We start from the raw sequence: 72,089 nt of genomic DNA, 5'->3' as shown, positions 1-72,089 counted from the left end.
TTTGGCCACCTGATGTGATGAGCTGACTCATTGGAAAAGACCCTGATGCTGGGAAAGATTGAGGGCAGGAGGAGAAGGGGACGAGAGAGGATGAGATGGTTGGATGGCATCACTGACTCAATGGACATGAGTTTGGGTAGACTCTGGGAGTTGGTGATGGACAGGGAGGCCTGGCGTGCTGTGATTCATGGGGTCACAAAGAGTAGGACACAACTAAGTGACCGAACTGAAAGACTACTTCATGTAAAAAATTGGAAATTTCTGAAACTTCATTATCTTGTTAACTTTATTGCTGGTTTTAAAGGTGCTTTAATGATGTTAAGAATATAATGAAATGTTCAATCTAATGAAATGTCCTGTCTATATGATGTGCACCCATCAGATGCTGAATTTGATGAACGTCTCCCAAGAATGTCTCCGATGAGTGGAGCCCAGATTATAATCCCTGGAACTTTTGATTATGCTTAGAGGCATGGAAAAGGGATTTTGCAGATTCAGTTATGTTAAGGACATTGAGATGGGGAGATTATCCTAGATTATCCAGGCAGAGTCAGTACACTCTCAAGTGTCCTTAAAAATGGAAGGAATCAGAAGAGAATCAGAGGGAAGGATGACTGTGGAGGAAAGCTTGAATTGATGTGGTTTAAGAAGGGCTCAATTTTCTTTTGCTCATTTAAAGGTGTAGAAAGGGGCCATGTGCCAAGGAATGTGGGCAGTCTCTAAAATCTGGAAAAGGCAAGGGTATGGATTATTCCCTATAGAGTCCAGAAAAAAATGTAGCCTTGTGGACACCAATCTCATAAGGGACTTTTTCACTTCTGACTTTCAGAATTATAAGATAATAATTTTGCGTTAAGCCACTAAGTTGGTAGGGATTTGTTATAGGAGCAATAGAAAACTAATGCACATGAGCCAGAGTATATTAGAATTATTACTATTGGTTTACCTGCTAGGAGCAGGTAAAATCATCTGTAGTTAAAAGTGAATTACAGAAACATCAGTTTGTTCCAAGAGGAAAAAAGGAAGAACTCTAAAAATTATTAGCTTTAACTTAAAAAAAATTTGAAAAAATTAAGATATTCATGCAAGCCAAGTTTTGAAGCCAACTTAAATTTAGAAAGCTAGTTATGATTTAAAAAATGTTTATAATAGCTAGGACATGGAAACAACCTAGATGTCCATCAGCAGATGAATGGATAAGAAAGCTGTGGTACATATACACAATGGAGTATTACTCAGCCATTAAAAAGAATTCATTTGAATCAGTTCTGATGAGATGGATGAAACTGGAGCCAATTATACAGAGTGAAGTAAGCCAGAAAGAAAAACACCAATACAGTATACTAACACATATATATGGAATTTAGGAAGATGGCAATGACGACCCTGTATGCAAGACAGGGAAAGAGACACAGATGTGTATAATGGACTTTTGGACTCAGAGAGAGAGGGAGAGGGTGGGATGATTTGGGAGAATGACATTCTAACATGTATACTATCATGTAAGAATTGAATTGCCAGTCTATGTCTGATGCAGGATACAGCATGCTTTGAGCTGGTGCATGGGGATAACCCAGAGAGATGTTATGGGTAGGGAGGTGGGAGGGGGGTTCATGTTTGGGAACGCATGTAAGAATTAAGGATTTTAAAATTAAAAAAAAAAAATAAAAAATAAAATAAAACATTTTAAATCTTAAAAAAATAAAATAAAATAAAAATAAATAAAAAAATAAAAAAATATTTAATAGTTGATTTACTCTATTGTGTTAATTTCTCTTCTGTACAGCAAAGTGACTCAATTATCCAATAAATTCTTTTTCATATTTTTTCCATTATGGCTTATGTACAGGGTATTGAATATAGTTCCATGTGCTATATGGTAGGACATTGTTTATCCATCCTATATATACTAGTTTGCACCCACTAATTCCAATTAATTCTTAGTCTTTGGGAGCTTGCCCCTCCCTTGGCCATCAGTTTGTTCTCTATATCTGGGTGTCTTTTTGGTCTCGTAGGAAAGTTCATTTGTGTTATACTTCAGATTCCACATATAAGTGTTGTCATACGGTATTTGTCATTCTCTTTCTGGCTTATTTTGCTTAGTATGATGATCTCTGGTTTTTTCCAAGTTGCTGCAAATGGCATTATTTCAATTTTGATGGCTAAGTAAATATTGCATTGTATATATTTACCACATTTTCTTTATCCATTCATCTGTTGATAGACATTTAGGTTGTTTCCATGATTTGACTATTTTAAATAGTGCTGCTGTGGATGTAGGGGCACATGTATCTTTTCAAATTACAGTTTTGTCTGGGTAAATGCCCAGGAGTGGTATTGCTGGATCATATGACAATTTTGTTTTTACTACTATTTTTATTTTAACTATTTTACTATTTTCTACAGTGTCTGCACCAGTGTACATTCCCATCAACAGTGTAGGAGGGCTCCCTTTTCTCCATTCCTTCTGCAGGGGGCTTCCCTGGTGGCTCAGATGGTAAAGAATCTGCATGCAATGCAGGAGACCTGGGTTCAATCCCTGGGTCAGGAAGATCTGGAGAAGGAAATGGCAACCCACTCCAGTATTCTTTCCTGGAGAATTCCATGGACAGAGGAGCCTGGGGAGTTATAGTCCATGGGGTCACAAAGAGTTGGATGGGACTGAAGAACTCCTTATTGCCAAATTCAGACTTAAGTTGAAGAAAGTGGGGAAAACCACTAGACCATTCAGGTATGACTTATATCAACTTCCTTACGATTATACAGTGGAAGTGAGAAATAATTTAAAAGACTAGATCTGATAGACAGAGTGCCTGATGAATTATGGACAGAGGTTCCTGACATTATACAGGAGAAAGGGATCAAGACCATCTCCAAGGAAAAGAAATGCAAAAAAGCAAAATGGGTGTCTGAGGAAGACTTACAAATACCTGTCAAAAGAAAAAAGTGAAAAGAAAAGGAAAGATATCCCCATTTGAATGCAGAGTTCCAAAGAATAGCAAGGAGAAATAAGAAAGCCTTCCTCAGTGATCAGTGCAAAGAAATAGAGGAAAACAATAGATTTGGAAAGACTAGAGATCTCTTAAGGAAAATTAGAGATACCAAGGGAAATTTTCATGCAAAGATGGGCACAATAAAGGACAGAAATGGTATGGACCTAATAGAAGCAGAAGACACTAAGAAGAAGTGGCAAGAATGCACAGAAAAACTACACAAAAAAGATCCTCACAACCCAGATAATCATGATGGTGCGATCACTCACCTAGAGCCAGACATCCTGGAATGCAAAGTCAAGTGGGCCTTAGGAAGCATCACTACGAACAAAGCTAGCAGAGGTGATGGAATTCCAGTTGAGCTATTTCAAATCCTGAAAGATGATGCTGTGAAAGTGCTGCACTCAATATGCCAGCAAATTTGGAAAACTCAGCAGTGGCCACAGGACTGGAAAAGGTCAGTTTTCATTCCAATCCCTAAGAAAGGCAACGCCAAAGAATGCTCGAAGTACTGCACAACTGCACTCATCTCACATGCTAGTAAAGTAATGTTCAAAATTCTCCAAGCCAGCCTTCAGCAATATGTGAACCATGAACTTTCAGATGTTCAGGCTTGTTTTAGAAAAGGCAGAGGAACCAGAGATCAAATTGCAAACATCTGCTGGCAAGAGAGTTCCAGAAAAACATCTATTTCTGCTTTATTGACTATGCCAAAGCCTTTGATGTGTAGATCACAATAAACTGGAAAATTCTGAAGGAGATGGGAATACCAGACCACCTGACTGGCCTGTTGACCTGACTGGCCTCTTGAGAAATCTATATGCAGGTCAGGAAGCAACAGTTAGAACCAGACATGGAACAACAGACTGGTTCCAAATAGGAAAAGGAGTACGCCAAGGCTATATATTGCCACCCTGCTTATTTAACTTATATGCAGAGTACATCATGAGAAATGCTGGGCTGGATGAAGCACAAGCTGGAAGCAAGATTGCTGGGAGAAATATCAATAACCTCAGATATGCAGATGACACCACCCTTATGGCAGAAAGTGAAGAGGAACTAAAAAGCTTCTTGAAGAAAATGAAATAAGAGAGTGAAAAAGTTGGCTTGAAGCTCAACATTCAGAAAACAAAGATAATGCCTCTGGTCCCATTACTTCATGGCAAATAGATGGGGAAACAGTGGAAACAGTGACAGATTTTGTTTTTTGGGGGTTCAAAATCACTGCAGATGGTGACTGCAACCATGAAATGAAAAGACACTTTCTCCTTGGAAAGAATGTTATGACCAAACTAGACAGCATTTAAAAAGCAGATATATTACTGTGCCAACAAAGGTCTTTCTTGTCAAGGCTATGGTTTTTCCAGTAGTCATATATGGATGTGAGAGTTGAACTATAAAGAAAGCTGAACACAGAAGAATTGCTGCTTTTGAACTGTGGTGTTGGAAAAAACTCCTAAGAGTGCAATGGACTGCAAGGAGATCCAACCAGTCCATCCTAAAGGAGATCAGCCCTGAGTGTTCATTAGAGGGACTGATGCTGGTGCTGAAACTCCAATACTTTGGCCACTAGATGCGAAGAGCTGACTCATTTGAAAAGACCCTGATGCTGGGAAAGATTGAAGGCGGGAGGAGAAGGGCACAACAGAGGATGAGTTGGCTGGATGGCATCACCGACTCAATGGATTTGAGTTTGGGTAAACTCCGGGAGTTGATGATGGACAGGGAGGCCTGGCATGCTGCAGACCATGTAGTCACAGAGTCAAACACGACTGAGCAACTGACCTGAACTGAACTGAACAACTCTTTCAGAATTTTTAACAATGGCCGTTCTACTGGTGTGAAGTGGTACCTTATTGTAGTTTTGATTTGCATTTCTCTAATAATTAGTGATGATGAGCCTGTTGGCCAAATGTGTTTGTTCTTTGGAGAAATTTCTATTTAGGGTTTCTGCCCATTTTCCTATTGGGTTGTTTATTCAATTTAATTTTGTTGTTGTTATTGAATTGTAAATACTGTTTGTATTTTTTATAAATTAAGCCCTTGTTTTGTTTTTGTTTCTTTTTTTAAAGTCCTTGTTGGTTCCATCATTTGCAAATACTTTCTCCCAGTCTTCAGGTTGTCTTTTTGTTTTTGCTGTGCAAAAGCTTGTAAATTTGATTAGGTCCCATTTGTTTATTTTTGTTTTTATTTTTATTGCTTTGGGTGACTGACCTAAGAAAACATTGGTATATTTTATGGCAGAGAATGTTTTACCTTTGTTCTCTTCTACAATTTTTAAAATTATGTCTTGTCTTGTTTTTGAGTCTTTAAGGCATTTTGAGTGTATTTTTGTGTGTGGTGTGAGTGTGCATTCTAACTTCATTGATTTACATGCAGCTGTCCAACTTTCCCAATACTACTTGCTGAAGAGACTGTCTTTCCTCCTTTGTATATTCTTGCCTCCTTTGTTGAAGATTAAGCCCATAGGTGTCTGCACTTATTTCTAGTCTCTCTATTCTGTATAGGGTATATAAGTCCATAGGTGTCTGAACTTATTTCTGGTCCCTATTTTGTTCCATTGATCCTTATGGCTCTTTTTGTGCCATACCATGGTGTTTTGATTACTATCGCTTTGTAGTATTGTCTGAAGTCTCAGAGAGTCATGCTTCCTGTTTTGTTCTTTTCCCTCATGATTGCTTTGGCAATTCTGGGCCTTTCATGGTTCCATTGCTGGCTTCCCTGGTGGCTCAGATGGTAAAGCATTTGCCTGCAATATGGGCTCAATCCCTGGGCTGGAAGATCCCCTGGAGAAGGAAATGGCAACCCACTCCAGTATTCTTACCTATATAATCCCATGGACAGAGAATCCTGGTAGGTTGTAGTCCATGGGGTCGCAAAGAGTTGAACACAACTGAGCAAGTTCACACAGTTCCATATAAGTTTTAGGGTTATTTATTCTGGTTCTGTGAGAAATATCAGGGGTAATTTGATAGGGATCTCATTAAGTCTATAGATTACTTTGAGTAGTACGGCCATTTTTAACAATATAATTGTTTTAATCCAAGAGTATGGGATATCTAAAAGCATGAATTTTTAAGAGCATGAAAATATTTTGAAATTTCAAGTTTCTTACACATGAATTGTTTCTTACAAATGGGACTTTATACTCTTAATATTAATAGTCATGAACCTATTCTGCACACAGGCTTCCCTTGTAGCTCAGTCGGTAAAGAATCTGCCTGCAGTGCAAGAATCCTGGGTTCGATGCCTGGGTTGGGAAGATCCTCTGGAGAAGGAAATGGCAACCCATTCCAGTATTCTTGCCTGGGAAATTCATGGACAGAAGAGCCTGGTGGGCTGCAGTCCATGGGGTCACAAAGAATCGGGCACAACTGAGCGACTAATACTTAAACTTAATCTGCATACACAGTTTTACAAACTGACATTTTCCAACTTTTAAATAAATCAAAGGTGGTCAATGAAATTTCTTGGACAATAAACCACATTTTGTGTGTGTATGTGTGTGTGCATAAATATAATCAGCCTGGTATATATTCATTCTGCATGTGCCCTTTAAATTGTGTTGATTTCAGAAACATTTTTGAAGATACTTTGTGAGAATGAAAATTACAGCAAGGCCTGTTGTCTGATTCATTGGTCAGCTTGTATGTGTCAGTTATATGCTTTACATATATATATGTAAAGAATTAATAGGAAACTTGATTTTTAGTACAGTACAGTAGTTCCAAGTACACGGTAAATAAAAATTTAAAAATGGCCTTCCTAATACATAGATAGCATTCATGGTCTGAATCTCCTTTTACCCTCTCCTACTGATAAGTAATACTTAGCTTTCAAAAGTCCCCACTATCATAACTCTGTAATTTAATTTCCCACATAGGATCATCAAAAAAGTAAGAGAGTTCCAGAAAAACATCTATTTCTGCTGTATTGACTAAGCCAAAGCCTGTGACTGTGTGGATCACAATAAACTGTGGAAAATTCTGAAAGAGATGGGAACACCAGACCACCTGACTTGCCTCTTGAGAAACCTATATGCAGGTCAGGAAGCAACAGTTAGAACTGGACATGGAACAACAGATTGGTTTCAAATAGGAAAAGGCTGTATATTGTCATCCTGCTTATTTAACTTCTATGCAGAGTACATCTTGGGAAATGCTGGGCTGGAAAAAGCATAAGCTGGAATCAAGATTGCTGGGAGAAATATCAATAACCTCAGATATGCAGATGACAACACCCTTATGGCAGAAAGTGAAGAGGAACTAAAGAGCCTCTTGATGAAAATGAAAGAGGAGAGCGAAAAAGTTGGCTTAAAGCTCAACATTCAGAAGACGAAGATCATGGCATCTGGTCCCATCACTTCATGGGAAATAGATGGGGAAACAGTGGAAACAGTGCCAGACTTTATTTTTCTGGGCTCCAAAATCACTGCAGATGGTGACTGCAACCATGAAATTAAAAGACACTTACTGCTTTTCGGCCGGAACCGCCATCTTCCAGTGATTCGCCAAGATGACCAACACAAAGGGAAAGAGGCAGGGCACCTGCTACATGTTCTCCAGGCCTTTCAGAAAACATGGAGTTGTTCCTTTGGCCACATACATGAGAATCTACAGGAAGGGTGATATTGTAGATATCAAGGGAATGGGTACTGTTCAAAAAGGAATGCCCCACAAATGTTACCATGGCAAAACTGGGAGAGTCTACAATGTTACCCAGCATGCTGTTGACATCATTGTAAACAAACAAGTTAAGGGCAAGATTCTTGCCAAGAGAATTAATGTGCGTATTGAGCATATTAAGCACTCTAAGAGCCGAAATAGCTTCCTGAAACGTGTGAAGGAAAATGATCAGAAAAAGAAGGAAGCCAAAGAGAAAGGGACTTGGGTTCAGCTGAAGCACCAGCCTGCTCCACCTAGAGAAGCACACTTTGTGAGGACCCATGGAAAGGAACCCGAACTGTTGGAGCCCATCCCCTATGAATTCATGGCCTGATGGGTGTAAAAATAAAGACCTGGACTGTAAAAAAAATAAAATAAAATAAAATAAAAGACACTTACTCCTTGGAAGAAAAGTTATGACCAACCTGAATAGCATCTTGAAAAGCAGAGACATTGCTTTGCCAGCAAAGGTCCATCTAGTCAATGCTATGGTTTTTCCTGTGGTCATGTATTGATGTGAGAGTTGGACTGTGAAGAAGGCTGAGCACCGAAGAATTGATGCTTTTGAACTGTGGTATTGGAGAAGACTCTTGAGAGTCCCTTGGACTGCAAGGAGATCCAACCAGTCCATTCTGAAGATCAGCCCTGGGTGTTCTTTGGAAGAAATGATGCTAAAGCTGAAACTCTAGTACTTTGGCCACCTCATGCGAAGAGTTGACTCACTGGAAAAGACTCTGAAGCTGCGAGGGATTTGGGGCAGGAGGAGAAGGGGACGACCGAGGATGAGATGGCTGGACGGTATCACTGACTCGATGGACATGAGTCTGAGTGAACTCCGGGAGTTGGTGATGGACAGGGAGGCCTGACATGCTGCAATTCGTGGGTCACAAAGTGTCAGACACGACTGAGCGACTGAACTGAACTGAAGGGACAATACATGTATACTACAGGGGTAGAAAACCAGGAAGTTGGTTTTCATATTTGAAAATATTTATCATATTCAAGGTGTTCTAAGTATCTTCAAAGTCATGTTGAATGCAGACTTTATGTTTTCATTTAATTCTTTACCCTTCTTGTGCTTTCTAGTTGTTCATCTACTTCAAGGGTCATTGGCATAAGATAGATTATAATGCTAAATAATTGATAACTTGAGGGCTTAATCATGACCTGATGAGGGTCTTTTTTCATTCAGATTTGGTCCATTTCAGTCTCAGGTGGTTCCTGCTGCACAATCACTCTTACCTGCACATATTTTAGAGTGAGCAACTATATTTGAATTCACTAGCTGTTCTGAAGCAATAACTTATGTCATCCACTCAGTCTATCATTATAATGACAGAATTGGAAAGCAGATTGACTCTTCATTTCATAAATTTAGTGTCTGTGCAAAGAGAGTAAGGGGAATTGTGCCTACTTGTACTACCCTATCCATTTCATGAAAAAAGCAGTGAAAGATCAAGCATTTCAGTTCTTCCAGTCAAAAATTCAGTTCTTTTCATTAAGATCATGGTTATATTGCAAATATTTTAATAAATCTAGTAGGAGAGATTGTTTTTCTAGAGCACAGAAAGAAAAGAATGGTATATTGTCTCTAGTACTGTCTCATATTGTCTCATCTCCTGCTGAGTTCGTAATGAAGAAAAATTCTAAAACTTTCATCATAATCATATTAATTCCCAGAAACATATCATATATCTGTATCTATATATCTGCCTACTATCTACTTATTTTGGTATTTCAACCTTACTCTCAGAGAAAATTGAAGTCTCAAGTGACACGTCCATCATAAAAAATATTAAAGGTTGGCCAGTCAGCCAACAGATATTTATTTCAAACCCTCTAGGCAGTCATGAGCGATGATTTAAAAAAGAAAAAAAATGGCCCATATCGTAAAGTTGATTTTTTAAAAATAATTAACTGAGCTGATAAGATTTCTACTCAGAGACTAATTAATTGCTATAGTGCAAAAAACTGCAATAGGTATAACAGGAATTCATGGTAGATATCTTGGTGGGCCAAGGGAATGTTTTCTCAGCTGTCTTGATAGATTTAAATAAAATGGTAAAGGGGAAAGTATTTCATAAAAGAGAAAAGAAAAGGAGTGAAAGTATAAAATAAAAACGGGCATGGCATGAATAATTAGCATGACGATAACTTCTGAATAATATGAGATAATTTTAGAGAAGAATGAGAGAATAAAGAGTCTTCACTTTGATATTAGAGACAGACAAGTTTCAGTAGATGAGAAGGGTTTATCAATAATTATTGAAAATCGGTTATCAAGGAGGAGAATTGCCTAATCTCTTGATATCACATCATGGCACTATCACTGTACCATGTGATTAAGAAACAGTGTTCTTTATTCCAGTAAGCAAAGACGACACTAACTGTGCAATTTTACACACACTCGAAGCATCAGGGAGCTTGTGGTCATAAATTCCCTCTATGACTGCATATCTTATGGAGAGTTAGAAATCTCTTGAGATTTAGAAATCCAGTGTTCTTTTTGAATTCAAATATTTATACTGAAAATCACAATTTGCACAAACATTGTATGAGAGGGAGAAGATGGGGAGAGAGTTTTTCCAAGAAGACAGCTTTTAGTAATGGAGAAAAGAGTCACGTATCTGAAGTTTATACTACATTTCAAGCTTTTAAGGAGGCATTTACCATGCAATATCTCACTTAATCCATGTTAAAAAAAAAATAGACAGCAGTCTCTTACAGTGCATCAGTGAGGGACATGTCAGGGAAATAGAAAGCACTGTAGATACTTAAACAGACAGAATTTAACCTAGGTAGTTGATATATAGGTGTTGGTTAGCTGAATGAGATAAAAGGGAAGATGGGAGGAACCCAGGAAGCATCTCCATCCCTAAGGCTGGGGAAAGAAAGGGAAGAGGTTAATGAGACTATCAGAACATAAAAGCTCAAATAATAGGTGCTGAGGAGTTGGGACTTAGACTTTAGAGGATTTGCTGCCTTGATGATACTGGTGTGACCCTGAGCCTCATTCTGTAAGTACCAATAGGAGATTAAAAACTGGAGCCTACAGTTTGGGCTGAGAGAAGAATCTGAGAGTTGCGAGCAAAAAGTAAGAAGGAAGGTTTTTCCTCTGCTCTGCCCCTTCTTCTGGATCATCTAATAGGAAGCCAGCTGGCAGTGAAGACATGTAGTTGGCAGAGCCCCAGCTCCAGCCATACAAGCAGAATATAGAGGAGTGAATTAGGAGCTGAAGACATAGCATACTAACCAGCGCAAGCATTTTCCTCAAAATCTGTGTGATAGAACAATTTAGCTACATTTCTAGAGTCATGCAATCAATGCAGAGCACGATTAAAATCTGATCTCCAGCTTGTCCCATCACAGCCTGTCCATTCAATGCTTCCTTCTCTTAGAGCAGTTGGCCTTGATGTTTAGGCTGCAGAGCCTTTTGAGGTGCTGGAGAATAGTTCAGCCCTGGCTTTGAGACTGAGTCAGAAACACAAAGATTTGCTCACCTCCTCTGGGATTCATCTCCCACATCTGGAGTGGGACTTACTCATAAAACACTTAACATTCTATATAAAATGGTCCTAAGTACCACATATAAAAATAATTTTTGAGAGTAATGTCTTACTTCTAAGCAAGTGCTCTGGCTATAATACGTATGTAACGCTAGAAGAATAGGCTGGTGTATTTTTATTCTGTTTGTGTGAGTCCCTAAGTGCAGCTAAAGAGCTTGAATTTGCCAATGGTCTTAAAATGTAAGAGCAGACAAGTTTTACCTAAGTTGCTTTTTTTGTATGAAATACAACTTCAGATAACTTGAAACACCCTCATTGGAGAAATGTTAATGAGTGGTCTTGGCATCTAAGAATCGTTCTTGAAATTTTCCCACTCTTAAGGATTCTTTTTTTCTAAGTGCTGTTCTCGAATAGAAAATGGAAAATTCATAGTATCCGAAAGGTTAGATTACTACTTGATCACCCTTATTATGATACCTCTAAGAGAAACAGCAAGTGGTTTAACAATTGCCCATTTATAAATGTGAATGTTGAAAAGAAAACACAGAGGTAGGATTTCAAGTCATAGGGAAAATTTTCATAAGCAATAACATTAGTCAAAATGTGTTTGTCTTCACAGTAGGTGGAAATGTGTGCGGTAGGACATTTGAGACAAGAATGTGTATTCAAGCCACGTACATTGGACATTTTCAGGCAAAAGAAAAAACAGCTATAAATCAGGTTGAATATTTACTATTTTAATGTCACTAGAAAGCAATTTCTCAGAAGTTATCCCAGTTGCTGCTATACAGAATTTTTCTTCACTTTTTTTTGTTGTTGTCAGAGTCAATGCTTTGATTTGCTCTGAGGAATAATATTTACACCAGGAAAATGCTTCTTCTCATCATCTTTCCAAAACCTCTAAGTACCAAAAGCTCTTTTAGAAGCTGTTTTCTTTTGGGATTCTCACTGAGTCACCTACTCATAGGAGGAAAACTACTTCAACACCAAAACCAAACAAAGCCAATTGAGAAACATTGTGGCTGAATGGTTGGTCTTAGGTCTGGAAGATTGTGGTTAGTCCAGCAGAGCCACTGACTTGCACAGATGCCTGGATAAAGATACCTTTCTTTCCAGTATATTGTTGATCCAAAGGACCTTATGGTCCAAGAGCTCATACTTAAAAACTCCACGAGCCACAATATTGCTACTCAGTTTTCTTTTTTAACCACCCAGGGAGTGCAGTGCAGGTTTGTTAATTAGTATTTGCTACTTACTGCAAGATTCTAACAGGAAATAAATTCTGGATACAAACTGCCAAAAGTAAGGGTGTTCCCAATGAAGTTTTATATCAAATAGTTTCAAGTTTCTCTCTCTCTCTCCTTTTTTTTTTTAAAGCTATGGATAAGTTTGCTCTGCTGGCACAGGCATTTAAAAACTATTATATAGTTTTTAAGCTATTTATATATATATATAATATATTTTAAACTATTATATAGATTATAATAGTAGAATCTATTATAATGTTACCTCACTAATTTATGTTTATTCTGTGTGGTTTGTTTTTGGACCTTGTACAGTTTTATGGCAACAAGTTCAAAATTAATTTTCTTATTCCCTGTACATAGTCCAAATTGCACATAGATCAGCTGAATGATGAGATGAATAGAATGAAGACCTTTTCATCTGAATCACAAAATCTTAAGAAAATAGACACTGTTTCAAAAGAATGAAAAAAACTTGAAGAAAATAAATTACTGAGCTGGATGTCTTTCACAGAAAATCTATCTCAAAACAGGATTTGTGACCTCAACATATTATATACCAATAAATAAATTTGAGGCAATTTGTATTTTTGTAGGGCTAGAAGAAAAATTACCACAAGATTATTTAATCATACACATACAAAGTGTTTATATCCATATATGCTTCCACATGCCTGTAAGTATAAACACGCACACACAAACACATCAAATAACCTCCAGTTAGTTAATTATCATTATAAAACAAACACACCTAGTTATTACAGGAGTTGACATAGTTCTGGCCTCTTACAGTGTCAGCATTTCAATGTGCATAAGCCATGCCAAAGAAAGAAAAAGCTAAACACACACACACACACCCCACACACCTCTGAGGTCATGGTTACCTCTTGATCAGGGCGTTTGCAAAATAGCCAAAGTCCTGAAGAAACCATGAAGTTTGAGAAACATTTGTAGGTTCTGACAAGCTTCCAAGCTTCCTGGTGGGAATACTTTGTGTTCTTTTCCATCCTGCTGGAGGAAAGCAGTGGTTTATGGACAATCTCCTAAGCAATTAGAATTCCATAATTCAAATTAATAACCCCATAAAATATTGCAGGTTATGTATTGAAATACTTGCTTTTTTAAACTATAAGTAAAGTACTATTCTTATAGCGATTTTGAAATTGCTTGGAATTCATCCCAGTCTGGCTGAAAACAATTTTTTTAAGTTAAAGACATTTGAAATAAAAAAGATTGCATTTAATGAAGAGTTTTTAAATTTACAATTAGATTTTAAGATTAGTGGGACATGAAAAATATTTGCTTTCACTGGTTTGCTTTACTGGGAAGTCAATGTTAAGGTCAAGTCTTTTTCAAACTGACCTTTTCCAAGTAGGAAAGGGGGAAATGGGAGGAGGAGGCAGGAAGACAACTTCATTTTTTCATGTTCCTGTTATGCTTCATCACATTGTCTAGTGAAAGGAATGAGTAAATTAGGTTTTGGGTTTCATGCACCGGATTATGTGTTTTTATATATCTTCCTGCTTTTAATTTAGTAGGGCAGTTCTTTCCATTAGAAGATGGGTCTCATTAAAAGAAATGTTATTATGGAACCGTGTGCATTAGGTTTAATTTTCACTCAATTTAAAAAGAATACTTGAGAGACTAGTGCATGGAAGCTCAAGAAAATGATTAGTTGGGGTTCCTTTTAAAGAGAGCTGAATGTGTGAGAATTAGCGCCTCTGGGGCAAATAAAACAATCAAACAGTCAGAAATGGGGTTGTCAGCTTCGTGTAAGTGACAGACTGCACTGCTCCATTTTCAGATCTCCTGCCTTTCTTTAATGACCATTCCCCTTTTTCTTGAGACAGCAGACAAGAATAGCTAGGGGTAGGGGGAGAAGTAAGGCTCTGGCCCAATGAGGGTAGGGCCCCTAGAGGGATGCCTTCAGTATTTCTTATATTCTGGCACCAAGAGCAAAGTCAGGTCTATGACTGAGGTGTAGAATCCTATTCCAGCTTGAGCCTTTACTTAGCACAAAGGTCCTTAAACTTCAGTGAGCATTAGAATCTCACGGAGGGTTTATAAAACATAGGTTGTCGGTCCAACCTCTAGAGCGTACAGTAGGTCTGGGAGTGGAGACAGAGAATTTGGCTTTTTTTTTTTTTTTTTAACAGTTTCTTGTGTGATGCTGTTCCTGGGACCACATTTTGAGGACTGACCCAGAACATGCTTATGAAGGACCAGCAGGCTCCAAATAGATTAAGTGCATATACACATGCAAATAAGAATAAATTAGGTTTTCCTTACAAATTAGTGAGGTTGTAATCACATCTGAGGACTGACTATAGTTTTCAGTGTTTAGTTTATTCTTGGTTGCAGGAAGAAGTATCCATACATAGTTGGATCTCCCCCATCCATTCTAATGCCTCAATCTGGAAAGCCCTTTAGTTCTGCAAAGATATTTCTATTCTCAGTTGACATCATGGGAATGAGATTTATTGAAAGAGGCAGGAGGAGAGCCATACAGAGATGTAAATCGTCCAGAAATCTTATTAATGTGGTTTTTAATACTAGGAGTTTTTTTTTTTTTTTTCCTCTCTCTTGCAGGTAACAGAAACTAACTTTGGATAATTTATGTGAAAAAAAAAAGGGGGGAGGTGGCGCTCTGCAGCTGTGAATGCAAGGATGAGCCCTAACCAACTGACTGGTGTCTTTACAAGAATAGGAAACCTGGACACAGAGAAAGCTTCCAGGAAGCTATGCACAGAGAAAGGTGGAGACACATCAAGAAAGCAGCCCTCTGCAAACTAAGGAGAGAGGCCTCAGAAGAAACAAATCTGCCTTCACCTGGGTCTTGGTTCTACCTTACAGAACTGTGAGGAAACAAATTTCTGTTGCTAAGCCACTCAGTCTTTGGTATTTTGTTTTGGCACTCCTAGCAAACTAACACGTCATGTCAAGATGATGAAACCCAAAGCTTGATTATAATGTCCTCCCTCTTTTTTTTTTTTAATTGACAAAAATCGCTCTAAATTTATTTAAATAATTCCATCTTTTGAGCCCTTCATGAACATTAAGATCAACTGGTTGGCAAATTCCTAATACAGTCACTGAAATGCTGGAAGATAGCAGCTTTTTATTTAGATTTAAAACTTATTTAGACTTGAGCTTTTTGTATAGACTTAAGAAAACTGGTCCTCCATAGACGAAAATATTTTATATTAATTTGATAGTATATGCTATGATATTAAACCCTGATCATTTGTTTTTTTCTTTGGGGGGTGGTGTTTCTCAAGTTTCTCCAAGACAAGGCACCAAATGGACTGCCCACATGTCACACAACAGAAAACGTGTTGAAAGGCTAGCCACTGGATTCTGCTGATTCTGAATTTTCCACAGATTGTCATTTCTGTAGGTACATTTTCCTGATGGTAATTAATTTAATGTTTATTACAGGCTTTACATTTTAATTCCTTCTTCTATCTCAGAATATTCATGGTTTGATGGTACCCTCCAAGTACACTTCTGTTTAATTAATCTCAGCCTTCCCTGTTAACCTCAAATTTCTCAAGCTATACCTCAGAGTATTTGCAACTTTGGGATGAATTTACTCCTTCTGTCTACAATCAGTGTCAAAAAATCAAACCCATGAGGTGATTACATTATTCTCATCTGAGAGATGAAGAAATAGTTTACAGACAGATTAAGTAACTTGGCCAAATACCCATTTAGTAATCACTGAACTATGCTTTTTATGCTTTAAGCAAAACTGGGCTATATCCGCAATGTTGTTCTTTAATGCATTGACGTCTGAATTTCAATATTCATTTAAAACTGGTATTGATTTTTCTAAACATCAACATCTCATTTCAAAACCACTGTTTGCAGAAGAGACTGCCTAAAAGAGTACTGATCACTCCTGTGGTAGGCTTCATGGAAAAATGGAAAACGCACGTTTTGCAGATGCTTAAATAATGCTAAACTTCTCAAGACTTTCTGCAACATAGCCCTAAAATAAGAGGGAAAGGAGTCCTTGCTGTTCTGGATGACTCAACAAAAATAATAGCTCTCATATTTATCATAATAATTCTTTCAGATATTACATTCTACTCAAATATATGTTTGTGCTAGTTTAAGTGTAAATTGCTTATATATTTATATGGCATTGCTTACACTTGAGAGGAATTGTTTTCCATGTTTCCTGGTTGTTGGATAATATACTGTTGCAATGACTTTATGACATTTAAAAATGAAGTGGATTAAAATGAGGGAGGTTCTGTGGCCCAGAAATACCTTCTGGTATTCCAGTAAAAATGTATATATGGATAGATACACGGACTCAGATTACATACCTATTCTTTTACTGACTTATAAATTATGTTGTAATGATCAGTGAATAAAAATGCCCATAATGTTTCCAAAGAGAGTTTAAAATGATATACATACATACCATTGCTGGAAATTTTACGAGTTGTTTGTACATTCAAATCACGTGACAGGGCTGAAATTTCTCTGCTTCACTGGGCATTATCTTTTACCGTCCCTGGCATATACTCATCAAAGGACTCTTTTCAGCAAAGAAAGATAAATGACAATGTTGTTCTTAACTTTAACAAAGACATCGTAAACATCATTACTTTTAATTGAGCTAAAGTGCTCAAATACCTCATCATCCCTACAGCAATTCTCCCATCTCACCTCTCAACATTCATTTTGACTGTAGTGATCTTGTCACGTGCAGCAACAACCTTGAGAGTGTCTTCTTATAGTTATTGATTGAACTATTTAGCCTTGAAAAAAGTATCTTCTAGATAAGCCAATTTTGTTAAACATCTTTTATCATTGAGAACAAAAAAGAACTAATTCATCTTATCTGAAGGTTGACCCTTCACTAGATGTCTTCATTTCCCTTCTCTGTGAGGAAAATCATCACTGAAGCCAGGATCAGAAACCACCAGCCCTCTCACTGCACATCTGGGCTGCAATTGTCCAGATTAAGCTGTAGTTCATCTATATGGTAAGTTTTCAAAGTCCTTTCCTATTTTTAAAAAAAATGATACTCAAATCAGTGGCCTGTGTTTTTTTGTTTTTGTTTTTTAACTAAAAGTTTCCATTTTTACCACCCCATTGAACACACAAAGGAAATCAGGAGGCGTATTGTTTAAGGAGAGTGCCCCTGGTAAATGCTGCAGTGGCTGCTGGGTCATTCACGTTAAGTGATGTCCTTGATGCAGGTTGCCACTCCCCAGGTTTGATACGGGCACCTTTTCTCAGCTTGACTGCCCCTTTTTGATCCAAAATAGATGTAGCCATGCCTACAACATGAGCTCTATCAAATCTTCTCCAGTTACATGAGCTTCATCTTTTAAAGTATTTTGGAAAATGACCTTGAAGTTAACTTTGAAAGGTATTTTATTTGTCTATGTGTATTTTTATTGAATTGCTCCTCACAAAGTCTTCTATTTTTTATCTGGAAAAATTTCTAGTGATTATTCTCAAAATTGTGTTGACTGGGATTTAAATTATACTATGAAAGTGATATCAATCAGACCTTCTTATGTCAAAGTTTTCTAGGTTTTAGGTTTGTTATTCCTCTATAATAAAAATCTCATATTTTAAATAAATATTAAAATATATTTCATTTTGCTGGTGCTTACCACTTACCAGGGTACTATTATGATTTTTTTTAGAATGTCATACTTATTGTGAATCTGTGGAGAAACATGCCCATGACAATTGTCAATGCCTTCAGATTTTTCAGTTTTCTAAAATAATCATGTTTAAATTCACAGCTTTAAAGCTTCTGATTAGAACTTTCTATTTAAGCCAGTACTTCATACACTCAATTCAAAATATAATTTAAAATTACTACCTTTAAAAGATAATCCAAAATGATACTATAATAATAAAAACTAACTTTGGGGGTTATTTTATGATATTATGGTACTAACTATAGTGGAAATCATAGCTAAATGTAACTGTGTTAATCTGAATCTATCCAGATCATAGATTAAAATACTTTCTGCTTGTTATTGTATTTCCCAATTGCTTGTTTGTAACTTTCCCAATTGCTCGTTTGTTAGTGGCAGATAGTCCACATTGCCTCCAGAGATGCAAGTTTTTTTAATTTGTTCATTTTGTTTTGTTTTTAATAGCGGCATTTAAAATACCTCTGTGTTCATTTACTTGACCTTCCAATCAGGACTTTGAAAATCAAAAGGGAAGACCTGAGGGAAGTTAAGTGTTAGGTCCGTGACAATAGAATTAGGAAAAGAGAAAGATCTAAAGATTGTCTCTATCTCAGAAGATCACAGAGCCTGGTGGTGAAAGGGCTATAGGAGAATGGGAAGAAGCTAAATTTGGGAGAAGCTCAGCCCATGGAGAATCACGTGGAGAGTTTCAGGACCAGCATTAAGAAACTTGCCAACATTCAGTTTCAAGAAGCCATCAATATGGTCTGCCAATTTCTATAGCTCATCCATGGCCCTTGGAGGAAGTCAGTGGTTTCAACACTGTGGGCTGTGCAGTTCTCATTCACAGAAGCCGGCATATTGATGGATCATCCAGCAGAAAGCAGTTTACCTACTCTGAAACTTTGCTGAGTTGCTTAATCTGCCCCTATTGATACACCTCTCTTTTTTAGAGTTTGGGTAATGCTTAAGCCCCTCAAAATAGAGACAGAGGTCTTTAACAACCAAGGAAACAGACAAGGATATAAAAGGGAAGTATATGGGGGAGTCTTTAAATTCTTGAAATCCATCTTCATTACATAAAGCACTATGCTACACAGTGTATCTTCATTTTATTGAATGCAATCATGGCAGGAAGAGCCAACGATGGGGTGAGTGTGTGTAATCAAAGGCCAGAAAGCAGAGGAATGGATTTTCGGTTATTACACTAATCTATGAAATAAAGAGAAAGCCTAAATAGACTACCAGTGAGAATTATTTTTAAATTTCCATGTTGCAACTTATTTGGACAGACAAAAATCAGTCTTGAGGGCCAGCAACATTAGGAAAGTCTGCTCTTGTCACAGAAGCATTCCCAATTGGTTATGTAAGTATCATGCTGAGTTTCTAATTATCACAAAAATACTAGATTTCCTATTTAGTCCCAGTATAGTTAAAGCATGCTGTTCTTTGGGCTTTAGTAAAAAGAAAAAAAAAAAAAAAAGATTGGCTCACATGGAATACATATTCTGCTGATTCTTGTGTGTGTGCACGTGCTATAAACCTTTCACAGATTTTAACAACACAGCAGTAAAACCAAAAAAAAAAAAAGTCTTCATCCTAACTCTGCAGTGCAATTAATGTTCTAAGTACATACACTATGCTGATTCACTGAGTTGCCTGAGAGTGTAATGCCAGGAAATACGCAGGCTCCAATTTAAGAATGATCACTCAGTTCCATGTCATTAGTACTGTTTTAGAGAGTAACTAATAAGTAAGGAAACTATATTTATAGGCTTTCTGAGGAAAAAATATAGATTAATGGAAAGTGGGTTGTTTCTGTAACAAGTCAAAATCTTTTAACATTAAAATAAATCTCATTCAAAAATGAATCTTATTGGCACAGGGCTAATGACTGAGGATAAAAAAATAAATGGGTCACATGATTTTCCAGTTCATAAGTTGTGAAGCCAGCCTTCTTGTTTCTGAACCCGGGGTATCCACTGAATTTGATTCATTTAGGTCCCTGCATATATTCATTCTATTCATGTTTTACTGTCCTATTAAAATGCCATTTCCACCAAAGAGGCTTCCTGGATGCTCCTGCCTGGAATTAGTCACTCTCTCCTCTGTATTCTTTATAGAATAAGATTTGGTATCTTTCACTTAGCACATGACTTTCTAATTCACATTTTACTTGTTTATATGTATGGCTGAATTGTTTACCAGAGGGCAAGGGCCTTGAGGACAGGGACAACACATCACCCAGTTTAGTATCCTCTAGACACAAATGACAGAAGACATTTTTTTGTAAAGGGCCTGACAGTAAACATTTTAGGGCTTGGGGGCCTCACGTGGTCAGTCTCTGTCTCAAAACTCCATTTTTAACAACCATTTCAAAATGTACAAAACATGTTTAGCTTGTGAGTTGTACAAAAACAAGTTGAATATTAGATTTGGCCCTCAAATTATAGTTTTTCAACTCTTACTTCAGAGTATTTAGCAATGCATATGATAGAACATAAATGGATGCTGGTAAAGGGAATGTATAATAATAATACAAAATAATAAGTATCAAGTAAAATCCTGGATTATTCAACAAAGTCCTCATTCTGATCAATGCGGAAAAAGAACAAAAGATTTTCACTGCCATTAAACAAATTTAACAGGTCCTCTTCTTTCCCCCAGAAACTGCTCAGTCATAAATAGAATTGATATTTTTTACTGCTAACATTTAGTTACTTGTTATTCTTTGAGGATATGTGGTATGACAGATATTCAGAAATCCATACTCCACATGTGCATAAGCTCCATAAGACAGCAAAACAATTTTAATATATTATAAATAGTCTTGTAAAGGAATACAGCTTACATTCTGTGAGTTCTTAAATTATGAATCCATCACTAAATATTTATTGAGTCATTCCTCCCATGGGAGGGAAGCTTTATGAATGCTTCTGCTTTGAATGTAGAAAGCCATACAGTTAGCCACTCCTTGCCTAACAATGAGAGAGAGCCAAATAATCTGAGAAATAGTAACTGAGTTTGTGTGTTTTACTTTTTTTTTAACTGGAAGATAATTGCTTTAAAATAGTAACTTCTTTTGAAAAGCTTTTTCTTAGCAGAAACCTAAGGTCATAACACAGTAAAGGGGACTGAATTCTAAAGAAGGACAAGTTCTTCTGAGACACATAGGGAATATGCAGTTTCACCTTTAGAAGGAGTGAGCAGAGATGGCTCCCCAGAGGTGGGTGAGAAGAAAGCAGCGAAAATAATGAAATTTTAAGGGCTAAGTGTGGGTGAGAGTATCTGTTTATAGTACCTGAGAACTCCAAACACACATTTTGCTCAGCTTTACTGCAAAGGCCCCACTGAGCACTGTTGAGAAATACTAGAGGCGGAGCTGGAGATGGGCAAGAACCTGCTCAGTGGCTCCCACACACAGAAAGTGACTGTCTCTCGTTGAGGTAGAGGCATTTTCCCAGGATCTTCATCTCATAAGAAGTAAAAGCCTTCTGGGAAAGAAGTAGGAAACCCTGTTGTCTGAGGGCCATTTTGGAAGGAGGGATTTTCTGCATCTTACGGAGGGCTAGTAAACCCTACTTCTTGCACCAGAGTCAAACCAAGATCTATTGTTTCCAGTAAAGGCCTGCTTCTGAAGGAGAGGCAAGAACACCTCTTGCATCAATAATTACTGCAACAATACAAGGCAGATTACTTCCAGTGCTAAGGAAAGGAGTTAGACTCTTTCAGAGATACAAGGGTGACTTTGGTTGCCTTGACAATCAAGAGGCAAGGTCACTGAGGAAGCTCCACCTCCAAGGACTTGCCTCAGATTAAAACTAGAACAGGAAACAGAGAGGCCTACCCAGCTGCTATGGTGAGTCTAGCCCTGACTGCTGCTAAGTCGCTTCAGTCGTGTCCGACTCTGTGCAACCCCAGAGACGGCAGCCCACCAGGCTCCCCCGTCCCTGAGATTCTCCAGGCAAGAACACTGGAGTGGGTTGCCATTTCCTTCTCCAATGCATGAAAGTGAAAAGTGAAAGTGAAGTCTCTCAGTCGTGTCCGACTCTTCGCTACCCCCTGGACTGCAGCCCACCAGGCTCCTCCGTCTGTGGGATTTTCCAGGCAAGAGTAGCCATTAACAATTCTCTTCATGGGGAAGGAGTGAGAGGATTGAAAGAGACTGGCAAACTATGGCCTTTTGGCCAGTTCTACCAAGCAGCCCGTTTTTGCAAGGCCTGTGAGCTAAGAATGGATTGTACATTTTTAAAGGTTTATAAATTAAAATCAACAAAGAGTATGAGACAGAGATCATATGTAGCCTAAAGAGCCAAACTGTTTACTGTCTTTACAGGAAAAGTTTGCCAACCCTTAGATAAGAACATGGAAAGAGACTCTTCTGTGGCCCAGTTGTGCAAAAATTTCCAAATATGAATGTGGAGCAGGAACACCTCTATGGCACCTCAGTAAGTACTATAAGTAGGGAAACCACTGGAGGAATTTGACACTTATGATGCATTTGAGCATAATGGTAGGACACACAAATCTATGCCTTGTGTACCAGCTCACCTGGCTCAGCTACTCCCTAGGCTGACACCTTCATACTAACAGCCTGGCAGAAGAAGAGGCACATCCATTCCCAGGTTTAAAGAGGATTTACTTCAGCATCTTTTTCTCTTCTACATACAATTTCCATATTTCAATTTAAAAAATATAATAGAAGGCCAGGTCATAAGCTATAATTTTTATAAAAAACTATTTTTAAGATGAGATTAACATTTAAATCAGTAGACTTTGGATAAACTAGATTGCATTCCATAATGTAGGTAGTCCTTATCTAATCAGTTAAAGGCATTAAAACCATAAAAGACTGATACCCTTCTTCCCAAGAGGAAAGGGAATTCATCCAAATGCATTAGTTTGCTTTTATGTTTATTAAATTCTATTATTTCCTTTTCTAAGTTGTATTTCCTAAATTCAATTCCTAACTTTTTAACTTGATTTGATTTATTTTGATTCTGCCTTGTATACTTATAAATATTTTCTGTAAGTACTGTATATCTCATAGTTCTGACATGTTTTCATTGCTTCTGATTTCTAGATATTCTGCAATTTTAAGTTTTATTTTTTCTTTGACTCTAGTGATATAACAAAACTATGAAATATCAAGATTGTTGGATTTCTTTTGTGTGTTTCTATCTGCTGCTGCTGCTGCTGCTGCTAAGTTGCTTCAGTCGTGTCTGACTCTGTAACCCCATAGATGACAGCCCACCAGGCTCCCCCATCCTGTTTGTATCTAGTTTTTGTTATTGTTAGATTTTTTTTAACCATTGTCCAATAAAACTAGACAGAGTAGACATTAAAAGTTGGCATTAACTTCTAAAAATTTCATGAGGTTTATTTATGATCTAATAAATGGTCATTTTTGTTTTTGATACTGTGTAGCATGAGCCCTAGAAAATCAGTCTTATTCTTGTTTTTAGAGGATAGATTTTGATGCATATTTTTATCCCCAAATATTTGTTTCTTAATGGAGACAAAAAAGTAAGTGCATTTATTATTCTCCCAGCATTTTCATCATACTTAGCACTTCCCAGTCATTGCTAGGCTTGTTGTGTGTTCCTCTATATTTTAAGATTTATAGAGTTGCATTTTCTTTTGTAATTATAGCTAGTATTTGGCTTCAGTTCTTTTGTACTAGGGCTTTATTGTTTCTGAGCTCTTTATTTTGATTTATCTCTTAATTATTTAGATTTTGTGAATAGTAATTCTTCTTGTGAAACATTCATAAATTCCATATTTCCTCAATCTTGATATGTCCCTTGCCTTTATACATGAAGAAAAAGAATTTGGTTCATTTTAAAACTACTGGGTCACACTATTTTTTGCTTACAACATTTTGTAGATGACTTTTTTTTAACAATATTCTACCCTTAAGTATTGCCTTGGAGAAGTCCGAGATCACTCAGATTTTTCTTTTTTAATTCCACTCTCCCTGTTTTCAGTTCAGCTCAGTCACTGGGTCTCTCAGTCACGTCTGACTCTTTGAGACCCCATGGACTACAGCATGCCAGGCTTCCCTGTCCATCACCAATTCCCGCAGCTTACTTAAACTCATGTCCATTGAGTTGGTGATGCCATCCAACCATCTCATCCTCTGTCTCCCTGTTTTAGGAGAAAAAAAAAAAAATTATTTGATCTTCAAAGGAGTTATTGTCGCCCTTGAAGTCTGGTAACTTCATCAAGACTGCATTCAGTGTTGACTATTCTGTACTAGATTTTTCTGGGACACAGTGTTCATTTCCTTCTGTTGTATCTTAGCATACTTTTACATCTCATTTAGTCATTTGGCTCTACTTTGTCTTCTATTTCTATCACTCCTTCTAATCACCTTGATCTTTATGTTTTAAAATCTATCTTGTTATTCTGACACTTCTTCTTTTTGTCCTTGATTTTATTTCTCAGTATCTGTTTATCATGAGCACTTCTAATCGTGAGAAGCCAAGAAATTATTAGGGTATTATTGAGACATGGAATGTGTTTTCAATCCTGTTCTTTACTACACCCTATTTTCTTTGGACTAAATTGATATTGCAAGCGCCTCCATGTGCTCTTTCCTCGAAATCAGTGCTAAGAGGTCATGTGACGAGTCCCTGGGCATATATTAGGTTTCCAATAGGTTGGCCATAATTGGGAATGGCTGATTTCACATGATATGAGTTTAATGATTTCTTTGATCTTAAATGACTTAGGGAGGAGACTTCTCCCTTTCCAGCAGCATTAGGAAGTGAAAGAATAAGTTTGAATAATGCTTAGGAAATTCAATTAAAGTACATTAAGATTCATAATAAGCAAAAAGTACCCAGAGACTTACTTAACTATTTGCTGCAATATTATACAGGCAGCGGGCACTTAGCGTGTCAGATTCACTTAGATAAAATGCTAAGATGGAAGGCTTGATTCTCAAAACGCTACTAAAACACTGTAGTTGAAAGTGTTGACATAAGTTTTTTATAAAAAATGTGTGAATAAATACAGTATCAGTAATAAGTCAATGGTTTTACAAATTTATGATACGGAAGAAATCATTCCTGTTTATTTTTGGATTTTCAAGTTCATGATTACATAACTACAATACGACAATATGTAGGGAAAACACAGTTCACTTAACGAAAAACTTGCAGACTGACATAATTTTGAAAAGAAATAAAGTACTAAAGGGATATCAAAGATATTTTAATATTTATTTCTGGTAATATAAATTTTGTTTAGGGTACTAAAATGGTGTGTGAACTAATTTCATTAGATAAGGTAAGTAAACGGTGCTTTGCACCTTTAACACTATGTATAAATGTTGTGGTAGGAGTCCTATAAATGTTGCCTGACTTACTTCAATTCTTCCTCTCCACTCTAGACTTCTTTCCTTATTTTTCCTAATCTTTTCAAAATTCAAACACAGGTAAATACACTATCACTAATAAGTCAAAGATTTTACAAATTTATGTCCAGTCTGCCCTTCTAGAACGTAAGACTGAGATTTCCCTGGGTTGAAGACTAACCGTGAAGCTTGGCTGGGCAGCAGACCAAGGTGTTTCAGATCTAAGGTTTCTTGAGATCCCACAATGATCTTGGAACCATTTTCTTCTGGAAACTGTTGTATAATCTCTGGTGAATAAAGAAAAAGAACATTGTTAATCTCAAAATTTGTAGCATCCCGTGCAATTTCCAAGTCAGAATTTTCATTTCTCCTCATGCTGCTCTGAGTAGCCAGGGTAAGACAGCAGAGTAAATAGGAACTCAGAACCCCTAAGGAGAACAGCAGGTAGGGCAGGCTCATAAAACAGAGGCCACCCCACCATATGTGGTCATCTGGCAGCCCCAGGAATCAGTCGTACAAAGACAAGCACCTTTGATCTACTTGAAAGGCTCAAGATGTGAATATAAACTTGAGTGACCTTTGAACTTTTCAGCTTGAGCAGTCTGCCCTTGTTCCTTGAATACTTTTTTCTCTAAAACTCCATACCACTTCCGATGAATCTGTGTGACTTTGTGATTTGCCTATCTCCATTCTAGTCTATTCAGCAGCATCCGAGTGTGCATTTTCATTTCTTAAAGATGATTCTACAAACTGATTTCAGAAAGGAAATTTTGCTCAGTTGTGTCTGACTCTGCAACCCCATGAACTGTAGCCAGCCAGGCTCCTCTGCCCATGGGGATTCTCCAGGCAAGAATATTGGAGTGGGTTGCCGTGCCCTCCTCCAGGAGATCTTCTCAACCCAGGGATCAAAGCTGGGTCTCCTGCATCACCGCCAGATTCTTTACTGTCTGAGCCACCAGCAGAGCAAGGAAACTTCTAGAGAATGCCTTTTTACTGGCCTCGTAATTGCTCTCCCTGCTGCTTTCTGTCCCTACGCCGCTTCCATGGATCCTCAACACAGCAGCCAGAGTGACTGCCTCAAGAGCACCCTGAGCATGTCTCTCCTCTGCGGAGTTTCTCTGGGGGTTTCAGAGCAAACACGTGGCCGCCAAGACTTTACACCTCTGAGACTTTACATACACTCAGCCTTTTCTACCAAATCTCCTATTTCTCTCTCCTTCAGCCACCCTTTCCTTGTTATCCCAGTCTCCTCAAAGTTTCTCAGCAGCTCCAGGCGCATTTGCTTCTTTTAAATAGCAAATCTCCTCAGACAACCCTGTTCTGCTTTACCATGGAGCTTCCCTGGTAGCTCAGTTGGTAAAGAATCCACCTACAATGCAAGAGACCTGAGTTCAATTCCTGGTTGGGAAGATTCCCCTGGAGAAGAAATTGTAACCCACTCCAGTATCCTTACCTGGGAAATCTCATGGACAGAGGAGCCTGCTGGGCTATAGTCCATGGGGTCCCAAGAGTCAGACATGATTGAGCAAGAAAACCACCATTATCCTTGTGGGCATACATATACACACAGAGACATGTTATATACATATATTCACTGATACTTCCATAAAGAAATGCACATGTATTTAAAATCTCTCAAATTCTATCTTTGCAGGATTTTTTTCTCCCCCCCCCCGAGTGGTTCACTGACGAATCATCTTCTAGAACAGTTACAGGGCACATAACAGGTGCTTGATGAAATATATTGAATCAGTAAAAATATGAGTACATATTCTTAAAATATACTCTACAACTGGCAAATTGTTTTAAATTAGAAGAAGAAATGAAAAGAGTAGAAGTGGTTTCCAGATTCCTGTAGCTGCTGGCTGCGCTTTGCGGTCTGCTTTTGTGCTGTAGTTTGCCACTTGTCTGGCATTGGTTTCCTGACATAAATGTCTGTCATTAGGGGTGGCTTCTTCATTCTCAGATAACTGGCCATGTTTGTTAGGATAGTTAAATCTCTCCTCAAGAGAACTGGATCTTCTGTCCTTATTAGAGGTCAGTCTGTGAGATGAACATTCCTGCCAACTCTTTTCATAGACTTTCTCCTTGTTCTCTTTTTCTTCCTCAGTACCATCATCAAACCAGCAGTATGTTATCCTTTTTTTTTTTTTCTGACTTCATGCTGAGACAAGTTTTGTTTAAAAAATTCTCAATTTATCTATATTTTTGGATTACTCTCTTAAGAGTTTAAGTTTGTGCTAGACCATTTCTGGAATCTTCAAGCTGAAGCATTCATCCAGAACCTATCATTTTAAAACTTGTATTTGGTCAACAAGACTTGTCAAAGATGAACTATGATAGAATTGACTCTGATTATATCAAACTTAAAGGCTCTGTTTGCAATTATGCAGATAATTTAGAAAGTGCCATCTTCCAAGATTTTTGATATTAATTTTAAAGTCAATTGAAATCAGAAATGTCTCTTTCAAAACCTCAGGTTTTTAAAATGAGTGATTAAAATTCTGGAAAGCAAAATAAACACAAGGTAGAAGTGACATATGTTTCTTTCTAATCAAATCAGAAAAGGCATTTCCTATGTTTCTGATTTGTGAACCTTTATCTACGTGTTATTATAGGAAGTTGAAGCAATCACCAGAAATGAAGTATATGCTGCTGCTGCTGCTGCTAAGTCGCATCAGTCATGTCCGACTCTGTGTGACCTCATAGACGGCAGCCCACCAGGCTCCGCTGTCCCTGGGATTCTCCAGGCAAGAACACTGGAGTGGGTTGCCATTTCCTTCTCCAATGCATGAAAGTGAAAAATGAAAGTGAAGTCACTCAGCCGTGTCCGACTCTTCGTGACCCCATGGACTGCAGCCTACCAGACTCCTCTGTCCATGCAATTTTCCAGGCAAGAGTACTGAAGTGGGTTGCCATTTCTTTCTCTGGAAGTATATGAAATTTTCATAATTAAATCAAGACTGTAAGATACCAGTACATGTGTGTTAGTACACATCCAAGACCTTGCTTCACAGTTTGCTGGAGAGAGGACATGACCCTGATGGGGCACAGTGGAATTTGTGTGTGTGTGTGTGTGTGTGTGTGTGTGTGTGTGTGCTGGGGAGGAGGGTTGTCATGCATAATTGAAAGAGTATCCAACATATTAAAATATTCAGTGATCTATAATATATAGGATATGTGGTTATGTAACATGAGCAGGGGCTCATGTTACTTAACTCCTGTTTCTAAAATAAAGCATATTTGGTTTACATGGCCAACTTGCTCTATGTTATGTACAATCTAGGGAAGGAATTCTTGTGACAAATAAGCAAAGTCAATGCGTACATGGATATAATGTGAACAAAGGAGGAAAATTAATTTCTATCTTAAATTATAATAAATTAATTGGTATTATAAACAAACTATAGTCAATGAAATAAATAAAATGTATAATTTATACCTTTAAGTTCAAATTGAAATTATCCTTTAAAATTCCATTGATTTTATTTATTTTGTGGTTATGGTATTTTGAACTTTCAAGAATTCAAAAAAAAATTCAAGAGCATTTTGGTACTTATTTCTTTATTTTAAATTTTTATTTATCGAAGTAGAGTTGATTTGCAATATTATGTTAGTTTTGGGTATAGAGCAGAGCAATTCAGATATACGTGTGTGTGTATGTGTGTTTTATATATATATGTATTCTTCAGATTGTCTTCCCTTGTAGATATTGTGTAGAGTTCCTTGTGCTTTACAGTAGGTTCTTGTTGGCTATCTATTTTATATACAGTAACATACATATATTCATCTCAATCTCCTAATTTACCCATCCCCCCATGCCCTTTCCCCTTTGGTAGCCATATGTTTGTTTGACATGTCTGTGGGTCTCTTTCTCTATCAGATATAAGTTCATTTGAATCTTTTTCTGTATTTTAGATTCCACGTATAAGTGATATCATATGATATTTATCTTTACTTGGCTTACTTCATTTAGTATGGTAATCTCTAGCTTCATCATGTTGTTACAAATGGCATTCTTCCATTCTTTTTTATGGCTGAGTAATATTCCATTGTTCGTATATGTGTATATACATATATACATATGTATACATACATACATACCACATCTTTATCCATTCATTAGTTGGTGGACATTTAGGTTGTTTCCATGTCTGGGCTATTGTAAAAAGTGGTTCAGTAAACACTGGGGTGCATGCATCTTTTTGAATTATGGTTTTCTTTGGATATATGCTCAGGAGTAGGATTGCTGGGTCATATGGCAGTTCTATTTTTAGTTTTTTGAGGAACCTCTGTACTGTTCTCCGTAGTGGCTGTACCAACTTACATTCTTAGCGACAGTGTAGAAGAGCTCCCTTTTCTCCACATCCTCTCCAGCATTTATTGTTTGTAGGCTTTTTGATGGTGGCCATTCTGACTGGTGTGAGGTGATACCTCATTGTAGTTTTGATTTGCATTTCTCTGTGTGTTAGTTGCTCAGTTGTGTCCAACTCTTTGTGACCCCATGGACTGTGTAGCCCATCAGGTTCCTCTGGCCATTGAATTCTCTAGGCAAAAATACTGGAGTGGGCTGCTATTCCCTTCTCTATGGGATCTTCCTGACCTAGGGATCGAACCTGGGCCTCCTGCATTGCGGGCAGCTTCTTTACCATCTGAGCCACCAGGGAAGCATTTCTCTAAAACTTAGCAGTGTTGAGCACCTTTTCCTGTGCCTTTTGGCCATTTGTATGTCTTCTTTGTTGAAAGAGAAACATCTATTTAGGTCTCTTCTCATTTTTTTGCTTGGTTGTTTTATGACATAGAACTGCGTGAGTTGTTTGTATGCTTTGGAGATTAATCCCTTGTTGGTCACTTTGTTTGCAAATACTTTCTCCCATTCTGTAGATTTTCTTTTCCTTTGTTTATAGTTTCCTTTGCTATGCAAAAGCTTTTAAGTTTAATTAGGTCCCATTTGTTTGTTTTTATTTCCATTACTCTAGGAGACAGATTGAAAAAGATATTGTTGTGATTTGGGTCAAAGAGTGTTCTGCTTATATTTTACTCTACGAGTTTTATATAATCTGGTCATGTATTTAGGTCTTTAATCCATTTTGAGTTTATTTTTGTATGGTGTTAGAGGATGTTCTAATTTCATTCTTTAACATGGAGCTATCCAGTTTTCTCAGCACCACTTTCTGAAGAGACTTTATCTCTACAGTATATTCTTGCCCTCTGGCATTTATGTTTATTGAAGGAAGATACTGGCTTGTTAAGAACGACTAACATAGATAATTATTCTGCATAACACACTGAAAGGAAACTCATGCAAGAAAAAAATAAGGAAAGTTGTACAAGAAGAAATATGGCAGATTTATGCAAGTCATCAATCCAGAAAACATTTACTTAACACCTACTGTGTATCAGACACCATGTTGATATTAGTTATGACTACATTCAGTTTTAAATAGTGATGAATACCACAGAGAGTTTATATGATGAAGAACAAAAGGTGAAAATTGCTTTGAGCCATAGATTTGGGATTAGAAACTGTGTTTGATCACAACCAGCACCTCTGCTTGCCTGACACAAATCCAGATCCGAGTTACCATAAATCTCTACAGATATAGGCTTTCTGTGCTATCCTTACAAATCATCAAAATGTGAATATTGTATATAGCTGTGAGAGGCTCCTAAATAAAGTTGGAAGACTAGCAAGTAAGGATGTTTTAATTCCTGACAACATGACTCAATTTTGACATCTGTGAGCATTGTAAAGACACTGGTGAGTTTTTGGTGAATAAATAAGGCAGCCAGCTTAGATCTCATCTCAAGAGTAGTGTCTTTGTTATAATCATTAAACAGGCATAGACTGCCCCAAGTCCACAGTCTACATTAGGGTTTACTCTTGGTGCTGTACATTCTACAGATTTGCCTAAGGGTATAATAAAACATGCTTCCAATCACTGCGGTATCATGCAAAGTATTTTCACTGCCATAAAAATCCTCTGTGTTTCATCTATTCTTCCATCTGTCCCCAGATCTCTTAGCAGTCATGAGCTTTTCTCTGACTCCATAAGTTTTATTTTTCCACAATATTACATAGTTAGACTCGTATGTATTCTTTTTAGATTGGCTTCTTTCATTTTGCATAGAAATAAGTTTTCAAATTATTTGAACACCATCAAGGAGTTCAGTTACTGGATTATATATTAAAGGCATGTTTAGGTTTGTAAGAAACTGCCAAACATTCTTCAGAAATGGCTGTCCCATTTTCCACTCCCACCAGCAATGAATGAGAGTTCCTGTTGCTCCATTGTCGATCATGTTTTATGTTTCAGCTTATAAGCACCCATTGTTGAAGACTTTCAGACGAGAACCAGTGTTAATAATAGGAATAAATAGGTTTCTGTGTAGCAAAATAATCTATACTACTTAGAGAAAAATACATTTTTATATCAACTGTATTGTAGGTAATAAGCAAACGAGTGGAGTTAACAACAATAAAAACTAGGAGAAACATACTTGAGGTTTTTCTTGATGTTAGTTACTAAAGAAGATGCTAAGAGTAACAATACTGGAGGTTCACAGATGAAACATTTTGCTTGGGTCTTATCAGATCATTTACATTAGAGTATTATAGATAGAGACTAGCCATTTAGTCAGTTTTCAGTTTGATGATTCCATAGTGTCACACCTAAAGAAATTATGATAAGAGTAAAATAAAGCTACTAAGATACTACAAAACCTCCTCATCTGTTGTATTGCATCAGACACTGGATATCAGCCCGTTATTTTATTGTATTTTTTTTCCCATTGGCTGAACTTGTTTGGGCAGTGATAGATTTAGGAATTAAGTGACTCACTGAACCCCATTTTCAGCCTCTGCCATTTTAAAAATGGAACATTTTATAGAGATCCGTTCCCTTCAAAATTTAGATCAGCATTAGCCCAAACTGTCTAGTCAACACAAGACAGTTTGGGGTACAAAATATTATAATAAAGTCCATTTAAGTTCGTCAAGTCTTGAACTAAATTTAGGGTGGACCTATCCATTTTCCAGTGAGTTATAGTATATTTATTGCCTACATATAATCTAGGCATTCTGTTTATTGAATTGAGTGAGTTCTTTAGCCCTAAAGAAATATTTGGAGTCTTACTCTTCTTCCTCTCATATCCACTGTATGTTTCTACGTATGTCTCTATAGGGAAGCTAACAAGCATAGAAAACTTATGTATCTTCAAGGAAATAAAGTTAATGCATCAGTCAAGGTCAGACCAATCTCTGCAAGTATTTAAAACAACATGAAGTTAATCTAGCTATGTGATCAAAGAGCTGGGAGCTATATAAGGGATGGTAGTGAGAAAGTGTAAGTGAAAGTTCACTCAGTCATGTCCAACTCTTTGTGACCCCATGGACTATAAAGTCCATGGAATTCTCCAGGCCAGAATACTGGAGTGGGTATTCCTTCCCTTCTCCAGGGGAGCTTCCCAAACCAGGGATCGAACCCAGGTCTTCCACAGTGCAGGTGGATTCTTTACCAGCTGAGTCACAAGGGAAGCTGGTAGTGAGAAAACCCAGAAGTTAACAAACAAGCCAATGTCACTTCTCATTGGAAAGGTAAAGAGAAGAGCCAAGTTATCTAGGCTACCTTGGGTTCAAGAATTCCAGGAAGAAAATGGAATCAAGATAGGCTCTGTCATGTGGGAAATAGACTATGGAGGACACACAGCTACATCCAGAGGCTGCCTGGTGCAAGGGGTATGAGACCGAGATAGAATATGTCCTTTCATGCTGACTGAATCCAGGTGGAATCTAGCATTAACAGGGCCTGTGATACACAGCCTGCAGGGATTAACATCCCTTTGAGACAAAAAGGCAAGGATGGAGAAAGGGCAAACAGTCTCAAGAGCAGCATAGCTAACCACTACTTGGAAACCCTATAGATTTTATACTTTTTCTGTACACATTGGGGCTGGGAAACATTAATTGGCCTGAGTGCTTTCCTTCAACTTTATATTCATCACTTGAATAAATAAAGCAAATGATTCCAGAGATGACAAAACTATCCTTATGGGAGCATTTACTTTGGGGTTTATATTTTGACATTTCTTTAACTTAAAATTCATGAAGTTTATTTCTGTCTCCTTTCTATATTTAGTTGATTGTGGGATTTTGCAGGCTCTTTAGCATTTTGATAATATTAAAAAAGGAAGCTTTAAAATGATAAAATGTTGTCTAAATATGTATTCCATAATAATTTTATTATCAAAGTAATACAAGGTACTTTTCAGTAATTTATTCAGTAAATGTAAAAATGTCACTAAATTGGAAGTATAATGTGTGATTCAAGCTACCAATATGCCAATATCCTTTAAAAGATAGCTTGACTCTGGGCCTCCTGCATTATACTGCTTTTCCATAGATGTGGGCACAGACCTAAAGTTTCCTGCCTCCATCTGTTCACTGGGCATTATCATTCGATACACAGAAATAAGGTTTAAATTTTTTAACTAGTTAGTCTTTCCAGACTTTAAATGTTTGATCTTTAAATTTAGTTTTTATTCCAACAAACTGCTCTTTCGTGATCATAACACATTTTGGTACCACTGCATATCAGAATAACAAATGCCCTCTGCATTTTTCCAAATCATTTCACTGGTTAATATAATGCAGTGTTTCTCAGAATGGGTCTGGAACATTATCCTTGGGTATGTTTGGTTTACTTATCTTGTATATCCAGGTTTATCACCTTATATGTTGACTATAAAATGTGGCTTTGAGAACTCAAACTAAGGTCCATTTTATGACTTTACGAGGAAACTTCCGAATTGAAATACAGTAAGTCCCCTACATACGAACCTTCAAGTTGTGAACTTTTAAAGATGTGAACGTTCCTCTGTGTGCCAACTGCTGTACTGTACTTTTCAAGGTAATATACTGTAAGAGTAAATGTTTATTTTTGGTTAGTTTTTGATGTATTATTTGTGTGGAAAGTATCATAAGCCTATTACAGTATAGTACTATATAGCCAATTGTGTTATTTGGGCACCTAGGCTAAATTAGTTGGACTTAAAAGCAAATTGGACTTATGAACATGCTCTCAAAATGGAGCTCATTCATATGTAGGGGACTTACTGTATATATTAGTATATATCACAGGCTCTCCTAATCAATATATAGACATGAGAACAGGTCTATCAACAATACTTAGAAATAAAAACAACTGAAGTGTTTTCAGTTCTAATCAATTTCTTACCTCAGTTATAGTAGAATAAGAAGATTGTATTAGACAAGCTTAAATTTAATGAGGTGTATCAAAACTTGTAAAAAGTTAAACAGCATTAATAGGAAGGAGGAAGGAAGTTAAGAAAAGGGGAGAATTAAAAAAACAAATGTAATGTGTCCACTGGATTATAAAATGGGCTATACTGGCCAGTAAAACTTTTCCATCCTGGTTGGGATGTGGTCCACATTTACCTTACGTAAGATGACAGAAAAATCTTTCCTTCCTTTGATCACCTGCTGTGTTATTCCGCTCAGGCTGCCATAGCAAAATATCATAGACTGGCTGGCTTAAAATAACAAATTATTTCTCACAATTCCAGTGGCTGAGGAGTCCAAGATCAAGGTGCTGGCAAGGTAAGGTTTCATTCTGAGGATTCTTTTGGTTTGTAAATTGTCTCCATCTTGCTGTGTGTTCACAAGAATTCTCTGTGCATGTGTGGGGAGAGAAAGAGCAAGCTTTCTGGGGTCTTCTCCCTGAGGACCTCACCATGATAACCTCAACAAATCCCCAAAGGTCCCATTTCCAAATACCATCACATTGAAGGGTAGGGCTTCATCATACACATTTTGGAAGGACACAAACATATATAAAACTTTATCAGTAAACTTGTAATTATTATTTTATTTGAAACTGTGCCCTCACCCCAGATGAGCAGGAGTTATAGAGAGAGGTTTTGAGCTGAGATTTTGATGTACCAGGAGTTCTGATCAATGAAGGACAGGCCTACAGGCTCAGTGTATAGAAAGAAGTTAAGCAGGATATTGTGGAGACACCAAGATAACAAGCCAAGTAGGCTATCCAGCTGTATCATCAATTTGAATGGCATGGGCTGAGAAGCAGCACCCAGGCAGGAGAGAAGCTGGAAGGACTAAACTACTAAGAATGAAAGTATCCAAAAGGAGGACGGTAGGAGGAGCCTGCGAAAAAGTCTCAGAATCTCAGGAACAAAATCATGGTCATTTTTATGTGAATGAAGATGATAATGTGAGGGCCTATCTCACTGAAACCTGTAGTTGGCTTTCCCTTTGGATTTTACTACATGGAAAGAATGTTTTAGCTTACATTTTAATCTGCATGGTAGTACTGTTTTATTTTGTGTATGTATATGTATATGTGTATATATATACACACATATATATACATTTATAATATATATATAAATATATGTGTGTGTATATAATATAAATATATATGTGTGTGTGTATATATATATATATAAATTGACCTTGCACTCCATACACTTGCATCTTGTTTACTTTAAAAAAAGGGAGTTTTTCTCCCTGAATATGAACAACTCATGGTAAAACTATTAGAAGTTAGGTTTTTAACAGCAAAGTTAAGGGAAAGAGCAAGTAACATGAAGTTCACTGAGACCTGTAGTTGGCTTGCCCTTTGGATTTTACTACATGGAAAGAATGTTTTAGCTTACATTTTAATTTGCATGGTAGTACTATGTTTTATTTTGTGTATGTATATGTATATATATATATTATAATATATATTTATATATAATATATATTTATATTTATATTATAATATATATGTGTGTATATATATATATATAGATTGACCTTGCACTCCATATACTTACATCTTGTTTACTTTAAAAAAAGGAAGTTTTTCTCCCTGAATATAAACAACTCATGGTAAAACTATTAGAATTTAGGTTTTTAACAGCAAAGTTAAGGGACAGAGCAAGTAACATGAAGTTCACACTATGAAAAATTCTTCTTGGCCTGACTTCTCCTTCTCCAAGATGTCATCTTGTATCAGTATTAGTTTGCAAAATGCATCCTCCAAATCTCAGTTACACTGAGCAAATGAATATTCTTTCAATTATAGTTTAAATCTAAGTAATCTTACTTGGGAGAGATAGCTCTGTTCCACTGTGTCACTGAGGGATTGAGGCTTGCTCCTGTCATATAGTGGCCATCTTCCAGAGCCTCAGAGCTTTGCCTGTTTTCTGCAATGACACAAGTTAAGTGAATTATGCAAAAAGTACATTAATATCAGGTCTGGACATGGCATATATTATTTCCACCCATATTCCACTGGAACTCAATTTATGAATTATTCACAAGGTCCCATAAAACTGCAAGGGTGGCTGGGAAGTGGAGTCTAAATGTGTGTGTGGGTGACAAAGTTATCAGGCAATGGTGAACACACGTCTTGTCCCTGTTACATCTCTTTATCTCATCTCTCTCTATAGCCTCTTCTCCATTGATGAAACAGTTGTGGAAAAGCAGACTGACAACCACAGACATTGCAAAACTTATTTGTAAGTTGTAAGAAGTATCTCATAATTTCTAAAATGTGAATTAATTAGAATCTGGACAGTGTAGTACAAAGTCAATTTCACATGGTTTTGGGCTTCTCCTTGAACACACCATATGTTCCAGAAACAATCAGTCTGTGTTAAATTGAATTGAGAGAATTGTTGCCAGTAAATTTAAAACAAATTCTTGAATATCCTTAGTATTAGTAGATTTGTTATGACTTGAGAAGTTTGGTTACAGATCTTCATGGTTGTTTATTTGTTTATCATATGAGTATCAAGTTTTCTTGTAAGTCATATTTTATAGACGGGAAACATTTATGAACTTGCTTTAAGAAATAACTGACAGTGGCCTTTGGAAAAAAGCCTTAGTGCCATTAACCTTTAATAATACAACAGGGATGAGTCTTTCAAACAAATTCTCAATGAGAAAAGTCGGCTATAATAATAACTAGTATAAAATAACTTTACTTTTTATCAGAAGGAAGAAAAGTCTCTTTGCTTAGTTAATCCTAGAACTGATTTTTTTCAATATGGTGTCCATTAGCCACATATGGCTTTTAAAATGTAAATTAATTAAAATTAAACAAAAAAATTTTAGTTTTTCAGTCACTCTAGCCACATGTCAAATGCTCAATAACCACATGTAGCTGTGGCTACCATATTGGACAGAATAGACACAGAGCCTCTCCATCAACGTTGCTAGATGGATAGCAGTGGTCTTGAGACATACTTTGCCAGCTTATATAGCCTGTGAGAGGAAATGCAGAGAACTCAGATCATGGTGAATGTTCAAAGCAGGCAAGATATGCTTGACTGTTACCTATTTCATTTTTTTCATATTCATTAACAAACCAATTTGTTTGTATATAAAAATAGCTTATTTATTGAGTGTTTGCTTTGATGACTGGAGGAGGATGGTTAGCTCACTGGGGACTTCTTTTTGCTCCTTGTACTAGTGTAAAGACTGTTAAATCTATTCAAAAGAAAGCCATCCTCTTGGTAAGAATAGGCATAATAAATTAAGTACATAGCAATCTGGTCTGTAATATTTAAAATCACAAAATATGCTGGGGTCTGCTGTTTATATAAAAGCCAATCAGAATGACCACTAAAGCTTTTTCTCCCCCATCTCTGCCCCAGTTCTGTCCATCTACCTTTTCATAACCTTTTTTTTTTTTTGATTCCTGGAACATTCCATTTTTTTTTTTTTTTTTTTTTTTTAACAAGCTAACAAGTTTGATGTGGCCCTATGTCTTATTCCCTTCCAGGCTTGCAGCTGTTTTGGCAACAGAAGAAAAAAAATCCCCATAACAAATCAAATAAAAGCCCTTTCTGTGAAGAGGAATTGAAAACAGCAGGCCTCAAAGAGGCCTGCACATGAGCTGCCTTGTTCTGGCTTTCAACACAACTCAAATCAGAAACACATTACCATAATCTGAAACAGCCCACTGCTAACACAAGACAGATGGCGGGTAATAACCCATGCATCATTAATAAATAAATTCCAGCATTAAAGGCTTTACAAAGTATGACAACATTATCTGGGCACAATTACTGCCCCTCTCCCACCCCCGACATCATTTCAGTGTGTTATGGGCTATGTTAGGTGGTTTTTTTTTTTTTTTTTTTTCTTTTTCCTGCCTCCAACTCCACGGGTCTGAAGGAAGTTTAAATACAGCACAAGTTTTAACCAGATGAAAGCTATCTCAGTGTACAGGACAGGTCTGAAACTCCATAAGGGAAAAATAAAATTGCTGCCAAAGTGTAATAGCTCCCATGTTCTGCTGTTGGATCAGCTCACGGCAATTTACTGCACTGCCCTCCACGGCTGGCCTCACCCGCTCTGGTACGCCTCTGTGCCTGCGCAGCACTACGCACTTCTAGCAAGAATCTTGGCATCAGGTTTGCCACAAAGCTGAAAGATATATGTGTGATCTCTCAGCTTTCCTTTTGCAAACGATACCATCTGTCTCTTCTCCCCCCTGCTCCCCCCAACAACAGGCAAAGAGAAAACAATCTTTGATTAGATTGAAAAAGCTGAAATAGGGGTAGGAGAGAGAGAGGGAATTTTAAGTCCATAAATAATATCGGAAATTTAAAAAGTGCCATTCATCTGATGCCCAAAGACAGCAATTGCTTGACTTTGTTCTGTAGGATAATGTTATCTCAACGTGAGGTGAGAAGTATAGGAAATTCTCAGAGGACTGCAAAGCTTCTCGGGTGATCATCTCTGGGATTCCCCAGCGCTCCACAGCATTTCTACAAAGCCTAGACTGCCATTTCCTATGCATACCATTCTGAGCCAAAAAGCAAGCATGGTGCTAGGCATAAATCTGGAGAAATATAGGCTATGGGAGACCAATATCAACTTTGATTCCCCCGTATGAAATTAAGTATTCCTCCTCAACCATTGGCAGTAGAAATGTTTTTGTCAACCATATCAATGTTATGTCTTTAATAAAAGAGAGAAACTAGTTGATGTTACTTCACTCGTTGAGTGAAGAGCTAGGGACAGAAACTATAAGTGCATTTTAAATTGGCTAATCTCAAATGACTAGAAGGCCAAGTGAAAGTGTCTCCACAGCATCATCCAATAACCCAGCTGGCCAGTCACACAGACACAACTTACAATCGCTGAGCATGCAGTTGCTCCTGCTCCAGGGCCATTTGTGGGTGGGTGGAGTGGGAGAAACGAGGAATCTCTCCTTGCAAAGCTGTCCCCTTTCTTTCTTTCAGCTCACAGTGAGCTTTCTGTCCACTCAGATGAGTGCACATGAAGGCTGCAAAGTCTGCAAGACTTTCCTGATTAGCATCTAAATCCTTTGCCCCTATCTCCTCTTTCCCAAACTTAAATCAATATTTTTATGTGTACATGTGTATCTACTTTCTCTTAATTGACTGTGTGTTAATCTTATTTCCTCCATTAAATTGTGAAATTCCTGAGGGTAAAAACCATGTCTAATCTAGTCTGTAAATTTCCCTTAGCACCCTGTTCAGAATGCCGGGCTCAAGCTAAATGAAATCACGGCTCAGAGAGAAACACCAGGGCCCCCGGCACTGCAGGCTCAAAGGAGTCCATGAGTTCCAGGTGAGTCTGTTCCAAGGCGGCTTTTCTTTGAGCTCCCTTCAGCCTTCTCTGGGAACAGCTGCTGGGGGATGGTCAGGAGGAGGTAAGTTAAACTTTAATTGGTTCCTGAGGTATGCAGTTTTCTTCATGATGCACACGTGATGGAGGGAATTTTAAATAGACTCCGACACTGAATCAGTAGACATAGAATGGAGGAAAAAAATCATATTGATCAAAAGATTTTTTTAAATAGCATCTTATATAGAAGTAAGGATTAGTTCCCTCAAAATGTTGGTCTGTTTCCAAATCTATAATCCTGATATCATATTTGATAGTCTCTGTTTTCTATCTTGCGGTAATTCCTAGGCAGAATGATTTACTAAACTATCATTTATTTCATCATCATCATCTAGGTGAAATAAGTAATCAATAAGCTTCTACTTACTAATTTTAAAACTACAGACTATAGTTTGAAGTTGGTTAAATAGATTTAACCTCTGTTCTATGGAGTTTTAAATCTAAAAATAAATCTTATGCCTGAAAATACACTAACTCTGAAAAAACAATATAAAATTGCACATTCACTGTATAGTTTGGATTACTCTTTTTATTTTTACATGTAGCAAATAACAAAAAGCATCATGACATTTACGGAGGAAGAATTATTTTTTTATATAGTCAAGAAAGTCTTTTTTGTAGGGAATTGATTTGGTCATTAATTAATGAATATTTATGTGAACCCCAGGCACTGCTTGGGGTTCAGCAATGAACAGATCTTAAAGAGATAGAGCAGAAGAAATCAATTAGAGCAGTGGGCTGGCTGGATAAAGAGGGCAAATTTACTTAGATGAATCAGACGAGGAAGCAGTGGATAAATACTCTTGTGAGACAAGATAGAAGCAAGAGCACAGGATAGTCTACAAACCTGAACTCAGGTTTCAGCCATCTCAGTTGGTCCCACAGCTCGTCAACTGTGGGGCTGATTATGGGCTTGCTAGTCTGGGCTTAACTTGGAATGACTCAGGTCTTCTCAGAGTGGTCCCTCACCCTCTAACAGTCTACTCTGGGATTTGTTTTCACGGGGGCAGCAGAGTTCCAGGAGACTGAGTGGAAATGTGAAAGGCCTCTTGAGGCCTAGGCTTGGAACTGATATTCTCTGACTTCCAAGGCAAACTATTGGTCCAAGGATGTCACGTGGTCAGCCAAGAATTAAGGAGCCAGGGAGTAGATTCCACTTCTTGATGGAACTTGCTTCTTTCAAGTGCTATTTCAAAAGGTGTGGATGTGAAAGAAGTGGAGAATCATTTATTTGAAAATCATTTTCATTATGATTTATTATAGGACACTCAATATAGTTCCCTGGGCTATACATAGAACCTTGCTTATCTATTCTGTATTACTTTGCATATGCTAATTTAAAATTCCCAGCCCGTCCCTCCCCATGGCAACCACAGGTCTGTTCTCTATGTCTGTGAGTCTGTTTCCATTTCATAGACAAGTTCATCTGTGTCATACTTTTGATTCCACATATAAATGATAGCATATGATATTTGTCTTTCTCTTTCTGACTTATTTCACTTAGTATGATCTATACATCCATCCATGTTGCTGCAAGTGGCATTTTATCCTTTCTTATGGCTGAGTAGTATTCTGTTGTATTATTTGTATGTACCATATTTTCTTCATCCATTCATCTGTCAATAGAAATTTAGGTTGTTTCTATGTCTTGACTATTGTAAATAGTGCTTGCTATGAACACTGGGGTGTATGTATCTTTTTGAATTATAGTTTGGCCCAGATATATGCCCGGCAATGGCATTGCTGGATTATACAGCAGCACTATCAGAATAATTTTTGCAACTAGTTTATCTCATTGTTAACTAATATTTTTTGGTTATAATGATACCTTTGATCTCTCTTCAAAAGAAAATTAATACTCAAAATATTTCATATTGGGATATTTTTCTTGTCAGAATATATTTGTCAGAGAGTGCTTGTCATCTTGCAGGCTAATAGCTATATTTTTGGAGATTAACAGCAACAATATTCTTGCCAATCTTTATAGATATAAAGTGGTAGAAGTTGAAAAATAAGCATTTGTGCTCCATTCTATCTACATATACGCTCACCTCTTTGTCTAGTTTTGCTCCTCAGCCTGGAAAGGAGAAGCTGTCAGATAGTGTGTGGGCTGCAAATCTATCTGGTGGTCATAGGGAAGTATCTCAGAGACCCTGAGTGTAGGTCCCATTCTCTTTTCCTCTGTTCCCCACATCCTGGATAAATAGATCCCATGGGCCAAGGTCATCAAGGGTCATCAAGGTCTCATTTTAGTTCTACTAAAATTGAGTCATAGATTATACTGGGCCTTGCTCTGAAACTTGACTCTTCTCTCAGGATTAAGATTCGAGAAGTGGAAAGTATGGTGGTCTGTAAGGATAAAAACAAAGCCTCCCAGTCGAAGAGTCGGACACGACTGAGCAACTGAACTGAACTGAACTGAACTGAGGTCTCTGCTATAAACCAACTCTTACCAAATAGCCCAACACAATAATCATTTTCCTTGCCCAGGTGGTGCCTTAATTCTCCTTCAAGTAATGTCTGTGTGTGTAACTCTCTCAGGAATATAGTAAAGCCACCAGAATCTCATCATAATTCCTAACAGTCTCCCTAATACAGTCTTCAGGCCTTTAAGCTTATCCAAAGTGATGTAAATAAGGTTGTCAGCTGAACGTAGCCAGAAATGGTTAAGAGAGAAACAAAATGGAAGACAGTGTCCAATGAGAAAATGTTCCCATCTGCGTGACAACTTACTGATTTTAGTGTGAGCAACTTTGGCCAGAATTTTTCATTTCATTTTGCATGGTTTCTTGTTTTCTTACATGTCTTTTGAAGCTTCCTGAGCTTAAAAATATGGGAGCTAAAATGAAGAAAAATAGGTTTCCATGAATTTTCCCTCATTCTAGCCCAAAATTCTTAGGCCTGCATCAACCCTATTTGGTGATGTCTCCCAAGATGGCATCACAGAGGCATCCTCTGATATCTCAGTGATGTGGCTTGGGAAATGAGAATATTCTAGGCAAAACTCTATCAATTTCCAGTATCAGTAGTTTCATAATAAAGATGACATGGATCCCTTGCAATTACTAGATGAGTCATTTCTCAAGTTACCTTCATTTCTGATTTTTATCCCTTGTAGGGAAACAGAAGGAAAAAAAAAGACAAACATTTAAGATCGTAGCTACCAGTAAAGGATGGTGACTGATTGATCTTACTTTTAAAAATCAGGAGCTCAAGCTGAGCTACCACAACATGAGGAATATTGTGTCCAACTCTTTGCAACCCCATGGACTTATACAGTCCATGGAATTCTCCAGGCCAGAATACTGGAGTGGGCGGCCTTTCCCTTCTCCAGGGGATCGTCCCAACCCAGGGATTAAACCCAGGTCTCACACATTGCAGGCAAATTCTTTACTAGCTGAGCTACAAAGAAAGTGCAAGAATACTGGAGTAAGTAGCCTATCCCTTCTCCAGTGGATCTTCCCATTGCAGGAATTGAACCAGGGTCTCCGGCATTGCAAGCGGATTCTTAACCACCTGGGCTATGAGGGAAGCCCATAAACAACAATAGGTGAGAGCGATAAGGAAAACTTACAACAATTATATAGCATTCTGTCATATTTAGGCGTGCCTACTGAGATAGGATTAAAGTTACAGCCTAAACAAGTAAGAATGAGGGCTCCTAAGCTATTAGTGCTTATTTTCTATCATCAGAACATTAGTTTTTAAAGATATAAATAATACACAAAACCAGCTTATAGAGTAAAACTTTTAGAAGATGCATTGAAAATTTTTAGATGCTTAGAATAGTACCTGACATTGTATGAAGGGTTAAAAATTATTCACTGTAAGAAAACAGGGGGCAAAAGATAAAAACATTTGAAGATTTTAGGCTACCAATATAGGATGGCGGCCTGTTAAAAACTGTTAGCAGTAAGAAGAATACCATCTGTCTGCTTTCCTTCCCTATTTTTCAGATGCCTTACTGTCATATAAAAGTTGGAAGAAAGAGGTTCATTCCCAAAGTTGCTGCTGCTGCTGCTAAGTCGCTTCAGTCGTGTCCGACTCTGTGCGACCCCATAGACGGCAGCCCACCAAGCTCTGCCGTCCCTGGGATTCTCCAGCCAAGAACACTGGAGTGGGTTGCCATTTCTTTCTCCAATGCATGAAAGTGAAAGTGAAAGTGAAGTCACTCAGTCGTGTCCGACTCTTAGCGACCCCATGGACTGCAGCCTACCAGGCTCCTCCGTCCATGGGATTTGCCAGGCAAGAGTACTGGAGTGGGGTGCCATCGCCTTCTCCCTAAGTTAGCTAACCATATACAGATAGAGTGATATGGACAGTTCAGAGTCAGCAAAAACACCTCAAAGTTAGGTTTAGTGAAGAGACAGTATAGAGGAGGAGAAAACGACATCCTTTGTAAACCACATTGTAGAATTTGGCATCCACAACTGATCATCTTACTGAGTTGTATGCAATATAGACAGGGTGGTTGAACAAAGGAAAAGGTGTTGTGGACACAAAATAGAAATAAATGCAACACACTCATGTTGTGGAGAGATGAGTTTTTCTTGTCCCTTAACAATGAACAGCTGATGAGGTTCAAGGAAATTCAACAGTTGTACCTGATTCCTATTCTACACTATCTTTCCTTAATGGATTTAGCAGGGACTGGAAAGAAGTACACTATAATTTCAATTCTCACTGTTATTTTGGAAACTAATCAGGGAAAAGAGGGCCAAAACTTTTAAGACTTAAAAAGAAAAAAAGAAAGAAATGTGGCTAAACTGAGTCCTAAAGACAGATGTTTTGATTGGCAACCAGGTAGGCAAGGGAAAAAAAATTATGGAAGAAATATTCATAGGTGGAAGTTCTGAGTTTCCCAAAGTTTTATTTAAGAAAACTTTTATCTTGGTACTTTCCTTTTATAATCTAAAGTATTTTCATGATTATTACACTTTATAAATGATGATTATTATCACCTTTCAATTATTACAGTTTATAGATGACTGCACACCTTGCTTGTGACTTATAGATATTAATGGCATTAAAGGGTTGATTGGGTGGAACAGTGTACCATAATCTGTATCAGCCACATAATGCCCCATAATAATCAAATTCAAATAAAAAGCTTGTTTGCCATGTAAATACCCAGCTACTTACCTCCCTACCTGCCAAATAACAACAATGTGCCTAAGTTCAGAGACCTCACTAACTCCGAGTTTTATGTGAAGTGAAGTGAAGTCACTCAGCCGTGTCTGACTCTTTATGACCCCGTGGACTGTAGCCCACCAGGCTCCTCTGTCCATGGGATTCTCCAGGCAAGAATACTGGAGCGTGTTGCCATTTCCTTCTCAGGGATCTTCCTGACCCAGGGATCGAACCCAGGTCTCCCACGTGGCAGGCAGATGCTTTAACCTCTGAGCCACCAGGGAAGCCCCAAGTTTTATATCCCCATCTAATTGTCCCTCTGACACCCCAGACAATATATCCCCAAATAATGTTCATTACCTTTCTCCAGGGTCTCAAATAAACTTCTCTACTTGACTTTGTTCTTGTTGTAATTGGCTTTTTCATTCTCCTGATTACCCAGGGCATCTACTTCTCTTCTCTTTGACTTTCCTCTTCCCACAACACATGTCATTGCCAAATCTTTGAAACTTTACATTTGTAACCTTTAGCTTTCTTCCCCTTCTGTGTTTACTCCAAACTCTTAGGTCAGAGTTAGATGGATGCTAACCTGTTCTACTGAAATAGTCTAATAACAGGTGTCCCTATCACCACATCTCCCCCTACTATAATCTACTATATGTGTCACTGTCAGACTCGTTTATCATTCCCTCATTCAAAAAACTTGATGATTTCCCTTGGGGACAACATGGCACCAATTTGTGGCCAGACAGCACACCTAAAGTTCTGTCTCTGCCACTTTTTAGGAATGTTCTCTCAGGCAAATAACTCTTTTTATCCTACCTTTAAAATGGGGATAATTATTATTATAAACCAGATATGTATGAGCCACTCTGTATGAATGCATTTATCTATATTATCTCAAATTTGTCAACTTCCTGGCATGATAAATACTGTTATTACCATTTTAAGAATGGAAAGACTGGGGCTTGGAGGTAAGTGAATTGCCTATCATTCCAAGACTAGGTGTTTCAGCTCTCTTTGGGTGAGTCAAATGCTCAATATATAGAAAATATGTTCCAGTGATTGCTACAGATGGGAACATGTCGGGTCATACTCAGGGCTTACTGATTTGGGGCCCAAGTCATAAATTACAGGTTTTAAGGTATCAATGGTTCTGCAAGGTACTTCCTATTATTGAATAAGCTTCCAACCATATGTCCCAAACTATTCTTTGGCCAGAGCTTCACCATCTGGACATTATTACCAAATTGATGAATTAGTGTGAGAAAGTGTCTCTTTTATTTCCTCACCTTTCCACAGGCAGCTTGAGGCCTCAGCTGAAGAAGAAAAGGACCATAAGCAGAATCTATAAATGGTGAAAGCAAACTGTCAACTAGAATATATTCAGAAATCCTCTCAGCCTAATGCATGGTAATGATACAATAAATAACACTGAATGATTAAATCAATCAATGGATTTTATAATTCATCCTACTTTTATGCCAAGGCTCCAAGAATTTCAATTCTTAAACAATGTATCATCACAGTAATTAAATTATCTTAGTTGTTGGATATTTTTTGTATTCCTTTTCAGTTCAGTCACTCAGTCGTGCCTGACTCTTTGCGACCCCATGAATCGCAGCACACCAGGCCTCCCTGTCCATCACCAACTCCCGGAGTTCACTCAGACTCACGGCCATCGAGTCAGTGATGCCATCCAGCCATCTCATCCTCTGTCGTCCCCTTCTCCTCCTGTTCCCAATCCCTCCCAGCATCAGAGTCTTTTTCAATGAGTCAACTCTTCGCATGAGGTGGCCAAAGTACTGGAGTTTCAGCTTTAGCATCATTCCTTCCAAAGAACACCCAGGACTGATCTCCTTTAGGATGGACTGGTTGGATCTCCTTGCAGTCCAAGGGACTCTCAAGAGTCTTCTCCAACACCACAGTTCAAAAGCATCAATTCTTTGGCGCTCAGCCTTCTTCACAGTCCAACCCTCACATCCATACATGACCACAAGAAAAACCATAGCCTTGACTAGATGGGCCTTTGCTGGCAAAGTAATGTCTCTGTTTTTGAATATGCTATCTAGGTTGGTCATTAACTTTCCTTCCAAGGAGTAAGCGTCTTTTAATTTCATGGCTGCAGTATTCCTTTTGGCTTTTGATTTTTCTACTTTTATTTTACTATCATTATAGCAGTAATATATTCAGGATAATTAACTTTCTTAAAATGTTTCATCAAGGATAACAGGGGAAGAAGGGGTAGAATGAGAAAGAGAGATGGAGAGTGAGTGAGTCAGCCAATATTATAGACCACTATTCAATAGACATATAAGTTACATATGTATCTATTTTTCCCCACAGTGTTTAAAGATTTTTATTTTATACTTGAATATAGTTGATTTCAAATGTTGTATTAGTATCAGGTGTAAAGCAAAAGTGGTCCAATTATAGACACATATATTCATTCTTTTTCAGATTCCTTTCCAACATAGGTTGTTACAGAATGTTGAGTAGTGTTTCCTATGCTATACAGTAGGTCCTTGTTGGTTATTTTATATATAGTAGTGTGTGTATGTTAACCCCATTCTCCTAATTTATCACTTCCCCCAACATTTTCCCTTTTGTAACCATAAGTTTGTCTTCTGTGTCTGTTATGCTTCTGTTTTGTAAATAAGCTCATTTGTATCATTTGTTTTGATCCACATATAAGTGATATCACATGATATTTGTCTTTGTCTTACTTCACCTAGTAAGATAATCTCTATGTCAATCCATGTTGCTGCAAATGGCATTATTTCACTTATTTTTTTTATTTTTTTAAATATAAATTTATTTATTTTAATTGGAAGCTAATTACTTTACAATATTGTATTGGTTTTGCCATACATCAACATGAATCTGCCACGGGTTACACGTGTTCCCCATCCTGAACCCCTCTCCCACCTAATAATGGCTGAGTAATACTACATTTTGTGTGTGTGTGTGTATATATACACACCACATTTTCTTTATCCATTCATCTGTCGATGGACAACTAGGTTGCTTCCATGTCTTGGCTATTCTAAACAGTGCTGCAGTGAACACTAGGGTGTATGTATCTTTTAAGTTACGGTTTTCTCTGAATATATGCCCAGGAGTGGGACAGCGAGGTCATATGGTAGCTCTGTTTTTAGTTTTAAAGGAAACTCCATGCTGTTCCCCATGATGGCTACACTAATTTACATTCCCACTAACAGTGTAGGTGGAAATGTAACAACACACCCTCCCATGCATTTATTGTTTTCAGATTTTTGTGTTGGACTTTCTGACTGGTATGAAGTGATACCTCACTGTAGTTTTGATTTGCATTTCTCTAATACATAACTATGTTGAGCATTTTCCCATGTGCTTTGTGGACATCTGTATGTCTTCTTTGGAGAAATGTCTATTAGAGCTTCTGCCCATTTTCCAATTGGTTTGGTTTTTTACATTGAGCTGCAAGAGCTGTTTGTATATTTTGGAGATTAATGCTGTGTGGTTGTATCGTTTGCAAATGTTTTCCCCCATTCTGTATGTTATCTTTTCATGTTGTTTATGGTTTCCTTTGTTGTGTAGAAAGCTTTTGAGTTTAATTAGGTCCCATTTGTTTATTGTTTTTATTTCTATTATTGGGAGATGGATCCAAAAAGTCAATTATTGAGATTTAGGTCAAGGAATGTCCTGTTTATGTTTTCCTCTAAGAGTTTACAGTATCAGTCATATTTAGATCTTTAATCCATTTAAGTTTATTTTTGCATATAGTGTTTAGAGAATGTTCTAATTTCATTCTTTTACATGTAGCTGACCAGCTTTCCCAGCACCACTTATTGAAGAGACTGTCTTTTCTCCATTGTATAGCCTTGTCTCCTTTGGCATAGATTAACTGACCATAGGTGTACAGATTTGTTTCTGGGCTTTCTGTCCTGTTTCATCAATCTATAAGTCTGTCTCTGTCCTAGTACCATACTGGTTTTGATCACCAAGCCAGAAAGCCTTATTCCTCCAGTTATTATTTTTCTTTTTCGAGATTGCGTTAGCTATCTTGAATCTTTTATGTCTTCATAAAAAATTCAAGATTTAATTGCTCTAGATCTGCAAAAACTTGCCATTGGTAATCTGACAGGAATTGCAGTCAATTCGTAGATTGCCATGGATAGTATACTTGTTTTGCCAAATTGACTCTTCCAATCCAAGAATAGAGTGTATCTTTCCATTGGTTTGTGTCATCTGCAATTTTTTTCATCCCAGCATCACATAATTTTCATAGTATAGATCATTTCCTCTATAGGTAGGTTTCAGTTCAGTCTCTCAGTCATGTCTGACTCTTTGAGACCCCATGCATGCCAGGCTTCCCTGTCCATCATCGACTCCCGGAACTTGCTCAAATGCCTGTCCACTGAGTTGGTGATGCTATTCAACCATCTCATTCTCTGTTGTCCCCTTCTCCTGCCTTCAATCTTTCTCAGCATCAGGGTCTTTTCCAGTGAGTCAGTTCTTCGCATCAGGGTAGCCAAGGTATTGGAGCTTTAGCTTCAGAATCAGTCCTTCCAATGAATATTCAGGACTGAGTTCCTTTAGGATTGACTGGTTTGATCTCCTTGCAGGTAGGTTTATTCCTATTTTATTCTTTTGTTGCAATGGTGAATGGGATTGTTTCCTTAACATCTCTTTCTGATTTTTCATTGTTAGTATACAGGAATGCAAGAGATTTCTGTATATTAATTTTGTATCCTGCAACTTTACCAAATTCCTTGATGAGCTCAGTAGGTTTCTGGTAGCATATTTAAGATTTTCTATGTATAATATCATGTCATCTTCAGAGTGACAGTTTTATTTTTTTTCCAATATGGATTCCTTTGATTTTTTTTTTTTCTGATTGCCATGACTAGGACTTGTGAAAATAACTTTGTTCCATGCTAATAGAAATGCATAAGTTAAGTGAAGAGCGAAAGGCTTTGAAACACATACTACAATTCTTTGCCGTCTACACTTCTTTCCCTCTAGTTTATATTAGAATAAAACACAAAAACAAACAAAAAAAGGTTGAAATAGGAAGATATTCAGCATAATGTGCTTAACAATTTAGGTGTGGTTTACCACCTGGTGGAGGCCAGCAACCAGAGTAAGTGGGAGCATTCTGGGTATCCTGATTCTCAGAGCAAGAGCCATCCATACTGGCACAAAAGCTGGAGTCCCACATGAGACAGAAAACAGTATCTCTTGTATCAGCAACTGGAGCAACTATCTGTGAAATGGTGTCCTGGCAACTCTGTCCCATGTGCTCCCGCTGTAATTGTTTGTAAAATGGTGAAAGCAAAGAGCATTTTGAAAATCTTTCCCTAAACACTCACTGGAAAATGTGAAGTGATCAGTCACCCACTGCAGACAGGAGGCATCAGTGACAAATAGCAGCATTCACCTGTACCTGAGCCTCTGAGCAAAGTGTTTTCAGGGACCTGGAATGGAGAAGAAGTGGTCTTCATGGCAAAGAATCTAATATAGCTATACATCTTGGATTCTAAGTTTGTGATAATTTCAGAGTCTTGGGTCAACATGTATTGCATATCAAACCAAATAGCCCAGTATCTGAACTTTTTCTTTTGCATCTGATTTTGCTTTTACCAATATGTTTCCATGGTGGTTTGGAGCCTGAGAACCTCTAGAACTTAAAGATATTACCTACCTTTATTGGGATATTTGCAGATGGTTTTAAGAAATGTTGCCATGAAGGCAAGTAGATTGCCCATACAACCTGCTTTCAAAAAGAGGCTATGAAATTTGAAAAATAATATTTATGTTTTACTTCTGTCTAATGAGAATGATTCAGTCCTAGGAAATAAATTACAGAGTCTTCAGCTGGGAAAATCCTTAGATGCTGTTTAGGTTGTCTCAGTCTCCAACCAGTTTAGGAGCACTTTGTAGGCAGGTATCTAAAAACACTTTCAGTGATGATAAGTAAATAATTTTGTAAATCAGATGGTTTCATTTTGGGTACAATTCTTAATCTTCACTTCTTTCACTCTCAAGCCCTTATAATACCAAGCTTAAATCCTCACCAAATAGTCTTGTTTGCCCAAACTATGTCTATATTTTTCTCAGTTATTAAATGTGATTTCCATTCACTCATTCATTTGAGTTTATATAATCTTTAGATTTTGAATTTTTTTAAAATAAAGAATTCATGGGGATGAGATCAAGATGGTAGAGGAATAGCATGTGGAGCTCACATCTCCTACAAAATCATTATAATACATCTACAAGTGGAACTGTTCACACAGAACATCCACTGTGTGAACAGCCAGAAGAAGACCTCCGACTTCCAAAAGGACAAGAAAACCTCCAAAACATCAGGTAGGACAAAAAGAAAATAGGAATGGGGATAGGACTTGTGCCCCAGAGAGGAAACTGTGGAGGAGGAAAGGTTTCTACACCCTGGGAAGCCCCTTCATGAGCAGGGAGATTGACCTGGGTGGAGGAATGAGCAGGGCTTCAGAGCCTGGGAGGGAAGCATGGCAGTGGGTTTGCAGGAGTTAAAACAGGGAAAGTCAGCACTGTTGCCCTTCCCTCCCCAGGGTGAAGAAGTTGGACTGTGGTAACAGAGGATGTACTCAGAAAAAGCCTGGGCCCATGAGAAAGGCAGGGTGCCATTACTAGGGGGCTGTACAAGGAGAGGGGCAGCGCCACCATAAAAGCTTCTCTCCCTGTGAGCACTTTTGGGTAAAAACAATACCACTTACAGGGCTTCCCTGGTGGCTCCACAATAAGGAATCTGCCTACCAATCCAGGAGATGTGGGTTCTATCCCTGGGGTGGGAAGATCCCCTGGAGAAGGATATGGCAACCCACTCCAGGATTCTTGCCAAGGAAATCCCATGGGCAGAAGAGCATGACAGGCTACAATGGGGTCACAAAAGAATGGAACCTACTGAGTGACTAAACAACAGGAGCTCTGGGGGTGGCAGGGAACGAGTCACCAGTGCCACTAAAAAACCCAAGTGCCAAAGGCTGCCCCCGCCATCCAGGAGCACACAAGGGTCTCTGCACCTGCACGACACACTGAGGAAAGAGGCAGTAAGCACCCAAACTCCAATCAGCCCCTTGATTCTGGACAAGACTGCAGAGTAAGACAAGTTTACTTCCTCTCACAAAAACACCAAGATCACAAGTCATTGCTGAGCAACCACTCATAGAGAAGATTGGAAGCTACTAAAACAGATATTCTATATCCAAAGACAAAGGAGAGGTCACAAGGAAATGGTAAGAGGGGATCATATGTGGTATAATCAAATCTCATACTCACCAGGTGGGTGACCCACAAACTGGAAAATAATTATGGTGCAGAGGTTCTCACACAAGCGTGAAAGCTCTGAGCCCCAGGTCAGGCTGCCCAGCCTCACAGTCTGGGATTAGGAGGAGGAGTCCCTCAGAGCAGTTGGGCTTTAGTGCAGAACTCCACAGAACTGGGGGAAACAGAGATTCTACTCTTCAGCATACACAAGGCCTTTCCCAGGGGGGGAAAGCAGAGACTTCAACATATCCAAACAGCTTATGCAGTTCTATGTAAAAAACACAAACCACCCTATCAAAAAATGGGCAGAAGTCCTAAACAGACATTTCTCCAAAGAAGATACACAGGTGGCCACAAAGCACATAGAACGATATTCAACACTGCTATGTATTAAAGAAATACAAATCAAAACTATAATGAGGTATCACCTCACACCAGTCAGAACAGCCATCATCAAAAAAATCTACAGACAATAAATGCAGGGGAGGATGTGGAGAAAGGGGAATCCTCATGCACTATTGGTGGGCATGTAAGCTGGTGCAGCCACTATGGAAAATAGTATGGATGTTCCCAGGAGTGGGATTGCTTGGTATATGGCTATTGTAAATAGTGCTGAAGTGAACACTGGAGTGCTTGTAATCTTTTTCCCAGAGAAACCATAATTCAAAAAGATTACAAGCAACCCAGCGTTCACTTCAGCACTATTTTCAATCGCCAGGACAGGGAAGCAACCTAAATGTCCATCAACAGAGGAAAAAGAAGACGTGGCACATACATACAACGGATTATTAACCATAAAAAGGAACAAAATCAGGTCATGTATAGAGGTCAGAATCAGGTCATGGGCCTAGAGACTGTCATACAGAGTGAAGTAAGTTGCAAAGAGAAAAACATCATAGATTAATGCTTATATGTGGAATCTAGAAAAAAATGGTATAGATGATCTTATTTGCAAAAGAAATAGAGACACAGATACAGAAAACAAACATATGGATACCAAGGGGTAAGCAGGGAGTGGGAGGAATTGGGAGATATACTGAAACATATACACTAAAGATGAAAGTGAAAGAAAGTGTTAACCGCTCAGTCATGTCTGACTCTTTGCAACCCCATGAACTATAGCCTGCCAGGCTCATCTGTCCAAAGTGTCCAACACTGCTGATACTGTGTATAAAATAGAAAACTGATGAGAACCTACTGTATAGCAGAGGGAACTCTACTTAAAGCACCATGGTGACCTCAATGGGAAGGAAGCCCAAAAGGGAGGGCATGTATTGTATATGAATGGCTGATTCATTTTATTGTATAGTGCACTCATCTCACATGCTAGTAAAGTAATGCTCAAAATTCTCCAAGCCAGGCTTTAGCAACATGTGAACCGTGAACTTCCAGGTGTTCAAGCTGGTTTTAGAAAAGGCAGAGGAACCAGAGATCAAATTGCCACCATCGCTGAATGATCGAAAAAGCAAGAAAGTTCCAGAAAAACTTCTATTTCTGCTTGATTGACTATGCCAAAGCCTTTGACTGTGTGGATCACAATAAACTGTGGAAAATTCTGAATGAGATGGGAACACCAGAGCACCTGACCTGCCTCTTGAGAAACCTATATGCAGGCCAGGAAGCAACAGTTCAAACTGGACATGGAACAATAAACTGGTTCCAAATAGGAAAAGGAGAACATCAAGGCTGTATATTGTCACCCTGCTTATTTAACTTATATGCAAAGTTCAGTTCAGTTCAGTTCAGTCGCTCAGTCATGTCTGACTCTTTGCGACCCCATGAATCGCAGCACGCCAGGCCTCTCTGTCCATCACCAACTCCCAGAGGTCACTCAGACCCACATCCATTGAGTCCGTGATGCCATTCAGCCATCTCATCCTCAGTCAACCCTTCTCCTCCTGCCCCCAGTCCCTCCCAGCATCAGAGTCTTTTCCAATGAGTTAACTCTTTGCATGAGGTGTCCAAAGTACTGGAGCTTCAGCTTCAGCATCATTCCTTCCAAAGAAATCCCAGGGCTGATCTCCTTCAGAATGGACTGGTTGGATCTCCTTGCAGTCCAAGGGACTCTCAAGAGTCTTCTCCAACACCACAGTTCAAAAGCATCAATTCTTTGGCACTCAGCCTTCTTCACAGTCCAACTCTCACATCCATACATGACCACAGGAAAAACCATAGCCTTAACTAGACGGACCTTAGTCAGCAAAGTAATGTCTCTGCTTTTGAATATGCTATCTAGGTTGGTCATAACTTTCCTTCCAAGGAGTAAGCGTCTTTTAATTTCATGGCTGCAGTCACCATCTGCAGTGATTTTGGAGCTCCCCAAAATAAAGTCTGACACTGTTTCCACTGTTTCCCTATCTATTTCCCATGAAGTAATGGGACCAAATGCCATGATCTTCATTCTGAATGTTGAGCTTTAAGCCAACTTTTTTACTCTCCACTTTCACTTTCATCAAGAGGCTTTTTAGCTCTTTTTCACTTTCTGCCATAAGGGTGGTGTCATCTGCAAATCTGAGATTATTGATATTTCTCCCGGCAATCTTGATTCCAGCTTGTGTTTCTTCCAGCCCAGCGTTTCTCATGATGTACTCTGCATATAAGTTAAATAAGCAGGTTGACAATATGCAGAGTACATCATGAGAAACGATGGGCTGGAAGAAGCACAAGCTGGAATCAAGATTGCCAGGAGAAATATCAGTAACCTCAGATATGCAGATGACACCACCCTTATGGCAGAAAGTGAAGAGGAACTAAAAAGCCTCTTGATGAAAGTGAAAGTGGAGAGTAAAAAAGTTGGCTTAAAGCTCAACTTTCAGAAAAATAAGATCATGGCATCTGGTCCCATCACTTCATGGGAAATAGATGGGGAAACAGTGGAAACAGTGTCAGACTTTATTTTGGGGAGCTCCAAAATCACTGCAGATGGGGACTGCAGCCATGAAATTAAAAGACGCTTACTCCTTGGAAGGAAAGTTATGACTAACCTAGATAGCATATTCAAAAGCAGAGACATTACTTTGCCAGCAAAGGCCCGTCTAGTCAAGGCTATGGTTTTTCCTGTGGTCATGTATGGATGTGAGAGTTGGACTGTGAAGAAAGCTGAGTGCCAAAGAATTGATACTTTTGATCTGTGGTGTTGGAGAAGATTCTTGAGAGTCCCTTGGACTGCAAGGAGATCCAACTAGTCCATTCTGAAGGAGATCAGCCCTGGGATTTCTTTGGAAGGAATGATGCTAAAACTGAAACTCCAGTACTTTGGCCACCTCATGCGAAGAGTTGACTCACTGGAAAAGACTCTGATGCTGGGAGGGGTTGGGGGCAGGAGGAGAAGGGGACGACAGAGGATGAGATGGCTGGATGGCATCACTGACTCGATGGACGTGAGCCTGAGTGAACTCCGGGAGTTGGTGATGGACAGAAAGGCCTGGTGTGCTGAGATTCATGGGGTTGCAAGGAATAGAATATGACTCAGCCAATGAACTGACTGAACTGACTGAACTGAACATTGTAAAGTAACTATACTCCAATGAAAATTAATTAGAAAAAACTCTACAAATAATAATTGCTGGAGAGGGTGTGGAGAAAAGAGAATCCTCCTACACGATGGTGGGAATGTAAATTGATACACCAACTATGGAGAATAGTATGCTGCTGCTGCTGCTAAGTCGCTTCAGTCGTGTCCTGACTCTGTGCGACCCCATAGCCGGTAGTCCACCAGGCTCCACTGCCCCTGGGATTCTCCAGGCAAGAATATTGGAGTGGGCTGCCATTTCCTTCTCCAAGGCATGAAAGTAAAAATTGAAAGTGAAGTTGCTCAGTCGTGTCTGACCCTCAGTGACCCCATGGACTGCAGCCTACCAGGCTCCTCCATCCATGGGATTTTCCAGGCAAGAGTACTGGAGTGGGGTGCCATTGCCTTCTCCCAGAGAGCAGTATGGAGGTTGCTTAAAACCATAAGAACTACCACATGGTTCAGCAATCCCAATCCTGGGCATTACCTGGAGAAAACCATAGTTTGGAAAGACACGCGCACCCAATATTCACTGTAGCCCTAATTACAGGAGCCAAGACATGGAAGAAACCTAACCACCCATCCTCAGAGGAATGGATGAAGAAGATATGGCACATGTGTACAGTGAACTGTTACTCAGGCATAAAAAATGAAAGATAGTGCCCTTTGCAGCAACATGGATAGACCCACAGATACCATACTAGGTGAAGTGAGGCAGAGGAAACCAATTTCATATAACTCCTATGGGAGTCTAGAAAGATGATAGACATGAACTCACAAAACAGATTCACAGATGTAGAGAACAAATTTATGGTTACGATGGGGGAGGGTTCGTTGATGTACACACTACTGTGTTTAAAACAGATGAGCGCCAAAGACTGTGTAGCAGAGGGAACGCTGCTCTGTATCCTGTAATAATCTGTAAATGGGAAGAGAACTTCAAAAGAGAACAGATACATGTATGTGTACAACAAACAGCTGAGCAAAGAAGAGAAGCTAAAGGCAAAGGAGAAAAGGAAAGATATATCCATTTGAATGCAGAGTTCTGAAGGACAGCAAGGAGAGATAAGAAAGTCTTGCTCAGTGATCAATGCAAAGAAATAGAGGAAAACAACAAAATGGAAAGACTAGAGATCTCATCAAGAAAATTGGAGATACTAATGGAACTTTTCATGCAAAGATGGGCACAATAAAGGACAGAAATGGTAGGGACCTAGCAGAAACAGAAGATATTAAGAGATGTGGCAAGAATACACAGAACTATACAAAAAAAAATCTTCATGACCCAGATAACCACAATGGTGTGATCACTATGTGAAGTCAAATGGGCCTTAGGAAGGATCACTACGAACAAAGCTAGTGGAGGTGATGAAATTCTGGTGGAGCTATTTCAACTCCAAAAAGATGATGCTGTGAAAGTGCTGCATTCAATATGCCAGCAAATTTGGAAAACTCAGCAGTGGCCACAGGACTGGAAAAAGTCAGTTTTCATTCCAATCTCAAAGAAAGGCAATGCCAAATAATGTTCAAGCTATTGCATAATTGCACTCATCTCACACGCTTGTAAAGTAATACTCAAAATTCTCCAAGCCAGGCTTCAATAGTACATGAACCGTCAACTTCCAGATGTTCAAGCTGGATTTGGAAAAGGCAGAGGAACCAGAGATAAATTGCCAACATCTGCTGGATCATCAGAAAAGCAAGAGAGTTCAGAAAAATATCTACTTCTGCTTTACTGATTGCACCAAAGCCTCCAACTGTGTGGATCACAACAAACTGCGGAAAATTCTTAAAGAGATGGGAATACCACACCACCTGACCTGCCTCCTGAGAAATCTGTATGCAGGTCAAGAAGCAACAGTTAGAACTGGACATGGAACAACAGACTGGTTCCAAATAGGAACAGGAGTATGTCAAGGCTGTATATTGTCACCCTGCTTATTTAACTTATATGCAGAGTGCATCATGAAAAATGCCAGGCTAGATGAAGCACTTGCTGGAATCAAGATTGCTGGGAGAAATATTAATAACCTCAGATACACAGATGACACCACTCCATCTTAATTCACTTAGTATATCCCTTGAAGGGCCATCCATGGTATTATTAATATCTGCCTACTTCTCCTTCTCTCTTCAGCAACCATCTTAGTTTAAAATGTTATCAGCATTCAGCGCCCTTTTCACTGGACTCCCCAGGTCACTTCTGTTCCCATTGCATTCTAGTCTCCACATCATAAAATCAGACCATTCCATTCCATTGCTTAAAACTTTCATGACTCCTGGAATAAACACCAAAACTCTCCACATGCTGTCTCCATCTACATGGTCTTCCTTCTGCCTGTCACCACAGTGTGAGTTTGGGCTGCTACCCAGCTGCTGCAGGCAGGCATTGGACAGTACCACATGCTCTCCAGTCTCAGGGCTATGAGAGTTCTGGCCCCTGCTCTTCATGTCACTAGCTTTGCCACGCTATGCGTGTACATGCTAAGTCGCTTCCATCATGTCTGACTCTGTGCGACCCTATGGACTGTAGCCTGCCAGGCTCCTCTGTCCATGGGAATCTGTTTCATTTCAAAAGTTTTCCCTGACTCTCCATCCTAAAATGGACACAAATCTGTGGAATCCTTTATCTTTTTTTCACAGCATGCATTTTTAACACAACTAAGAGTTTGCATGCTGCAACTAAAAATACCACATGCTACAAAAATGATCAAAGATCCCTCATACTGCAAGTAAGACCCAGCACAGCCAAAAAAATAAAGAAAGATACGTGTTTGCTCGTTTAATAAATTTTTGTCTTTGATGCGACTGAGGACAGAAAGGAGGATCTGTCTTTCTCCAACACTTTCTCTGCATTTCTAAGCAGAACATATTGTTTGGCATATGTAGATGCTTAATAAATATTTAATGATTGATTGAATAAATGAATGCACTTCCAGTTTCTATTAAATGTACTAAGATCCTTCAAAATATTATGATTGAATTAAATAGGGATGTGATTGTTAAAAACTGTTGACCTTGGAAATAGTCATACAGTGATTTCTGTACTTCATTATGGCCTTAAAATAACTCTGTATTTATCTCTTTTTTGAATGTTTAGTTCTCTGTTTTTCACTATTTTTAAATTTTCATATAAATTCTACAAAAACATTTCCTCAAAATAAAAAGGTTGATGAAAGAATACAAGATTAGCCCTCACTATCAATTCACTATCAATACTTTGGCCACCTGATGTGCAGAGCTGACTCGTTGGAAAAGACCCTGATGCTGAGGGCAAAAGGAAAAGGGGGTGACACAGGATGAGATGGTTGGATGGCACCACTGACTCGATGGGCATGAGTTTGAGCAAACCCAGGGAGATAGTGAAGGACAGAGAAGCCTGACGTGCTGCAGTCCATGGGGTTGCAAAGAGTTGGACACGACTTAGTGACTGACAGCAACAACAATCAATTCAGAATTTGACCCCATATGAACATGAACCAAGTTTGCCTGTGTTTTACTAAAGGAAAACATATCTGAATCAATGAAATAGAGTATTTTAAAAAAACATGCTTTCAATTTTTGTCTAGCTATGAAATCTTGAATAAATTAACTATTGATCACTTCATTTGTATATAAAATGCAACTATTATTTTAGAGAATAATTGCAAAAGTCTATAAAATGATGATTATAACTGGAACATTGATAGGAAACTACAAGTACTATATATGATTATCAAATTAATTAAGAATGCAAATACCATTGCAAGGGAACATTTCAACCTAAAAAAAGGAATGTGTTCAAATAATATGGATAAAATAAATCTCACAAATTATACATGTGGTTATTAAAGTTTTCCCTCCCTATTTCTTAAATTAAGGTTCAGTAAAATTTCGCTGAGCTAGTTTGAATTACAGCCTATCACTGAAAGCAATAAGACAACATTTAAAATACAAAAATTTTAGCTGATAGTAATTTACAAAAAATTAACATATTAAAGACTCATTCATATTTCAAAAGCCCCTAATTTGGCTGTTATGTTATTATCAGAGGTTGGCAAACAATAGCCTGCAGGCCAAATCTCGCTGGCCATTTGCTTTTGTATGGCCCAGCAGCTAAGAATAGATTTTTACCTTTTTAAGTGGTTGAAAAGATCAAAAGAAGTATATTTTATAACATGTGAGTGTTATATGAAATTAAAAATTCAATGTCCATAAATTAGGTTTACTTGAACATAGCCATGCTTATTCATTTACATATATCTATGGTAGCTTTTGTGCTACAACTGCAGAGTTGAACAGTTGGGACAAAGTCTGTATGTCCTAAAATATTTAGTATCTGGCTCTAAACAGAAAAAGTTTGCCGACTCCTGTTTCTACCATGGTATCATATCTAACCTGTTATGTATTTTGGTCCTTTGGGGATCTATGGGTTCCTCAATCCTGCACTTTTGTGTGCCAAGGACTTCCATGGTAACTCAGATGGTAAAGTGTCTGCCTGCAATGCAGGAGACTCAGGTTCAATCCCTGGGTTGGGAAGATCCCTGGAGAAGGGAACGGCTACCTACTCCAGTATTCTGGCCTGGAGAATTACATGGACAGAGGAGCCTGGTGGGCTACAGCCCATGAGGTTGCAAAGAGTCAGATAGAACTAAGCAACAGACACTTAACACTTTGTGTGCTGAGTGGTTCATACAACTGAGCGACTAACACTTAACATTTCATGTGGTGACTGGTTCTGGCATTAGAACATATCCTTGCTCTACTGATTTAAGACAAATAAACTTGCCTGAATGTTTATTGTTCTTCATTAATCACTTAAGTCTCCTGGTTTCTGGCCTCCCCTGCTGCTAAGTTGCTAAGTCACTTCAATCGTGTCTGACTCTGTGCGACTCCATAGATGGCAGCCCATAAGGCTCCCCCGTCCCTGGGATTCTCCAAGCAAGAACACTGGAGTGGGTTGCCATTTCCTTCTCCAATGCATGAAAGTGAACAGTGAGTGTGAAGTTGCTCAGTCATGTCCGACCCTCAGTGACCCCATGGACTGCAGCCTACCAGGCTCCTTTGTCCATGGGATTCTCCAGGCAAGAGTACTGGAGTGGGTTGCCATTGCCTCCCCTACCACCTACCAAATCCTAACCTGGTCTGCTCAGGTCTTAAGTCTTACATGAAATAACCTTAGAAACTATTCACATGGATTGTCCAACCACTTCACCCAAAGGCCCAAGAGAAAATTATATTGTAAAGTATATAACCTCAGAGGCTCCCTGAGGAAACTGTTATAAATGAGCTTTGTTTTTCTGAATAGGAATCCAGCATCAAGTGAAGTAATGATCCAAAGTAAAGACATATGTAAATTTGCATGAACAGTTAAAAATGATCAAACATGTATTTCAAACTACAGACTCTTAGAACTGGCAGGATGGTTGGAAATAATCCATTTAAATTTTTTGATTTACAGATAACAAAATTGAGGCCCATGCATTCTTTTCCAAGATCCCACAGCTAGTGGGTATCACAGACTGCACCAAAACTCATATCTCCTGGTGGCAGACCATACTACTAACTTCCTTAACAATGTGGCATCATTTGGTATGCAAAACGTATTGTGTAAGGTACATCACTCAGTTCACTTCAGTCGCTCAGTCGTGTCTGACTCTTTGCGATCCCCATGGACTGCAGCACACCAGGCTTCCTTGTCCATCACCACCTCCCGGAGCCTACTCAAACTCGTGTCCATTGCATTGGTGATGCCATCCAACCATTTCAATCTCTGTCATCCCCTTCTCCTCCCACCTTCAATCTTTCCCCATATCAGGGTCTTTTCCAGTGAGTCGATACTTCGCATCAGGTGGCCAAAGTATTGGAGTTTCAGCTTCAGCAATAGTCCTTCCAATGAACATTCAGGACTGATTTCCTTTAGGATTGATTGGATCTCCTTGCAGTCCAAGGGACTATCAAGAGTCTTTTCCAACACCACAGTTCAAAAGCATCAATTCTTCAGCTCAGCTTTCATTATAATCCAACTCTCATATTCATACATGACTACTGGAAAAACCATAGCTTTAACTAGATGGACATTTGTTGGTAAAGTAATGTCTCTGCTTTTTAATGTGCTGGCTAGGTTGGTCGTAGCTTTTCTTCCATGGAGCAAGCGCCTTTTAATTTCAGGCTGTGGTCACCATCTGCAGTGATTTTGGAGCCCCCCAAAATAAAGTCTGTCACTGTTTCCATTGTTGCCCCACCTATTTACCATGAAGTGATGGGACTGGATGCCATGATATTAGTTTTCTGAATGTTGAGTTTTAAGCCAGGTTTTTCACTCTCCTCTTTCATTTTCATCAAGAGGCTCTTTACTTCTCTTTCTGCCATAAGGGTGATGTCATCTGCGTACCTGAGGTTATTGGTATTTCTCCCAGCAATCTTGATTCCAGCATGTGCTTCATTCAGCCTGACATTTAACATGATGTACTCTGCATATAAGTTAAATAAGCAGGGTGACAATATACAGCCTTGATGTACTCCTTTCCCTATTTGGAACCAGTCTGTTTTTCTATATCCAGTTCTAACTGTTGCTTCTTGACCTTCATATAGATTTCTCAGAAGACAGGTCAGGTGGTCTGGTATTCTCATCTCTTTAAGAATTTTTCACAGTTTCTTGTGATCCACACAGTCAAAGGCTGTGGTGTAGTCATTAAAGCAAAAGTAAATCACTGCAGATGGTGACTGCAGCCATGAAATTAAAAGACGCTTACTCCTTGGAAGGAAAGTTATGACCAACCCAGATAGCATATTCAAAAGTAGAGACATTACTTTGCCAACAAAGGTCTGTCTAGTCAAGGCCATGGTTTTTCCATTAGTCATGTATGGATGTGAGAGTTGGACTGTGAAGAAAGCTGAGCACCAAAGCATTGATGCTTTTGAACTGTGGTGTTGGAGAAGACACTTGAGAGTCCCTTGGACTGCAAGGAGATCCAATCAGTCCATTCTAAAGGAGATCAGCCCTGGGATTTCTTTGGAAGGAATGATGCTAAAGTTGAAACTCTAGTACTTTGGCTACCTCATGCGAAGAGTTGACTCATTGGAAAAGACTCTGATGCTGCAAGGGATTGGGGGCAGGAGGAAAAGGGGGCGACAGAGGATGAGATGCTGGATGGCATCACCAACTCAGTGGACGTGCGTTTTGGTGAACTCCGGGAGTTGATGATGGACAGGGAGGCCTGGCGTGCTGCAATTCAGGGGGTCACAAAGAGTCAGACATCACTGAACGACTGAACTGAACTGAACTGAGAGGATTTTGTGGAACTCTCTTGCTTTTTTGATGATCCAACAGTTGCTGGCAATTTGATCTCTGATTCTACTGCCTTTTCTATACCCAGCTTGAACATCTGGAATTTGGTGGATCACGTTCTCTTGAATCCTGGCTTGGAGAATTTTGAGCATTTCTTTGCTAGTGTGTAAGGTGAGTGCAATTGTATAGTAGTTCGAACATACTTTGGCATTACATCTGTTTGGGATTGGAATGAAAACTGACCTTTTGCAGTCTTGCAGCCAATGCAGAGTTTTCCAAATTTGCTGGCATATTGAGGGCAGCACTTTCATAGCATCATATTTTGGGTTTGAAATTGCTCAACTAGAATTCCATCACCTCCACTAGCTTTGTTCATAGCGATGCTTCCTAAGGCCCACTTGACTTCACATTCCAGGATGTCTGGCTTTAAGTGAGTGATCACACCATCGTGATTATCTGGGTAATGAAGATCTTTTTGTATAGTTCTTCTGTTTATTCTTGCCACCTCTTCTTTATATCTTGTGCTTCTGTTAGGTCCATACCATTTATGTCATTTATTGTGTTCAACTTTGCATAAAATATTTCCTTGGTATCTCTAATTTTCTTGAAGAGATCTCATCTTTCCCACTCTTGTTTTCCTCTATTTCTTTTGCATTGATCACTGAAGAAGACTTTCTTGTCACTCCTTGCTATTCTTTGGAACTCTGTAGTCAAATGGGTTTATCTTTCCTTTTCTCTTTTGCCTTTCACTTCTCTTCTTTTCTCAGCTATTTGTAAGGCCTTGTCAGAAAACCATTTTGCCTTTTTGCACTTATTTTACTTGGGGATGGTCTTGATCACTGCTTCCTGTACAATGTCATGAACCTCCATCCATATTTCTTCAGGCACTCTATCAGGTCTAACACCTTGAATCTATTTGTCACTTCCACTGTATAATCATATGATATTTGATTTAGGTCATACCTGAATGGTCTAGTGGTTTCCCCTTTCTCCAACTTAAGTCTGAATTTGGCAATAAGGAGTTCATGATCTGAGCCACAATCAGTTCCCAGTCTGATTGTTTACAGCTTCTTCATCTTTGGTTGTGAAGAATATAATCAATCTGTTTTCGGTATTGACCATCTGGTGATGTCCATGTGTAGAGTCTTCTCTTGTGTTGTTGAAAAGGGTGTTTGCTATGATCTGTGCTTTATCTTGGTAAAACTCTATTATCCTTTGATCTGCTTCATTTTGTACTCCAAGGCCAAATCTGCCTGTTACTCCAGGTAGCTCTTGACATCCTACTTTTGCATTCCAGTCCCCAATAATGAAGAGGACATTTTGGGGGGTTGTTAATTCTAGAAGGTCTTGTTGGTCTTCATAGAACCATTCAACTTCAGCTTCTTCAGCATTGCTGGTCGGGACATAGATTTTTATTACTGTGATATTGAATGGTTTGCCTTGGAAACGAATAGAGATCATTCTGTTGTTTTTGAGATTGCTTCAAAGTACTGCATTTCGCACTCTTTAGTTGACTATGATGGCTACTCCATTTCTTCTAAGGGATTCCTTCCCAGAGTAGTAGATATAATGGTCATCTGAGTTAAATTCACCCATTCCAGTCCATTTTAGTTCACTGATTCCTTAAGTGTTGATGCTCATTCTGTCCATCCCCTTTTGACTACTTCCAATTTGCCTTGATTCATGGACCTAACATTCCAAGTTCCTATGCAATATTGCTCTTTAAAGCATCAGACTTTACCTCCATCACCTGTCACATCCACATCTGGGTGTTGTTTATGCTTTGGCTCCATCTCTTCATTCTTTCTGGAGTTATTTCTCTACTGATCTCCAATAGCATATTGGGTACCTACTGACCTGGGGAGTTCATCTTTCAGTATCATACCATTTTGCCTTTTCATACAGTTCATGGGTTCTCAAGGCAAGAATGCTGAAGTGGTTTACCATTTTCTTCTCCAGTGGACCACGTTTGTCAGAACTCTCTGCCATAACCTGTCTGTCTTGGGTGGCCCTACAGGGTATGCCTCAAAGTTTCATTGAGTGAGACAAGGCTGTGATCCATGTGATCAGTTTGGTTAGTTTACTGTGATTGTGGTTTTCATTCTGTCTCCCCTGTGATGGCGAAGATAAGAGGCTTATGGAAGCTTCCTGATGGGAGAGACTGACTGAGGGGGAAACTGGGTCTTGTTCAGTAAATCTTTAATCCAATTTTCTATTGATGGACGCGGCTGTGTTCCCTCCCTCCTGCTTGGGCTGAGGCCAAACTATGGTGGAGGTAATGAAGATAATTGTGACCTCCTTCAAAAGGTCCCATGCACACACAGCTGCACTCAGTGCCCCGACCCTGCAGCAGGCCACCACCAACCCACACCTCTGCTGGAGTCTCCTGGACACTCATGGGCATGTCTGGGTCAGCTTCTTGTGTGAACACTGCTCCTTTCTCCTGGGTTCTGGTGCACACACATTTGTTGGTGCCCTCCAAGGGTTTGTTTCCCCAGTCCTGTGTAAGTTCTGGTGGTTTCTTGGTGGGGTTAATGGCAACCTCTTCCAAGAGGGCTTATGCCACACCCAGGTCTGCAGCACCCAGAGCCCCTGGCCCTGTGGCAGGCCCCTGCTGATCTTCACCTTCACAGGAAATACTCAGACACAGTTCTGGCTCAGTCTGTTGGTTGGGCATGCGTTTTGTGCCCTTCCCAGGTCTGAGCAGCTCAGGCGACCAGGTGCTTGGCCAGCACACTGTCCCAGGTGAGCCGTGTGTCTTAATCACCTCCCCAGTCCTGGCCGCTTGGTTTCCTGGGGGCACCACGTGAGCACCATCTCAGGCTTGCTGTATGTTTCCTCTGGAGAGCTGATCTCAGCTCTCCTGGTAGATTTCAACCATCCAGGATCTCAGGAAGACTTGGTTAGCAGTTTGGGGAGCCTCCTCAGAGTATGGTGGAAGATGCCGTCTCTGGGCTGAGATTGCAGCAGCCTCTTGCCTTCAGTAAGGTACATAGAAAATACAAATATATTTTATCAAAACTGTGATTATTTAAAATTAACACTAATAAACACTAATTAAACTTAACCCAATTTATTTGTCTTTGCTTATCTTCTTGAAATAAAGATTTCTGTTTTGTATTTGTAGGAGCATGGTGGGGAAAATTAGTCAGAGTGGGGATGTGACAGGCTGGGGCCTAAAACCTGGGACCAATGCTGTAGTGCTTGCACCAAGACAAACTTTTCCTCAAGCAACAAAACATAAAGAAACTATAAGGGATTAAAAGTAACTGTGTGCATGCACAGTTAGGGCAATTCTGAACAAGATATAAAAAGACCAAAACTGCCTGTCACTTCTGGGAGCAAAAGCAGGGTGCACAAACCACCACCCAGGGGGTGGGCAAACCACCCAAGCGACTGCTGGCCAGATTCCTGGCCCTGGCCCTTTCCTTACCTTATGGAAGGAACCAGCTTGCTCCCCTTAAGGGAGTGAGTGAGCAAGGGCACCTGTTACTTGGTTTCCCCCGCTGGGTTCCAGCACGAGCACCAGTAAAGCCATGCCTTAAAAGACAGTCCAGGAACACAGGATGGTAACAGGGAGACTGCTTTAAAGAGCTGATTAGAATCATACTTCCTCTACCAAAGTTGAAATTTATGTCATTTTTTGCAATTCTTTCTATATTTTCCTATCAAAAACAAAGACTTTCACAGGTATAATACTTATTTTTCTTTTTCAAAAATAAAACTTGAATGATGAAAGACTTTTGCCATGCAGTTTTATGAATAAGCAGTCTCTCCAATCAGTTCTTTTTGTTTTTATTTTGCCCTTCTTCTGATAACAGAAACCCACAAAATATCGACTATAATATTACATTAAAATTTTTTTAATCTCTTTTGAAAGGTTAATTAATTAAAATTTGGGCACGACCCTCATGCAGAACTTCATTGACCAGGAATCAAACCCATGTCCTCTGTATTGGAAGGGTGGAGTCTTAACTACTGGACCACCAGGAAAGTCCAGTATCACATTTTTAAGAGAAAAAGAAACACAAAGGGAAATCGCAAGAATGTAAGTCAAGGAAGGAGGGATTGAGGACATGGTCATTTGGCTAGATTTGCTATTGTGAAAACTAATTTTTAAATTTTAGACTAGAAATCAACTACAAGAAAAAAAATAACTGTAAGACTACTCTAAAAAGTTAATTGTAAGTGTGACACAATTACATATTTATTTAAATATCCCATCATAGAAACTGGGGCTTCCCTTGTGGCTCAGCTGGTAAAGAATCTGCCTGGAATGCAGGAGATCTGGGTTTGATCCCTGGGTTGGGCAGATCCCCTGGAGAAAGGAAAGGCTACCCACTCGAGTATTCTGGCCTAGAGAATTCCATAGACTGTATAGTCCATGAGGACGCAAGGAGTTGGATACGATTGAGCCACTTTCACTTTTCACTTTCATAGAAACCGCTACTTCTCCCTCATCTCTAACCCATGGCAAGACCTCAAAGTAACAAGGAATGACCTGACTAAGGTGAAGTTTATTACAAATAGCTGTGAAAAGAAGAGAAGTGAAAATCAAAGGAGAAAAGGAAAGATATACCCATTTGAATGCAGACTTCCAAAGAATAGCAAGGAGAGAAGAAAGTCTTCCTCAGTGATCAGTGCAAAGAAATAGGGGAAAACAACAGAATGGGAAAGACTAGAGATTTTTTCAAGAAAATTAGACATAGCAAAGGAATATTTCATGCAAAGATGGGCTCTATAAAGAACAGAAATGGTATGGGCCTAACAGAAGCAGAAGATATTAAGAAGAGGTGGCAAGAATACACAGAAGAACTATACAAAAAGATCTTCATGACCCAGATAATCACGATGGTGTGATCACTCACTTAGAGCCAGACATCCTGGAATGTGAAGTCAAGTGGGCCTTAGGAAGCATCAATATGAACAAAGCTAGTAGAGGTGATGGAATTCCAGTTGAACTATTTCAAATCCAAAGTATGATGCTGTGAAAGTGCTGCATTCAATATGCCAGCAAATTTGGAAAACTCAGCAGTGGCCACAGGCCTGGAAATGGTCGGTTTCCATTCCAGTCCCAAAGAAAGGCAATGCCAAAGAATGCTCAAACTACCACACAATTGCACTCATCTCACACGCTAGTAAAGTAATGCTCAAAATTCTCCAAGCCAGGCTTCAGCAATACATGAACCATGAAATTCCAGATATCCAAGCTGGTTTTAGAAAAGGCAGAGGAACCAGAGATCAAATTTCCAACACCTGCTGGATCATCAAAAAAGCAAGAGAATTTCAGAAAAACGTCTATTCCTACTTTATTGACTATGCCAAAGCCTTGGACTGTGTGGATCACAAGAAACTGTGGAAAATTCTGAAAGAGATGGGAATACCAGACCACCTGACCTGCCTCTTGAGAAATCTGTATGCACGCCAGGAAGCAACAGTTAGAACTGGACATGGAACAACAGACTGGTTCCAAATAGGAACAGGAGTATGTCAAGGCTATATATTGTCACCCTGCTTACTTAACTTATATGCAGAGTACATAATGAGAAATGCTGGGCTGGATTAAGGGAAAGCTGGAATCAAGATTTCTGGGAGAAATATCAATAACCTCAGATATGCAGATGACAACAACCGTATGGCAGAAAGTGAAGAGGAACTAAAGAGCCTCTTGATGAAAGTGAAAGAGGAGAGTGAAAAAGTTGGCTTAAAGGTCAACATTCAAAAAACGAAGATCATGGCATCTGGTCCCATCACTTCATGGCAAAGAGATGGGGAAAGTGTCAGACTTTATTTTGGGGGGCTCCAAAATCACTGCAGATGTTGATTGCAGCCATGATATTAAAAGATGCTTAATCCTTGGAAGGAAAGTTATAACCAAACTAACAGCATATTAAAAAGCAGAGACATTACTTTACTAACAAAGGTCCATCTTGTCAAGGTTATGGTTTTTCCAGTAGTCATGTATGGATGTGAGAGTTGTACTACAAAGGCAGCTAAGTGCTGAATAATTAATGGTTTTGAACTGTGGTGATGAAGAAGACTCTTAAGAGTCCCTTGGACAGCAAGGAGATCCAACCAGTCCATTCTAAAGGAGATCAGTTCTGAATGTTCATTAGTAGGACTGATGTTGAAGCTAAAACTCCAGTACTTTGGCCACCTGATACAAAGATCTGACTCACTTGAAAAGACCCTGTTGCTGGGAAAGATTGAAGGCAGGAGGAGAAGGGGACGACAGAGGATGAGATGGTTGGATGGCATCACTGAGTCAATAGAGATGAGTTTGAGTAGATTCTGGGCTATGGTGATGGACAGGGAGGCCTGGAATGCTCTGGTCCATGGGGTCATGAAGATTCAGACACGACTGAGTGACTGAACTGAACTGAGTGATTAGAATCATCAACTAGACTGTTAAATGAAGACATTGAAAGGAACATGAGTTGCTATGATTGCTGACTAGGTGTATCAGAGAAAAGGTTTTCTTGACAATGAATGATTAGCCCCAAAGTGAATTCTTAACGTTCCTCCCAGCTGTACTTTTTATTTCATGGCTGACCTAGGATCTGGGACCTTCTATTCCTCCAAAGTGATGACAGAGGTGTGGCCTGGGGTTCTCGCAGGGAGCTAATCTCTGGTACTGGTGAAATGTGAGAACAGTGAAAGGAGTCTCAGGAAGAAGTTACCAGATGTGGGATTAAATGAAAGTTTATTGTTTAGAAAGAGGACAGAAATTTCAAATTTCAAGTGAAATCTGATGCTGTTCAATTAAAAATGTGTGTTCCGCATAGGGTAAAATAATTAAAATGGGATTTCAGGACGGAGATCAAATCGATTTTACTCTTTCTACTGAACAACTATGAATACCAATACCACAGTCATAGATATTCTAAGCATTTCTTAGAATATTTTCAGAGAAACTTCTTCCATTATTTTCCATTTACTATTTAACCTGCCTATTTAGCCAGTAAATCAATAACCGCCATTAAAATGCACATATAGAATAACAGAGGAAAATATAGTTTCAGAGAAACTGGAGCTATTTCTAGAAGTTATTGAATGCAAATTGCATACTGTCTAACTTATTCTACTATCAGAAGGTCTCAACATCACTATTCTATCCTCAAATATTAAAACTTAGCTAATATTTTTGTCCTATTCTTTGAAATTGTGAGCTGAGTTCTATTTCTTACTAGCGATAAATCCAATATAATTAATATTTTTTTTCTGTGCTGAAAAGTAATCCTGACCTAGCAGGAGACCAGGGAGACTTCAAAACAGTTTTGATAAGGTAATTGATTCACAAAATTTCTGATTTACTTCAGTACTTCATACAGATTCTGAAAGCTCTAAACTGTCACTGCATTCTAAACCAAATAATACTTATACATAAAATCTGCAGTACCCTCCACTCTAGTTATTTGGAAAGTTTCCAGGAGTTTTATATCTACACTTGCACCTAAAAGAAAATAAAATTATAATTATGCCTGCATAGGAAAGCTTTAATATTCTAAGAAAACTTGTGTTTCTCCCTTCAGTTTTTAATATCTAAGTGCTAATTTTCAGAATCAAAGGTTGAGGATATTTCACATCTATTTATAACTAGCTTATCTTCTCTTTGTTTCTCTGAGTTCAAGTACGTTTCTCTGAGTCCACAAACAAATGTTTTTCTACCTGTTTGGGTAGAAAAGGGAACAGGATAAGGAGAGAGAAACAGAGAGTTTTCCAGCAGTTTACCCTTCAAATTAACAAACCTGCTCAAATTCATTACTGCCATTTTGTCTGATTCATTCAGCATTAATGTGAACAACAAAGTGCAACCTGGCCCCTGTGGCTGAGCCACTCTTTGTGATGATTAATTTTGAGGTTGAATGATTACTACCTGTCTTCCATTGCACTATAAACTACATGAAGGAAGGAACCATGTCCATTATGCTCACCTAATACTCCCATTCATTTTGACACCAAGGAGGATTTTAGTCATATTTTGCAATAAAGAATGCAGTGTATAAAATTGTGTTCAAAGAAAGACAGACATTGTTTCATTATTCAGTTATTTACCACAATGTCCTTAGTGGTTTTATTTTTTTTCACTTTGGCCCAACATTTCCCCTAATCAGCAGTGGCCACAGGACAGGAGAAGGTCAGTTTTCATTCCAATCTCAAAGAAAGGAAATGTCAAAGAATGCTCAAACTACCGCACAATTGCACTCATCTCACATGCTAGTAAAGTAATGCTCAAAATTCTCCAAGCCAGCCTTCAGCAATACATGAACCGTGAACTTCCTGATGTTCAAGCTGGTTTTAGACGAGGCAGAGGAACCAGAGATCAAATTGCCAACATCTGCTGGATCATGGAAAAAGCAAGAGTTCCAGAAAAACATCTATTTTTGCTTTATTGACTATGCCAAAGCCTTTGACTGTGTAGATCACAATAAACTGTGGAAAATTCTGAGAGAGATGGGAATACCAGACCACCTGACCTGCCTCTTGAGAAATCTGTATGCAGGTCAGGAAACAGTTAGAACTGGAGATGGAACAATAGACTGGTTCCAAATAGGAAAAGGAGTACGTCAAGGCTGTATATTGTCACCCTGCTTATTTAACTTCTATGCAGAGTTCATCATGAGAAACGCTGGGCTGGAAGAAACACAAGCTGGAATCAAGACTGCCAGGAGAAATATCAATAACCTCAGATGTGCAGATGACACCACCCTCATGGCAGAAAGTGAAGAGGAGCTAAAAAGCCTCTTGATGAAAGTGAAA

The 72,089-nt window shown here is 38.6% G+C and overlaps 1 protein-coding gene and 1 long non-coding RNA gene across 2 annotated transcripts; both read left to right on the top strand.

Moving 5' to 3' along the window:
* On the top strand, positions 7,473-8,027 carry LOC108636640 (60S ribosomal protein L21-like). The gene has a single exon (XM_018052827.1). The coding sequence runs from the start codon at positions 7,509-7,511 to the stop codon at positions 7,989-7,991; it is 483 nt and encodes a 160-aa protein (XP_017908316.1). The 5' UTR covers positions 7,473-7,508; the 3' UTR covers positions 7,992-8,027.
* LOC108636639 lies at positions 40,076-46,868 on the top strand. The gene is made up of 3 exons (XR_001918503.1): positions 40,076-40,153; positions 46,561-46,671; positions 46,835-46,868. It is a non-coding gene; the product is annotated as an uncharacterized LOC108636639 (long non-coding RNA).

Source organism: Capra hircus, chromosome 8 (assembly GCF_001704415.2).
Source record: "Capra hircus breed San Clemente chromosome 8, ASM170441v1, whole genome shotgun sequence".
NCBI classification, from domain to species: domain Eukaryota; kingdom Metazoa; phylum Chordata; class Mammalia; order Artiodactyla; family Bovidae; genus Capra; species Capra hircus.
The sequence above is the reverse complement of the archived record's forward strand: the minus strand, read 5'-3'. Positions and strand labels throughout refer to the sequence as shown.

Coding starts and splice junctions, on each gene's coding strand:
- LOC108636640 (XM_018052827.1), top strand. CDS start 7,509: ATGACCAACACAAAGGGAAAGAGGCAGGGCACCTGCTACATGTTCTCC.